At 40.3% G+C, this 71,080-nt stretch overlaps 6 protein-coding genes across 10 annotated transcripts in view; 3 read left to right on the top strand and 3 right to left on the bottom strand.

Moving 5' to 3' along the window:
* LOC101898929 (protein naked cuticle) overlaps nucleotides 1-6,518 on the top strand; it is a 6,995-nt gene extending 477 nt beyond the window's left edge. Inside the window, exons 2-5 of the mRNA XM_005177175.4 lie at nucleotides 2,259-2,710; nucleotides 2,830-3,582; nucleotides 3,706-4,007; nucleotides 4,201-6,518. Of these exons, the coding sequence (XP_005177232.2) occupies nucleotides 2,259-2,710; nucleotides 2,830-3,582; nucleotides 3,706-4,007; nucleotides 4,201-5,671 (2,978 nt within the window). The 3' untranslated portion in view covers nucleotides 5,672-6,518. The remainder of the gene's footprint in view (nucleotides 1-2,258; nucleotides 2,711-2,829; nucleotides 3,583-3,705; nucleotides 4,008-4,200) is intronic.
* A 173-nt stretch (nucleotides 6,519-6,691) lies between these two features.
* Nucleotides 6,692-9,233, top strand: LOC131801789 (SET domain-containing protein SmydA-8-like). Its single transcript, XM_059120737.1, has 5 exons — nucleotides 6,692-7,459; nucleotides 7,535-8,392; nucleotides 8,470-8,731; nucleotides 8,792-8,976; nucleotides 9,036-9,233. Exons 1-5 carry the CDS (start codon nucleotides 7,316-7,318, stop codon nucleotides 9,162-9,164), a joined length of 1,578 nt encoding a protein of 525 aa, XP_058976720.1. The 5' UTR covers nucleotides 6,692-7,315; the 3' UTR covers nucleotides 9,165-9,233.
* A 200-nt stretch (nucleotides 9,234-9,433) lies between these two features.
* On the bottom strand, nucleotides 9,434-12,643 carry LOC101898586 (pre-mRNA-processing factor 6). Its single transcript, XM_005177173.4, has 5 exons — nucleotides 12,420-12,643; nucleotides 12,041-12,358; nucleotides 10,779-11,979; nucleotides 9,756-10,709; nucleotides 9,434-9,696 (listed from the first exon to the last, which is right to left on the bottom strand). Exons 1-5 carry the CDS (start codon nucleotides 12,515-12,517, stop codon nucleotides 9,472-9,474), a joined length of 2,796 nt encoding a protein of 931 aa, XP_005177230.1. The 5' UTR covers nucleotides 12,518-12,643; the 3' UTR covers nucleotides 9,434-9,471.
* Nucleotides 12,644-18,164: 5,521 nt separating this feature from the next.
* On the bottom strand, nucleotides 18,165-20,085 carry LOC131801788 (uncharacterized). Its single transcript, XM_059120736.1, has one exon. The coding sequence runs from the start codon at nucleotides 19,437-19,439 to the stop codon at nucleotides 18,165-18,167; it is 1,275 nt and encodes a 424-aa protein (XP_058976719.1). The 5' UTR covers nucleotides 19,440-20,085.
* A 2,074-nt stretch (nucleotides 20,086-22,159) lies between these two features.
* Nucleotides 22,160-27,224, bottom strand: LOC131801787 (organic solute transporter alpha-like protein). 2 transcript variants are annotated; one of them, XM_059120734.1, is made up of 6 exons: nucleotides 27,046-27,224; nucleotides 23,623-23,760; nucleotides 23,005-23,486; nucleotides 22,770-22,895; nucleotides 22,585-22,711; nucleotides 22,160-22,476 (listed from the first exon to the last, which is right to left on the bottom strand). In XM_059120734.1, the coding sequence occupies exons 1-6, from the start codon at nucleotides 27,065-27,067 to the stop codon at nucleotides 22,394-22,396; spliced, it is 978 nt and encodes a 325-aa protein (XP_058976717.1). In that variant the 5' UTR covers nucleotides 27,068-27,224; the 3' UTR covers nucleotides 22,160-22,393. The 2 variants fall into 2 exon arrangements, with proteins under 2 accessions (XP_058976717.1, XP_058976718.1); XM_059120735.1 differs by lacking the exon at nucleotides 27,046-27,224 and adding an exon at nucleotides 24,231-24,952.
* A 5,706-nt stretch (nucleotides 27,225-32,930) lies between these two features.
* On the top strand, nucleotides 32,931-62,147 carry LOC131801786 (uncharacterized). 4 transcript variants are annotated; one of them, XM_059120730.1, is made up of 6 exons: nucleotides 32,931-33,061; nucleotides 46,623-47,107; nucleotides 50,737-50,824; nucleotides 52,335-52,420; nucleotides 57,846-57,953; nucleotides 61,748-62,147. In XM_059120730.1, exons 2-6 carry the CDS (start codon nucleotides 46,940-46,942, stop codon nucleotides 61,823-61,825), a joined length of 528 nt encoding a protein of 175 aa, XP_058976713.1. In that variant the 5' UTR covers nucleotides 32,931-33,061; nucleotides 46,623-46,939; the 3' UTR covers nucleotides 61,826-62,147. The 4 variants fall into 4 exon arrangements, with proteins under 4 accessions (XP_058976713.1, XP_058976714.1, XP_058976716.1 ...); XM_059120731.1 differs by having other exon boundaries at nucleotides 32,941-33,250; XM_059120733.1 differs by lacking the exon at nucleotides 32,931-33,061 and adding an exon at nucleotides 44,884-45,947.
* The last annotated feature ends 8,933 nt before the right edge of the window (nucleotides 62,148-71,080 follow it).

Raw genomic sequence — 71,080 nt, 5'->3', positions numbered from 1 at the left:
CCTACTTAATACAGCTACACGGACTGCTTGTTTGCAATCATTATAGTATCTAAAGGGGCGTACATCGAGTCATCAGTGTAGTCAATTTCGTTGAGAAGGGAATAAAAAACATGTTTCATGATACACTCGGCGGCGGCCATTCAAAGCTATGATCGCTTTGAATAGCCGACCCCTCACAGTCAACGCTCAGCAAGATAAAACAACAACATTAACTGTATAGATATGTAGGTTTCAGTGTGTATGCGCCACGAACAGACAACACGAGTGGAGAACAAAACAGAAAAACGATGGTATGGTGGTGGTGGCATTTAAAAGAAACAGTCTTTCGAGAGATACAATGACGACGGAAAGTTCAAAGAAAAATCAGAACGAACGTAGGCACACCACACCAAAGAGTTGCCGTTCTGTCCTCATAGTAGATATGTGTGTAATTACATTACATAGCATACATGTATGTATTGGGTTTTGTACATCACCTAATACATAAAACATATTTATTCTCTATGCCAATTTGATATGCCATCTATCCGTAGGTCACCCACCCAAATTGAATAACATTTTTCTCCTTCTGCTCCAAAATTAACATTTTTTTGGTTGTTAATTGGTTCAAATGAAATTCGTAAAAAAAGATTACGTTTTTCTAAAATGCACTTATCTGTTGTTATACTTCGGAATACCTAGTCTTTTTCCCCTAATTTTGATAATGTTTTTAATCACATTTTGGGTAAATTTCTGGGTTCCTCATTTTGATATTTACTTACCAATTTCCTATCCCTAAATACACTTATTCTAATCCAAGATTGTGCATATTCTTAGCATGAGACTACTGGAATCAGCATTAAACTTAATTACATTTATTAAACTAGCAAATTGTACGTAAGCACTCTTAGGTCCATTTCCGAAAACGGGCTTTATAACGTCGTAAATCTATTAACGTACTGAACTGGTAACATCATTAGGGATCATTCGACTAAATTTGTCAGGAGAATATAAATTATCGATTCCTTGGCAGTATCACTTATCGTATCTAGTTTATAAGCGAACAGAGATTTTTAACCTGCGCATCGGTTATTTGGTAGTTTCCGTATTTTAGTTTATTTTATTACAAAATGTATGGATCTGTATTCAGTTTATTGATTTAAAGCGGATAATACATGCTTCAAATGTGTTTTTACACATATTTGCTTTCTTCTTTATTTTTTTTTTACAACGCTTGGCTAGCAAATTTGTTGGAAGCGAAAAGCTGCTTTTGAGACGAGAGAAAAAAATATTCAAAGGAGGGACACAAAATTGGTATTACTAAGTAGAAGTTAATAGACTAAGGGGCACCGTTACAGTAGTCTTTGGTGACATCGCATTTACACAAAGTTGGATGTGTGGCAACTAGCATTGGATAGGCCTGTGGAGAAGACCATTAAAGATTGTCCTTCCATTGTCTAGCAATCTAAATCTATCGAATCGAACCATTTTGCTTGAAAAGCGACGAAATTATTGCACAGTAAATACTTGTAGATACTCCTAATTTCATTAACCTCTACCAGTAGTAGGAATTGTGTTTCCGACAAAATTCAATACAATTTAAACCCAAAATGTTCATTTAAAAAGTGAAATTGCTTCTATCGACAAAATTGTTCTTTACTGAAATTATCAACAATTGCTGCGACACTATAATATTATAACTTTGAATAATAGTTTGATTAAATAGTTTCGATGATTCTGTTGTTAACTGGTTGGAGAGTCACACTTCAGAACTACAATGTGAAAAATGCATGCTCCTCTTTTGGTAACTTTTCTTATATGCCAATTTAGATATTTAACTCGATATGGACTTATGAATATGAGATGTTGTCGAACGTATACTTTTAGGGTGCAGGTCATATGATTGTGATTTTATTCGTTTGTTTCTCCTTTAAGGCTTGTTGTTATGCCATACTCGAAATGTGGAAAGAATCTCGTGTTTCTAAGCAATCTTTCTAAAACTAACTTATTTTCAAAGGAAAATAGTTAATTCTCATTACCCACAAACAGACCCCATCCCATTGGAATGACTAATGAATAGTAAAGCAGAAAGGGAAGTGGTAGCCTCAACTAAACGTACAGTTCCTAAAATTCGCTCTCATGTTGTGTAGAATGAACCTACATGGAGAAGAACGTGATATATATATTTTTTTTATTATTGAATGATCTCAAAAATAGGCAGTGTAGCCCGGACAGAAAAGTGCTTTTTTAGAACAATACATTAATTATTAATATTTCAGTGCAAGAATGTGCAACGGATTCAGAGGAGCTAATCTACCATCAAGTGCGAGCCTCGTCCTCTTGCAGCGCACCCCCTGACCTGCTACTTGTAAGTGATCGCGAGAATAATCTGTCATTGCAATCTGGAACAACTTCCAGAATTAATCCGACATCGACAGCGACATCGCCCGTGGCATATATCAATACATGTGCATTAAGTAATAACAATCAAAGCGATACTCAAAAGAACCACCGCATCGTAAAACAAACATCAACATCACATGACAGTAGTTGTAGGGACGGCAGTAGTAAGAACTTGCTAAAGTCCGGCGTGCATCGTCAAATACCATTTGACCTACAAGAGTCTCAAGTCGGCGTTGAGACACCACTCGAATGTCAACAGAGTCAATCATCCAACCGCTTTGTCCAAAATGCACAGCAACAACAACCTGAGGACCACATACGATTAGAGGTGAGTCACAGAAAAATATAATTTGCTTTAAAAGACATGACTGCGAAGGCCAGTTTGGCATTTTGTAGTCTGTGCGTTGATGACTTCACTCAACTGTTGAATTTAACGATTTTTTTCAGGAATTCACGTGTGATGTCTCAGTTGAAGGTGGGAAAGCGTCACAACCATTGCAGTTTTCCTTTACGTTTTATGACTTAGATGGCCACCATGGAAAAATTACAAAGGATGACATCGTGGGCATCGTTTATACTATATATGAATCGATTGGTAAATCGGTTGTGGTGCCACACAGTGGTAGCAAGACAATAAATGTACGCCTTACAGTGTCTCCCGAGGATAAAGCGTCTAAATCATCGGCTACCACGAGAGTGGTACCCTCAAAATCATGTGCATTAGAACAGCAAAATGTTCCGTTGAATAAGGTATCTGGTAATGTCTTGGGTAGGCGGACACATCGGTACAGACCTCGGAAACTTATTAGGTCCGATGAAGAGGACGACGAAAGCGGCAGCGACAAGGAGCGCGATGCAAGCTGTACAAGAAACCCTGGTGTTCCTCTCCTGACAACATCCACAAAGAATAACAGACTGCCTAAAAACAAACAAAATCTTCAATGCTGCCAGTCTGTTGCGCAAAGCCAACCAAATAGTGAAGTCAACGTATCCGAAAATATGTATAATCTCACGAAGAAAAGCGGCCACGAGACTTGTCGCCAGTGCCTGGCTGTAGTCGAAGAAAATGTAAGCGCAACAATATCGCCTAAACCTGACCATATTCTGCCAAATTCAAGCAAGCCAGTTTCGAATGAGGCCTTTATGAAACATGCAGCATTAACGCGAATGAAATTGCTAAGGAAGTCGAGAAAACAAAAGGTGTGTCTTATTTTTGTGGAAGTTCCACTTACAATTGCGAAATGAGAAAAAGTTCATATCCTAAAATACGCTTTTCCATTCTGTCAATTAATCTTTTCAATTTCTTATTCTCATACGAAACAGCTCCAAGGCTGCAATCAAATTCGTCAACGTAGCTTGTCTGTTGGGAATGAGACGTGCTGGAATAATCGTCATTTGCAAAAGTCACAGAATCAAAACCAGTTGGCTTGGGTTGATCAACAGCTTAACAACACCGACATACTAGATGGTGTTCAGCTGCGTAACGCTTTTCAGGCCGAGAATACATCTGTTTCGCAGACACGCAGCTCGGCAGAGTGTTGGAAAACCCCGCTAAACCGTAACGACCTAATAAGCATTATACGGGAAAGTATGGAGAAGAATCGATTGTGTTTTCAACTGAATGGGTAAGCAAAACGAATACCTTGGGTACGAAATGCTGTTTGCAATGCAGTCCCAGTCAATCGATTGCTTAAACATAACAAAAGCATTTCAAGTACCGGTATGCGTCATCGCACGCATTTCTGGGTTGCAAATAGCGTTTTTAGAGTCGAGATATTAAGGAATATCCAGCTAATATTTAACTTGAATACATTTCAGAAAACCTCAAGCAAATGTGAGCCCTATCAGGCAGCAGACTCCTCAACGCCAGTCTTCAAACAAGAACAAACACATCCCAAGTCAGTCACGGGCAAAAACAAGAATCCCGATGTTAATTGCAAACCATAACAGTCGGTCGATCCATTTTTCCAATAACAATGATTCATCCTTGATGACTGATCATGTAAATAACCCTAGTATTCTCCATAACCAACCGAACATGCCTATGTCCCACCAGCAATTCGCTCCGAACTCAATAATATCAAAATGTAGTCAAAATGGTTCGTCGGTACTTAATACAAGAATGCCCTCGCAGCATGGCAAAATGAATCTCTGTGGATATGACTCTTTCCTACATGCCACAATATGCGGTGGTGCCACACTAAACCATACATCGCCAATTTCAACATCACCGCATATCAAAACAAACAATCAAACAAACGAAACATCAAATACTCATACTAATTATAATTCTCAAATCGCTACAGTACCACCCACTATCTTACCGGCCTTGGCAGTTAGTCCCAAAACCGAATCTAAGTATGCGGGCATTCCCGTCGGTTCTAATCACAATGCTAAAACTGCCAAGAGTCCCCGCAATGTGTCTCTTCCCCATGGCCATCATGTTAATACAACTGGCAATTCCACATCCCATAACTCACCTCAATACCATGGTTACCAGCGATTGCCGTCCGGAAGTAAACATATTGCTCAACTCGTGAGTCCGGTACAGCAAAGTACAGACAAGGTTCAAAATCAGCTTCAAGAAAAATTCAGGTCAAATCAGATACAGAATTATGAACTGTACGCGAAACTAACAGAGAAGTTGCAGCAGACAAGTTTGGCAACTTCGAACAAAGAGAATCTTCATAGGCGAAGTAAGCACCGGTTGCAGCGACAAAGGCGTTCGAACGGATCATTGTTGCACGCAAATAAAACATGTAATTTATCGTTGACGGCTTCAGGCAAAACTGAGGGTTACGCTTCTGTAATACCCTTTTGCGAAGACCCCGTAGAGTTTCAAAATTTGATAGCTCAAACAAGCGAAGACGAGTGTCACTCCCCGCATGAAAATATTGAAAGCGGATCCAATGACATGCAAAATTCGCCAGAGACGATACATGTAGCTGAAGCAACGTTAGTCGATCTCGATTTAGATGAGGGAAATGACGATCAGGCAGTAGCTGCGAATCAACACCGTATGGGCAGTATTAAACACATACCTCCGAGTGGCGATTCAAAAAGCGGCGTTGACCCCGTTGAGGATGACCTTGAAATAGATGACGAACTGGACCAAGACCTGGCCGACTTGGAAGGAATTCCAGTGTCTGAAAGTGGCCGAAATAGCTCAATAAGCAATGATGCGAATGACACGATTGCCAACACCAGTGCCACCTCCTCTCTTATTCACAGATATGTTCACGAACATATACATCACCATTACCATCATTTCGAGGATAAAGATGAATAACTGACTATCTACTATTAAGTGATATTGGCAACGAGTCCTGAATAATAATAACAAACACAATTTTGGTTGTCTTTCTGTAGACCACGAAAAGGAGGGGGACAAGACAATGTTTAATCAATACTCTCTGAAAATTCTATTTGTTACTTTTACATGAGTATATAATCTCTCTTTTGATATCATCTAAAAAATAACATCGTTATACTAATATCTAACTCAATGCAACATTTTCTGTTTCGCTCCATATGCTCGTCGTACATATTTAAAAATACAACCGCAGATGCCGACATCGAAATTAGCGAATATTTTAGTAAATACACACTATAGTATATATTTATGGTTTAAGTTGCTGCTGCTATGTATGTTCTGCCGCCAGCAAAGACCGCAACAATAAAAGCATGTTTTATCAGTGTTTAGCTATATGAACTGAATCGATGGCAACAGGTGGCCACGCTGAGGTACATGAAGATGGGTCTGCGATCTTCATAATGGCTCTTCTGAAATAAATATAAAAACATTACCGTTCCAGCTCTTGCGGTTATCCTAATTTTTTTTTTTTTTTGCGCACCAGAGTGTGTTGTGAAACAAAAAGTATTATAACATATACTATTTGCCCACTCGAAATTCGTGTACATTCGAAAGTAAACATTTCAGTTAACATTCACACTGCATGTTTTAGACTTAAGATAGCCGTATTTTAAACATAACATACCTGCATACCATCATATTTCAAACATACATCATAAATTTGAAAGACTGATTTCCTCGATTTATAAAATATTTTTTACATAAACAATGTACGTACTAAGGGCATTGATAATTGAACTAATAAATGTATATACAAAAATTACATAGCTAGTTTTTTATCTCAGTTCAGAATGTTATAAAAAATGTAATTCAAGTGTCTGCAAATGAACACTTGGGTCGGCTGTTAAATCTTCAAAACAAAAAAAGTCAAAATAATTTTTGGTGTGGCATTCGAACGACAAGAGACCACCACCCCCTCTAAGATTTCTTAGACGGGCGGACGGACGGCGTTAGACGAACAAAAAATTTGTTGGTCTATTAGCTGTCACATCGATTCCAAACCTCTATATGTATATTTACATCCATATGTCAAGAGTCAGATGGTTGTCCTATTTATAAATCAAAACACAAAGCCGAAGAACGCACGACGGTGAGGCGAGTATGTGTGTGTGTGCGAGTACGATAGAGGTGCGTGCTTGCATATCCATCTATACACATTTACGGATGCAGTCCTTTGTTCACGTAGATTACTGGTGGACCGCTAACATCGGCATGTTCACATATTTTCGAAAGTAGGGTCTCTTCGCAAATCGCTTTGACCGACACATTTAATTAATATGGTCCTATCGCTTGATTTGTTGTGGCTAATGTCAGTGGGGATGATGCCACATCTTCCGCTGTGTAGAGGAATATAACGTTCTGTTTCGATGTGTTGCTCGGATAGAAGAGAATATTCATTTCTCTGTTTTGATTTTTTGTTCATTTGCATTTCGACCATTTGTCTAGATAGTTTGATCACTGTTCGGTATTACGCAAACGTTTTGGACGTTGTGTTTGTATTGGCGTTTATAGACAATTTTTACGTTGGTCTAACAAAGGGAGTAACCAACTATACCAACTATGACAACTCCGAACAGATGTGCTGTCTGCGAAGTACCGGCCTCTTTGAAGTGCATGGCCTGCAAACAGGTGTTCTACTGTGGCAAGGAGCACCAGAAAATACATTGGAAAAAAGGCCATAAGGCTGAGTGTAAATGTTACGAGGTGAAACATTCATATAATATCTGAAGAATAAAATGTTTGCATGTATTTGTGTTTATATACTTCATCTCTATATAGGTGGTAAAGAATGATGTACTGGGCAGACATTTAAGGGCGTCGAGAGACATCAAGCCCGGAGAAATAATATTGAGGGAGTCCCCCCTTATATATGGTCCTAAGGTGGCATGCTCACCACTGTGCCTGGGTTGTCATCGTACACTCCCCACGCCTGTGGGAAATAATTATTACAAATGTAGCAAATGTGGGTGGCCCATGTGTGGAACCGATTGCGAGCTATCAGAGCACCACGTAAACGAGTGTCAGCTTATGGAGTCAAGGAAATTCCGCGCAAAAATTGACTACAGCGTCCAGACTGGTCGGAAGGAATCGGCTTACTGTGTCATTCTACCATTGCGTTGCCTCTTACTAAAGACAAGGAAGCCTCTTGATTTTGAAAAGTTCTCGGAATTGGAAGATCACTTGAATGAGCGCAAGAATACACCTTTGTACAATGTTCTTCGGGCTAATTTGGTTACATTTGTCAAAACTATATTGGCGCTGAACGAAAGCGAAGATGAGATTTTGCGAGTTGCAGCCATTTTGGATACAAATGCCTTCGAAGTGCGTCAAACCGGAGAGAGTCGGAAAGTCAGGGCCATATACCCCATGGCTGCGATGTTTTCCCACGATTGCATATCGAACGCCCGCCACACATTCGATGAAAAGATGAATATTGTCTTCATCGCAAAAACTCCAATTGCCAAAGGTGAAATCATCTGTACATCATACACTCAGCCGCTATGGTCTTCAATAATGCGCCGCACGCATCTGTCTCAGGCCAAATGTTTCGACTGCACCTGTCGTCGTTGTCGCGACGAAACGGAGCTAAACACATTTGCGGGTTCAATAACATGTAGTCACTGCAAAGTGGGAAAGGTACGATAAGATTTCGCGTTCATTGGGAGGAGGGGCTATGAATTTTAATATTGCAACTGGTTCTTCCGTTTACACAGGTTGTTTCCACAAACCCAATGGACAATAATGCTGGTTGGAAGTGCCAGTTGTGTCCGCACCAGCTATCTGCCAAGCAAATACATCTGGGAAATGCGGCTATCCAAAAGGAGATTGAATCGTTAGATAAATCCTCTGTGAAGGCCTTCGAAGAGTTCCTGTACCGTTATCGTGTGACCTTACACGAAAAGAACACTCATATTTTGCAGGTTAAGTACGCTCTGTCACAGTTATACGGAAATGCACCCAACTTTTCAATACACGGTAACTAGAGTACAACAGCAAAGGCGGAAAATAATACCAAATATGTTCTTCATTATTTAGAACTGAACGATGCTGCGTTGAAAAGAAAAATAGAGCTTTGCCAAGAACTGTTGGAGATAGCAGATATCTTTGACGGTGGATGGAGCATCTTCCGTGGCAATTTACTTTTGGACCTGCAGGAGGCAATGGTGATACAGGCAAAACGTGAATTCCTATGTGGTTTACTGACCAGAGACGCTACGCAGGTTAGACGAATGATATTTTCGAGTATTTCAGTAGTGTGCTAAGCCTATGTATTATTCAGGAAAAACTGTTAGAATCGATGAACTTGTTGAAAGAAGCCATCGACATTATGAAGTTGGAGCCGGACATGAAGCAAGTGTTAAACGACCGAACACAACAGTTGGCCAAAGAACTGGAAGTGGATGAATAACAAATACATAAGTATATTGACTTGTAGAACTATGAATGTAATTGCTTTAATAAATGGAAAGATAGTAGACGTCTATAGAAGTTTCACAAAATGGAGGCATCTTTTGGTAGCAATGCCCAATGTTAATCGAGCATGGCGAAATTCTGATGAGCAAGACTGCTGTTAAAGCCCCATGTATTGTTGTTGGGAGAAGACTGTTGAAGAAGAAATTGTAAACTTACGTCTGGTAAGCCTTATAATACCGATCAATTTAACGAAGTCAAAAAGAATAGTAGAAGGGTTACAATTTTATTACATATAACCAACTTTATACAGGGATTTTTATTTCTCGAACTACAGCTTTGATAATGTCAGGGGTTTTGTAACACCAGTTTCTGATATCCTTGCTGACGCGACACCATGCCTCTCCATGCTTTGGCTCGGAGCTTATGCAGCGCTCGAGTACTTCCATCTGTTGCGCTTCTGTGCCATGGAGTAGTTCGAATTTATAGAAATATGCCCACGCATCACCCAAGTCAGGATCAATTTTGACCTAGGGATAAATGCGATTTAATAACTGAATTACTGACAAAAAGGGGTTTTTATACTTACTGTTCGGTTGAACCAGTCCCTACACTTTGAGAACTTATGTTCAGACCAAAAAAGTTTCGATACGGCTAAGAGGACATGAGGATCGTGCTCGCATTTTTTGAGGGCATCTACGGATTTAGTTTTTCGTTGCGGCTTAGATTCCATAAATATGGCTTCGGCCCATAACTCTCCCGAGTTTGGACACTCTTGTAATGCTCTTGCCATCATAGTGCTGGCAATTTCTTTTAAGTCAGCTCGCAGTTCCACTCGTATGGCCTCCAACCACAAAATTGATGTCTTTGGATTCCGTAAGCGAGCTCTTTCGAGGATGGAACGAGCTTTGGTTAGAACGCCTTTACGTTCTTCTAAATTCGCTGACAACAGCCACAATGGAATGGATGTGGGACATTTCTTAAGACCCAAATTGTAGGTATTTGCTGCATCTTCGAGACGTTCTTGCTGTTCCTCTATTTGTCCTTTCATCATCCAGAGTTTGGGGAAGTCGGGAAATACTTCTACAGCTTCTTCGAGCAGTCGAAGAGCATCCTCCAGCCTATCTAAAGCCCACTCAAGGCGGGCTGATTTCATCATAACTCTAGGTGTTGGGGCGGATCCTCGTGCTTTAGCCAAAAGACGACGAGCTCTTTCATATTCCGAATTTTCTGATTCTAATTTCACAGCAGCTAACCAAATATCTTCAGAATTTGGGTTGGCCTGAAAAGCTAATGAAAGAATAGCTCTAGCGGCAGGGACATCGCCAGCTAACCATTTAGATTTGGCGCCCATTAACCACAGCACTTCCGATTTCGGACAATGGGCAACGGCTCTCTGCAAAAGCGCTTCCAACGACTCACGGGTACCATGATTTTTTTCAAAATAAGCAGCGCGCAGCCAAATACTTTTTTTGGATGGGAAAGTCTGCAAAGCATGTGCATATACAGCTCTGGCACACTCAAATGCGTTTTCCTTAGCACACTGAAAAAGTAGAATACGATTTTAATAACCACGAATGGGCCAGAAATGCGGAATTTGACTGCTACTTACAAAATCGGCATCATCCATCCATGTTTGTTTGCGGTCTTCCTCCTCTACGCCTATGCCAATGACAGACTTAATAATTGCCTGGCAGCAGTGAACTGCACCCGATTTTTCCGCTTCAATTGCCTCTTGGAACCAGTGCTCGCGATTTATTTCTACACCATTTGCTGAAAGAGATGTAAGCGATCGATCTATTATTTTCTCAACCATATGGATGTTGCCATTAGCTTCCTCGAGCTTTGCAGCCGTTGTCCAAATTTGCCGATCTGTGGGAATATTTTCGCGTGCTTTGTTTAGAACTTTGCGAGCATTCTCGTACGTCTCCAAACGGGCTAGAGCCAACCAAAGTTCAACACTCGTGTTACAGCATTCAACAGCTCTTGATAGTAAGATTCGTGCGTCATCAGGATTCTCCAACTCGACAGCCGCCTTCCAGAGGCGAACTGAGTTAGGAATATGTTCAAGTGCTTTACGGTAAACACGCCGTTTAGCCTTTATTTCGGTTTCCAGATCAGCGGCCTTTATCCAAATTCTAACAGATGTGGGGATGTGTCGCGCAGCTTGGGCAATAACTGCCTTGGCCGTATCAATTGGCTGTAGTCTAGCGGCTTCCAACCAAAGATCTTCAGAATGGGGGTTTATCTCACAACCCCTCATAATTAGATTACGGGCCATTTGAACTTTACCGGTAACTTCCTCCAAACGGGCGGAGGCAATCCATGCTGGAGGGTGATTGGGATTTGTCTCTCGGACACTTTTTAAAAGTAACCGAGCCTTTTTAATATCGTTTATGTCCCCTCCATATGTGGGAATCATACTTTGTAAGTCCGTAAGATATCCTTTGGGGTCGACAACAGTCTGACCTGTTACAGAGTCAGACACCTGTGATAGCTTTACATTCATCAGGGTATTACGTGCTTGGCCAATTTTTCTCAAATCTAGATCTCCAGTGGGTGTTAACATTCCGGGGGTTGCCACTCCCGGCGTCATAGACGCCAATCCCGATGAAGGATCTATGGAAGATGAGGTTTCGCCACCTAGATTTCTTGCCAGAACGCTGTCCGGCAAAGGTGTGAACTTTTCTGCTCGAGGATTCCTTTGTTTTCTATTACGACTATCGCCGACTTCAGGTATGTTGGACCATTCCTCTGCCGTTACGGTTGCCAGTGACCTCTTTAAATCAGAAAACTGTTGTTGTATTTTTGGCCTACAAAATTAAAGACTTGCGAATATTTACACACGCTTAGCAATCTAAGTAACACCCTTACCTCTCCTGACGATATCGTTCCAAATCCTCTCGTAGTCTTCGGTCTCTGTATTCCTTCCTCTTCTCGTCCATACGCTTGTCAATGGAGTCATAAATAGCATCGGCTTCCTCATCATCTTTGTCGTACGGATCTTTAGAGAACAATGAGCCACTGTATCCACTAAATTCGTCGTAATTTGAGTCATTTAAATCCTCGTCCTCCTCATCTTCTTCATCTTTTTTCTTCCTTTTGGCAGCGGGTGGAGCATGACGATCGTCAGAAACATCGTTTGCGTCTCTTGCGGGTCCAATATCTGACCGTGTGGTAAAGCCAGTGGCACTAAATATAAATAGCTGGATAGAATGACATTCCAAAGTAAAGATATAATGCACAGTCTTACCCACGTCCTACACCAGCAACATATCCTAACGGAGCAGGCACACCCAGGAAATGCTTTTTGTTTCTATTGGCTATGACTGCTGCTGTTACATTTGACATTTTTAGATTTTTAGGAGTTAGAAAAATGTCAGTAAACGTTTGTAGTTAGTTTATTTAGTTTTTTAGTGTTTTTCGACACACACAACGCACCCCCTTATTTCACAAATTGGGACCAACAGATCGAAAAAGAAGGCATTCAGGGCTTAGCAGGTCGAAAGCAGACATGAGCTGGAGTTCACAAGGCCGAAAACCTGAATCCCTTGCAGGGTTTTTAAAATCGGCCCCACAAACAGCTGTTTAGAGATCCTTCAGGGCTTAGCAGGTCGAAAGCAGACATGAGCTGGAGTTCACAGAGTTCACCAGGTCGAAAACCTGAATCCCTTGCAGGGTTTTAAAAATCGGCCCCACAAACAGCTGTTTATAGATCCTTCAGGGCTTAGCAGGTCGAAAGCCAGACATGAGCTGGAGTTCACCAGATCGAAAACCTGAATCCCCTGCAGGGTTTTAAAAATCGGCCCCATCTAAACGTAAACAGTAAAGCCGAGGACCTATTTGGATGACGGCGACGATTAGATGCAGTCACCTTAAAATGGTAACGCTTTTCTATTAATAGGTGTGTTTACTAATTCATTTATTGTTAATGGATGCCTCAGATTGATGAAACTAATTTCCGGGTCCAATAAAATAACCCTAAATGTTACCAAACATGAAAATATGCATCCGATCGATCGTGATTAATATATTCGCGTAATGCTGTTATCTAATTTAAAATAATAGGGCATGTTTTAAAATAAAAATCAAATTTCAAATGCATTACCAAACATGGAAATAAACAAGAATCCAGCCCTTGTAGGTTTAAAATGTGATTCTCAGAGTAATTTTGTTTTGTTTATAAATTAAAGTCAATTTGGAAGATTATGAACCTATATTTCGCGATAATAATCGGTATGCGATGTTATGTTTCTATCATGAAAACATGAAATAAAACATATTTTCCATGCATTTTTATAAAAGAAACAAATGCGAAAGGAAAAGTCAAATGATAATTTTCATAAATGTAATGTTTTTCGTTTCATCGTTTCATTCTATCTCTGAAATGAAATTTCTCAGTTGACTTTTTTCCTTTTCGTACAGCTAAAACACAACTAATGTTCGCAACGGTATTTTATAAGAACGCCTGTTGCTTTAAGCACTCGTAAGAGAAGGAGCACATGTAGTGCGCATATGCAGTACTTCTCTGTTTTGACTTAACTATCTCTTAGTACTGCACATACCTACAATATACATGGGTCACTATTCGACGAGATTTCTTAGAAAATCACTAGAGAGAATAAGTATTTTTAAGAGAATTTCCAACCAGCCTTTGGCCCAGCAGTCTCATTTTTCAAATATAACTTGTTGAAAGTGCACCTAAATCGAATTCGGCATTTGATTAGGTCTCAGTTGAAATATATTGTCTTATTCTTGCTGGACCAATCAATAATTATTTGATATTGTTACGTTCTTGGATTTTACTTAATCCCGTGTAGACGTTGTTTTATTTCCCAATACAGCTCGTACCAAATAAAACGCGGGTTCTTTCGGATTACGATTATTACAATGATTTTATTCACACAACTTTACTTTGCACTTTACTTTACTCGACGGTTTCAATTCGCGATCTGATTCACAACTGACTAACTGCCTTTCCATTTCCCCTATTTATATGAGCCTCGCCTGTCGCTACAGAAGTTTCTAGACGATCTGGTAACGCCTAGATTACGAACAATCTACCAATGCAACGAACACATACAAACTTACATTGAGTGAACAATAACAACAACACATACAAACTTACATGGAGTGAACAATAACAACAACACATTCACAGGCGAGGGGGTAACAAAGAAAGAGGAATTAAGCGATCATCAATGATGACGTTTAACAAGAATTGTACGTCAGCAACAAAATAGAAAATGAAAGAGGAAATGGAAGGATGTAGAAAAATCTATACAGTAGTTGTTGTTGTGAAGTTATTCAAATAAACTGCGTAGTAGAAATGTACGTTACAATTCAAATTCTTAAATTAACGGAATTCATCTAAATTAACTTAAATCTAAAGTTATATTCGTAACATTGCCCCCCGCTTAAGCCTGTTCGTCCCGAATAGGCACAGTTCCCGTTCCGTAGGGGGTCAGCCGCTCCAAATGTACAACTTTCATCTTCGACCTGGGACTGTCGCTCCTCTGGATGCGATAAACGACGTCATTTATTTTCGTGACAATCTTGTAGGGTCCTTCCCAGTGCGTTTGTAATTTGGGGCATAGTCCTTTCTTTCGTTGTGGGTTGAACAATAGTACCAATTGCCCTTCTTGAAACCCATCGGTATTTGCCGCTCGATCGTACCTTGCCTTCATGCGGTTGCTAACCATTTTTATTCGATGTCGGACTGCATCGTGGACTTTACTAAAAGAGTTTTGACTGTCTTCATCTTGGTTCACATCGTCGTTTGGGGTAGCACCGAATATCAAATCGCCAGGTAGCTTTAATTCATTTCCGAATAGAACTTTGGCTGGGGTCCGGGATGTGGAATCATGAATGGCCGATCTATAAGCCAGTAAAAACTTGGGAATATGCTCATCCCAGTCTCGTTGGCCACTGTCCACCACTTTCCGTAGATGTTCTTCCAGGGTGCGATTGAATCTTTCCACCATGCCATCTGATTGTGGATGTAGGGGCGTCGTTCTGGTTTTCTTGATTCCGTAGGAGTCACACATTTCCTTGAAGATCGCTGATTCAAAATTCCTCCCTTGATCGGAATGAACCTCAGATGGAACACCATAGCGACAAATCCAATTTTTGCTGAACACATCCACAATTGTCCTGGCTTCTTGATTTGGGATAGCATAAACCTCTGGCCATTTACTGAAGTAATCCATGACCACTAAGACATACCGGTTCCCAGAGTCGCTTGTTGGGAACGGTCCAGCTACATCCATTGCGATTCTTTCAAAAGGGGCTCCTGAATTATACTGCTGCATGTAGCCTCGACTCTTCCGTGTTGGACCTTTAGCTCTTATGCACCTTTCACAATTGGCGATCCAGTCGGCAATGGATTTTTGACAGCCGACCCAGTAGAATCTCTGCTTTACCTTTTCAGCGGTTTTTGCTATGCCAAGATGTCCTCCACTTGGCCCATCGTGAAACTCCGACAAGACATCTCTTATTTTGGAGTCTGGGACGACGATCAAGTTCCGGTGAGATTTACCGTCCTCACATTCCCATTTGCGATATAGGCAACCATCTATTATAAGTAGACTGTCCCACTGGGCCCAATAGGATTTTAAAAGAGGGCTTTCGGAGGTAATTTCTTTGCGACTAGGTCGTTTGCCCGTTTCTATGGCCGAAATTACTTTGCCCAGAATGGGATCTCTTCGTTGTTCCGTCGACCAATCTTCACCCGACTCAAATTGCAATAGTCGGACATCAACGATATTCTCTTTATTCTCAGCCTTTGAGCAGTGCTTGCATTCTACTTTGCATGGCCGACGAGACAGGGCATCAGCATTACCGTGTTTTCCGTCTTTTCTGTGCTCGATTCTGAAGTCATAACTCTGGAGCCTCTCGATCCAACGGGCTAGTTGACCTTCCGGATTCTTAAACTGCAGCAACCATTGGAGAGCAGCGTGGTCGGTCCTCAGCAGGAAATGCTGGCCATATAGGTATTTGTGGAAGTGTTTAACGCACTCAAGGACAGCAAGCAGCTCTCTCCTCGTCACACAGTAATTCCTCTCAGGTTTCGACAATGTCCGGCTGTAGTACCCGATGACTTTTTCCTGTCCGTCGATTTCCTGGGAAAGGACGCCACCGATGCCGCACGCACTTGCGTCTGTGTCCAGGACAAACTTGCCGCCAGGTATAGGGTATGCCAAAATGGGGGCTCTGCATAGCATGTCTTTGAGCTTTCTGAAAGCCTCCTCCTGGTCGTTGCCCCACTGAAACCTCTGGCCTTTTTGCGTCAAACGGTGTAGACAGGCGGCGATGTTGGCAAAATTTTGGACAAATCGACGGTAGTATGTGCAGAGACCCAGAAAGCTTCGCAGCTCATGGAGATTTCGGGGCAGCGGCCAATCTCTGACGGCTTGAATTTTCTCCTTATCCGTCGATATGCCCTCCGGCGTCACGTGGTGCCCCAGGAACTTCACCTCTCGTTGGAAGAGACTGCACTTCTTTGGGTTCAGCTTGAGGCCTGAAGACGAAAGCTGCTGTAGAACATCCTTTAAGTTCTTGATGTGTTCGTCGAAGTTGCGTCCCATGACTATGATGTCATCCAGGTATATGAGGCACGACTTCCACTGCAGCCCTTTTAACACACGCTCCATCAGCCTTTCAAATGTAGCCGGGGCGTTGCAGAGTCCGAATGGCATGACATTGAACTGCCAGAGACCCCCATTTACGCCAAACGCTGTTTTCTCCTTATCTTTCTCGGCGATCTCTACTTGCCAGTACCCACTCTGCAGGTCGAGGGTGGAGAACCATGATGTCACGGCTAATGTGTCCAATGTGTCGTCAATTCTTGGGAGCGGATAGCTGTCTTTCTTGGTGACATCATTCAACTTTCTGTAGTCCACACAAAATCGGGTGCTTCCGTCTTTCTTCTTGACCAAGACCACTGGGGAGCACCATGGACTTGACGATGGTTCTATTACACCACTCTTTTCCATTTCACTTATCAGCTTCTGAACCTCGTCTCTTTTTGCCAGGGGAACACTTCTTGGAGGCTGTTTAATGGGTCTCGCGTCTGCTGTATTGATTTCATGCTTCACCACTGATGTTCTTCCTTGGTGCTCTTTTGTCAACGCAAAGGTAGAGGCATATTTCCATAATAGCTGCTTAGCCTTGCTCCTCTCGGAAGGTGATAATTGGTGTGTCCACTCTTTTATGTAGCCGTCGAGGTGCTTCTTCTCCATGGCAGCTGGCTTTTCGGTGCTAGTTTCCAAATTAACTACAGCTTCAGCTGGTGTGCATTGTCCAACATCGGAAAATTGGCAAATTTGCTCTTGCTTGTTTGACAGGTTCAAAACTCTAACAGGAATTAATCCGTCCTTGTTGCTTTTCACCAGGGCATTCGCTATTAGGATGTTACTGTTACTGTTTCTGTTTTCTGCTGGTTCCACCACCCACAACTTCTCGGCTCCACAATCTCCATTCATTGGTACCCATATTATTGCTTCGGCACAGGGCGGTATTATCTCTGGATGGTCCGTGGTCAGACGTCTAATGGGTGTACTTTCATCGTAGCCCAAGTTTAACGGAATTTCGACGTTAGACCAGGTCATCACACGTTCTTTCATATCCAGATTGATGCCAAAGGCAATCATAAAATCTGAGCCTATTATCACTTCGTCTACGATATCGGCAACTATAAACTCGTAATTCTCCGATTTATTGGCAATAGTTAGTCTCAGGGTAATCTTGCCGTGTACTGCCGCGGGCTCCCCCGTTGCTGTGCGCAGTCTGACTCCATTAAGTTGCGTTATTTTTCCCTTTACCAGATCTGATCTTACGATGGACTTTGATGCGCCAGTATCTAACGTCAGAACTCGCTTATCACCATTGATGTACCCAGTTGTTGTTAGGTTGTGACTTTCCTGTTGTACTATTGCTATGGAGATTTTGGGGCCATCGTCGATGGGAGCCAGTTCATGCCCCGCTGGACTGGCTCGATTTAGTTTAACTGTGACTCATTGGTGGACTGTTGGGCCATTCTTCTACCATCTTTCGTTGGAGGTGGTGACGATGACCTGGATCGTTTGCGCTTAGCTCTGCATTCGCGCGCAATATGACCTGCTTTATCGCAGTTGTAGCATCTAACCCTGGGCTTAGTCATCCCAACTAACTTTGTCTCTTCTATTACCCGCCTCATGGCGTCTTCGATCGAGTTAACGAGAGATTTGGGTTCGCAACCTTCGGTCTCCAGTTGGCGAATCTTGTGGGTCTGGGGCTTAACAACTATTCTTGCCGTCTCTTGGGCAAGGGCAAACGACACAGTTTCGGAAAATGATGCTTTTGGTGACGCATATGTTGCATACTTAATCTCAGGGTCACGTATGCCATTCACAAAGGTTTCGATTTTCATACGGTCCAGCAATGGGTGATCCTCTCCTGGATACGTCATTAGCACCAAACGTTCCACCTCAGCTGCAAAGTCTTGTAACGTCTCGTTTGCCCTCTGTACTCTTCCCCTTAATTCCATAAGGTAGATGTTTCGTTCATGTTCGCCACCGTACTTACGTTCCAGTGCAGCAATAACATCTTCATAGTTGTTTCTAGAAGCGACAGGAATACTCTGTATAACATCAGCAGCACTGCCCTTCAATGCCAGAAGTAGTGCAACCGCTTTGTCGCTGCCGTTCCACGAATTTCTAGAAGCCACTGTCTCGAACTGTAACTTGAAAACATTGAATGACGTAGAGCCGTCGAATACAGGAGGTTTGATTTTTAGTGTGTTATCAGGAACTCGCACCGGACCACCTTTGATTTCCAGTTCCGAAATTTTCTCCTCCAGATTTGTAACCCTATGGTCGTGGGACAGAAATTTCTCGTCAACCGACTGCACTTTCTTATCCAACTCTTTAATTTGGACCTCCACGGTTTCCATTCTCCTTCCAATAACTTCTGTAATGTACTCGAGTTTCTCGTTCGTTATTCTCGAATTTTCTTCGAACCTTCTGAAATTTTCCTCAAACATTTTGGCTAGCATATTTCTGAAATCGTCACCCCTGGCAGCTACTGACGAGACTTCCCCACCGTTGGATTCGCCCATTTCCGATAAATCCACTTCATCCTTACTGTCAAACTCATATGTATCGATGTTCATACCACGGCGCTCGAACTCATCCAACAGACGTTTTTGTAGTTCAGCCTTGTTGCCAGTAGAGGACAATTCCAATTTATTAAGTTCCTTCTTCAAGTCTTCCACTCGTAGATCCTTAAACTTCATCGTAGTATTATCGTAATCTCACTTCCGACACCAATTGTTACGTTCTTGGATTTTACTTAATCCCGTGTAGACGTTGTTTTATTTCCCAATACAGCTCGTACCAAATAAAACGCGGGTTCTTTCGGATTACGATTATTACAATGATTTTATTCACACAACTTTACTTTGCACTTTACTTTACTCGACGGTTTCAATTCGCGATCTGATTCACAACTGACTAACTGCCTTTCCATTTCCCCTATTTATATGAGCCTCGCCTGTCGCTACAGAAGTTTCTAGACGATCTGGTAACGCCTAGATTACGAACAATCTACCAATGCAACGAACACATACAAACTTACATTGAGTGAACAATAACAACAACACATACAAACTTACATGGAGTGAACAATAACAACAACACATTCACAGGCGAGGGGGTAACAAAGAAAGAGGAATTAAGCGATCATCAATGATGACGTTTAACAAGAATTGTACGTCAGCAACAAAATAGAAAATGAAAGAGGAAATGGAAGGATGTAGAAAAATCTATACAGTAGTTGTTGTTGTGAAGTTATTCAAATAAACTGCGTAGTAGAAATTTACGTTACAATTCAAATTCTTAAATTAACGGAATTCATCTAAATTAACTTAAATCTAAAGTTATATTCGTAACAATATAATAAATGTAATTAAGCCAAACGAACCTTTAATGATTTCAATCAGCCGAGATTCTGTCCTCGAGCGCGGTAGAGTTAGATAGAGAAAAGTGACAATACTAAGGTGGAGGGTATAAACTGGAAAACGAATAAATCCAAAATTGGAATAAAATTAATTTGTGTAATTTATTCGATTAGAATCTATGCCACTCGTTGGCCATTACAAATTTTCTACTACCTTGCTGCAGCTACCAACGATACACATTTTAATCTAGATGTGTGTCCCTGAAAATATCAATTCATCTGAAAATTACCATTGCTTTAACACAGGGTGGGTTAACGGGAGAAATGTTAAACATTCCCATTTATTTATCCTGTTATAGTGGCGTCCTTAATTTCTGTTTTTAAAAATTATCCTTGGGATTTGTGTTATGCAAAAAGTACGTCAAAGTGTTGCCGTAGATGGAGGTGCAAATTTAACCAGTGATATGTTGTGTGGCTTTGAATGTACTTTTCTACGTTTTAGAGTTATATGTCGAAGGAAAATGTATAAATGCTACCCTCAATAAATGCAAATACTTGATGTCCCTTTGATTAGGCCATGTGGAGTATTTCCATATGTACTTACTTATGTACACTGCTTCTTACTTGAGTAGCAGAGCCTGTTACAATCCAAAACATTAAGAGAATGATATTCTTTTGGTATATCTGAAAAGTAAAACTTTGTCATGGGCCAATTTCTCAGATATTATCTCCATACCTCTATCCAAGACAATGATAGTAATCATGTATTTACTCTAAGGTCCTTACTTTTGTAAATATAGGCTTTGTAGGACAGGAGAATAATTGATTTATTGTTGAAAAACATATAATTGATGCCACCCATGCGTACGAACCTATTATAAACTGTGAGCAAGAAACACGCACATATACGTTTGTTAATATATGATTATGCGAAGGAAGTTTATTGGATCGGCTACCACGTCAGAAGGCACAAAATACTAATCAAATAGTTCATCGTTCTGCAAAACGGAGTAGGAATTTTATCCTGTTTTCACCTGCACTGGGGTGAATTTACCAAAGTATGTGTGAAATTTTAGTTTCCTGACAACTAAACAAATTCAATCATTCAACGAATCCAACCTTCCGACAGTTTGACTCTCTGCGCGGGTACAAATATATTGATTATACAAAGCAGCCCCTTTTAACACAGGCAGTCCTACGGTATGGCGCAAGAAAAATATATTTCATCTAGCCGTAACTAGCCGTAAGACTGATGGTGTAAAAATAATATCTACTCATACTTAGTATGGACACGTAGTTATGTACAAAGTACATTTTACGATTTCGCAAATCGAGTGGATTCAATTTCGCGCAAGTAAACATGCTTTTGATGAATTGGTGGGTGCGCCACCCAAAACTAGTGGATAAAATATCCGTAAAATGAAACCCGACGACAGCAGGAAATTAATGAATGAGGCCAATTTATGAAAAAGGTTTAAAATTCAATTTTTTTACTGGAGCGTGAGTTCTAAAATATCAAATTTACGGGTTCTAAGCAAGTCATTGTTGAAATATTTCATTAGGTTCGCGATTTGTTTGTTTTGTATTTATACCGGAAACACAAGCTTGTATTTGACATTTCAATACTTGCCCAGAGGTTTTTTCGAATGATTGAGTAGAATTTGTTTCGCGACATCCATTGGTAGGCTTTGTCTTATATAGAAACTATACTAAGTTGCCGATTCTGAAACATAATTGATTTGTAAAATATGTAGTGTTCAACCGTATGGGGCTGAAATAGCTGGGCGGTCTTCCTCAATGTTTCAATGTCAATTTCTTCCAGCAGAAAGCTAAAAAAAAAAATTAAAAACAACCCGCCCCACCTGAAACTTAATTTAGAAACATGTCTGCTAAACACATTCTACATACGTCATCATTCATAAACACGTGACACGGAATTGAGTTTTGTCAGCCGAATTCCAAAATTGCACCATGTTGCCCCGATATCCCTATGGCCGACAACGTAACCTAGCCTATGGCCGACCTCCCTTAATTCCATTGGATACAAATAAGCCCGGCTTTACAATTTGTATTTAATTTAAATTTTAAGGGTACGAATGAATGTGCTCGATGTTTTTCTCTTAATGCAATAGATAATTTGATAAATATACAGTAATGATCATATGTGCATGTAATGTGTGTGTGTGTGAGTGTTTGCTCTGCTACATAAGTAATAAGTACATATACATTCATATGTATATCACAATCGGAATTCCTTGTTGCCTGTCCATTTATCGGCATTCAATTTGTCAGTTAGACTGGCGGTGATTTGTAGGCGTTCTGCACCAGGAGCGACACCAGCACCATTTCCACCAAAATTAAGAGATTGATTATTGCTGTAGGTGGGAGGGACATGTCAGGGAGGAGTTAGAGGGAATACATTAATAATCATCGAACGGCCAGAAGAAATGGTGGGGCGGGGAAGCCGCTCCCAATGGACTTACTTTGCTTGTATATTGTGTGGTTGATGGGATAATAGCCGCCCAGCTCGATGTGATTCAATTGAGTGTCCAGCAGCATGTATTGCAATTTGCATAACAGAAGGATTAGTTGGAGGCAAAACATCTTCTTCTGCAATGAACAAAAGCCAAAGGGTTTAGCCGCAATGGAGAATGGGACGACTACCTACCATTAATCCATATTCGGAATGAATGGAGTTTACCATGCGTACAACGATGTTCAGCGCCCATATACCAATAAGGATGGAGCTGACCAGGAAGGGTATGAAGTACATGTTGACACTGTGGTACAGATCCTGCAAAGATCACAAGTACATGTGTAAGAGTGGAGGGCGAAATTGCACAAAGAGCTTTGGTACAGGTCCAAGGATTGCCTGTGATTCAACTCAGAATAGGTATCTGTACCTTTTCCCGGTAGTAGATGAGGTTCAGCACCAACATGATGCAGCCTTGAACAATGGGCATCTGCCACACCATGTATCGCAGCAGGCAGAGCTTAGTTTTGGATGGCATCAGCGCTGGCAGACACAGGCAGCAACAGCAGCAGGGGGGAGTACTTATCGCGACCGCTGCTCCGTCGTTCTCTTTCGCATAGGTCAGTTCAGAACCCACGTAGCGGAAGCACAATTGTCGAAACACCACTGCACCAATGGTAAAGCAGATATGCATTACGGTGTGGCATACTAGCCAACCCTTTGGCAGCATGATGGTGGTGAAAGCTGCGCCACAGATTATGGGATACAGCGAACACATGATTATGGACGGGACGCGAGTGCAGGGGTCACAGCTGTTGCGAATCTTCGACACCGTATGGGAGAATATAGCTATGTTGAGTAGCACCAGCAGAGAACCGACGAACATCGAAAGGGCTATGAATGGCGTGAGATCTGCAATAGAATAAATTGGAATCAGATCGAAGAAGGAAACGAAGTCGATGTTCAGGCACAAAATCGATTGGGGAGCAAAGTTCCTTGATGTGACCTCTGTACCTTGATGTAGTGCCAGCACATTCCGGATACTTACTCTGATAGTAGGCACTTAAAGTCGGATGTATGAAAATGTTGTGTTGATCTTCTTCCGTGGAAGCATTACTTTCTGCGTGTGTCACATGCATGATTACGTTAATTTCCTCCAACCCCTCTGTCGAGGGGTACGAATAATCTGAAAAGGTACAAGGTACAATACAATGAACATTCCATTAGAATCGCACCATGAAATGGGAACATAAAAGCCGAAACTTTCAAGGAAACAAGAAAGCATTCACATTGTCAGAAAATTGTGGATATCTCCCACCACAATTCACACATCGAAACAACCATTTCAGGCATTATGCATGTCGTCTTACCAACCAACTTTTACCAAGTGGCTACAGAGGGTACGGTTAAAACGGGCCTCACAGAAATAAGAAAGACCCCATGTTTTGTTTTGTTTTTTTGATATAACTCCGAATGTGGTATCAGATTTGCACCAAGAGTGCCACATTATTGAATTGTTGCCAAACTTGAATTGATCGCGAAGATGGTCAATATCGATCGGTCCAGTGCTTCTGGTGTCTCACACGATTTGGTGAAAATTAATAAATCATGTGTGAAGCGAACCGAGTCCACGATTTAACCCCAAATATGTCATACCGCAATATTTGAATCCGCCCTCCTGCTCCTTACTCTCGCATATGAATTTCCTGAGTTAATCTTAGTTGAAAAGTAACCAGGCGTAACTAACACAAAGTACAAATACTTTTGAATTCAGTTCGAGGGCAAAGATTCCGCAGCAAGTGGTTAGACCGTTATGCTGTGGACGTTTAAGAGTTGCTGTGAATATCCTTCTTCGATTATTTTACAATCGGTTTGCAGTCTTCTTGTCAGTGCCATCGAAATTCCATTCCGGCCGTCAAAAGAAATAAAAATATGGACAAGCGGTTCATCTGAAAGCAACAACAAAATCTGTTGAAACCGGTTTGTGTATGGCAATGTTGAAGCGATGGTCCATAAAACGCCGCTCTGGAGGTTGCAGTTTAATTACTGCGCATCAACAACAAATTCCCGTAGACGAAGATGCGACCTTGGCTTGGTTTGGCATTGCTGTTGTGGTTTGACAGCAGATGAGATAACTTAACTCAGCACGGCTCATTAAATTGGGGAACTCTTTCGATATGAGTTGCGTATTTTAACACGTCTGTTCACGATTGCCTCCCAGTACGTACGTGTATTCGTCGGCGCGACAAGCCAAATGTATGTCTGTGAATGCCAAACAACACTCAATTACGAAGATAAAATAGAGCACAGTAATAAGCCTGGTTTAACCTTGCAAGGGAATTAATTTGTAACGCATGTAGACCATAAACTGAAGGACCACTTTGGCTAACAAGCTGTTGGATATATTTTGGTGCTATTTAACTCCAAAGTGTCTACAACCACCACCCACCAACAGAAAGAAATTGGAAAGCCAAAAACAACAAATTGTTTCTGACAAGAACTGCCGTTTGATTTCATTGATTATCAGATATTTAACAAAAAGAACTCTAATGGGCATGGGGCGGGCCTTGTTAGGAAACATTGTTTTTTTGTCACGTGCAGATCGGTTTACATTTTAATCGCAATTGGCCAGTGATACCAGGGAAGCGAAAAACCCTTTTAATTGGACAAAATGGACACCGAACAATAAAAGCCCAAGGATCACACACGCACACACACTTCGATGGGTAATTATGTGGCCGGAGTGGTTAGCAATCAACAGCCACTCGAACGAAAGACATCCACAAGATGATGCATTGGAATCTCACAAATTGAAACATGCCTTGCAGTTCAACCTATCTGGTAAGCCATGTAAAGATAATGTACCGTTGGAGAGATTTTTATGCAAGACAAGGATTGAGTTGATCCCGGGAAGGCAATAAACTATTCTCGGCGCTTTGTCTTGAATTCTCTTTCGATTTTATTTGGGGGTAATATGACCGTACACAAAATGTTACCATGATGGGGAAGGTCAGTATTTTTGTACGGTACATCGTACAGCAGGAGCCCTAGGTTAGAAAAATGCTGAAATAAGTATGTTAACGAATTCTGTAAATTCTCATAATACTGCCCCATATCAGTCAGATTCGAGCTTTTACAGATAATGGAAAATTTCTGGGAATCAAAAGGGCATTTCAGAAGCGAGTCAAGAAGCCCAAGAGAAGCGCATGTCGACATATCTTAGCCATATTTTGGTTGGTCATCTATTTAAGAATGTTTGTGGAACTATTTAAAGTACAACAGGCGTGTTAACGCGTATTAAACACCCAATTCACGTCAGGAACTGGGATGGTTGTAACTTGCCTCTAGTCTCACTTAATCATAGAAGTTAATCCGTGTACCCAATATAGGTGTATCCATGCTTTTTTATTGTCATTATTTCAAGGCGTGTCTTTAACTTTAAGCGTGCAGCACGTTCTGAGACTCACGCAACTCGCCCAGACCACCGTTCAGAATAGTTTTTTATATCCACCCCGTACGAATGTTAATAGATGTTTGCCTCGACAAATTGATACCTTGATTGTTTGGACGTCCAATTGAAGGGTCGTATCTATTTTCACATGCCTATAATAGTTGCTCGGTACTTCGTCATTCACATCCTAGGTACTTTACTGGCACAACATCTTAAAGGCTCACTCAAATGTTGGCTGACGATTTTCAGATGACAACTAGGCGTTATTTCCGCATGCACGTTTGAACGTACATAGGTACCTATATTTGTTTGTATGCTACCGGCTCTAGTATTAGCATTCCGACAGACATACGCGTGTGGTTATTCGTTTTGTTGGCACAAACATACATACGTATGTTCACATAGTTCACATATTACGTACAACATTATGACGTATGCGACAGACAGAGACCAAACTTGTTGGCACGTCTCAGGGGGTGCATGGCCAATGGCTATTTGTAAATCTCAATCTATGTGTCGGTGTGTGTGTGTGTTTGTGTGTGAGTCCATTGGTGTGCAAGTGCTTTATTTTCGTCAATGTGAAATATTTTTGGCAAAATCGAGAGAATGCAAACGTCAGGTTCGCAATTGCTACATTGAAGACATTTGTCATCGTTGCTATGACAATGGAAAAGCTGAACAAGAAGCTGTGGCTTGGGACACGGCAACGGGTGTTGTTCGTTCAGCTTCAGTATGCCAGTGTTGCGTTTGACAACATCGTTTTCACATTTGGGCTAACACGATGTACATATCGAGGCTTTGGAAAAATGGAAACTTGGATTTGTCTGCCTAGCATTACATAACTTTGCTCAAGCCAACGCTACCGACAACGCTCTATGCTCTGTTGTAAACATAAACCAGTTTTCATTTGGGTCACCAGTGTTTTCTTGAAAATCGGAGAAGACAAAAACGCGTTTGTTATACTGGCGTTGACTAGCTGCTTTCAACGTAATTGCAGATTTCTGAGGTTTTTGTATTTACCCGTCCAATTTGGGGAGCTCATGCTCTCCTGAGATTTTCTGGTGTTTGTTTTTTGATGTTGTTTGTTTTGAATTTATTAACGCGCCCACGTTTCGCAAGACTCTCGGGGTACAAAAAGAAATCGGCGTACGGCGACCACTTCCAACGAGAAACCAAATGCAACTGATGTGTTGTGGTACTGAAGACAGCAGATGACGGCCGGCTGTGTTGTTGAGAGAGTGCGATCATGGTATGAACATGATTGTCGGTTGGAGCATTGACTGGCTGATCGTATTCTTGAACATTTAGACGCTCTCGCTCTCTTGCCGTTTTGCGTCAGGGTTGGAACTTGTTTGTTTTTTTTTTTGCCTATGTTCACATTTCAATTCATTTTAGAATCGAATCTCAAAACAATCTTCAATTCGCTACTAATAAACTACTGAATTCAATACAACAATTTGAAGCAGTTATAATCCTCCTCGTTTAGTGAAAAGGAAAGACTCTCCTACCACTACTTATACACCAAAGATTTTGGGCAACACCAATTTACAGCCTTGCAGCCGACCACCATGCAGGTGTGCAAAGAAGAAAATATTGGGCAAATTATTGAGTTGTAGGTTCTTCAGTAATCGTATGTAAATTGCCGACAAAATTACTGCCGAGTATGCATGAAATCCAAAGAACGTGCTCTTTATGCGCTCACTGTGTTCTTTTCCCATCTCTTTTTTTAGGCAATTATTTGGATTTATACATTATCCTCTGGGTAACTTAAACCATGTTGAACTCCATTAGTACCAGAGACGTCGACGCCATTCTTCAGAGGTTCTTGCAAATCAGCACATATATGCATGTGTGTAGCATGACATTAAATATTTGGGTCAAAAGGTTCCAAGGAAATTATTTTCTTTATCTGGCCTAGTGTTAACCATTCTACTTTGAAAAGCATACACATCTCGAAAAGTTTTGATGGTCGCCAGCACACTTTCATCGGCCATTGGCTGGAAACGACACCCCAGTTCGATTTCTGTGCTAGCACAACAATCGCATTGTCTTTTGTTGCTCTTGACGACAGCTTTCAAAACGATTGCGGTTGGAAGCTTTCATACGTGTTTCATGGAACGAATCAGGGAAAAGGCACCGTCTTCCTTTTCCTTTTGTTCGAACCCACATTCAATGGAACGGGAACCCACATTCAATGGAAATGCATAAATCCGAAAAGAAAACAGAAATCTTTGTTGAGTGTTTACATTGTTACTTAGGTTAGCGTGGCAAATACAGCTGTGTCCGACGGTTGATGTATATCTCCTAGTATGTACATGCATGCACATATCTACATATTGCGTAGTTTATTCGTCCAGACACACATGTGAACATGTGTATATAAAGATACCGTGTGTACTTTTAAGTGTCCCAAACTGGCCATTTCAGGAAAAAAAGAGTCGTAAATTGAAATCGAAAATGATTGAAATCGTTAGTTTTAAGAACCATCGATGGCCAGCAAAGCATCTAGCATTTGTCCACAGATACCACTCCGCTGTATTAAAATGCTCAACGTTTACACAATTCTAAGGTAATGTGTTTTTGTTGTAAACATTATGTCTTAAATATGATCCATATTTTCTCTTGCTAAAATCTTCATTTGAAATTTGTCCGCCTCATGGGACATCTCATTGGAGGAGGTCAAAAACGAGCCTCATTAATAAATAGTTTTGCAAACCGAAATCAATATGTGTCCATGTTTTAGTTAGTCCCCAAATGCAGTTCAGTCTGGTTTTAAGTTCTTCAACCAATTTGGCTGTAACTTGCCCTGTATTTCCAAAAAAAAACTAAAGAACAAATTATAAGCCCAGTTCGTTAGTGGAATTTGTTGATGAAATGAAATGTCTTGGTATTATAATTGATCGGAAGTTAGACTTTAAGACACACATTGATACCTTGTTTTGTCGCATAAGATTTCAGCTGCGGAGGCTGTATTGTCTTAACGCGTATTTGCCTTTTCATGCTGTTGTCACAGGTAAATTATTGTCTGGAGGTAGTCTCCGGCACTACTTCTTCTCAAATGCAACGTATCCGTAGGGCAGTAAATTCGATTGTTCGTTACATGTATGGCTTGCGTCGCGGTGATCACTTTTCTTGTTTTGTTAATGATCTCCTGGGATTGCCATTTAGCAGCTACGTTGATCTTCGTATTCTTCAATTTCATTACAGTGTTATGTGCAATTTTGACTCACCTCTTCGTGAAACTTTGTGTTTTGTAGATCATCTCGAAATCCTCAATTGTTGTGTCCAAGGTTTTCTTCCTCCATTGGTGAGAGATCCTTTGTGGTTAGGGCGGTGAGATTGCGGAATCATCTTCCTTTGGCCTTACGTACTTTTGCCTATACCAATTATCCGTTTAGGTTTAAAGTAATTGAGTACCTTCGCCTAAATATATAGACTATGTTTTTGTAGAGGTTGCGTCGGTTTATTATGGGTTTTTCTTTTTGTTGGGCTGTTATAATTTAATTTAGGGTGTTATAATGTAATTTACTATTTATACTCTGTTTAGTGAGTAATAAAATACTTCTGTCTTATTTTTAGCTCGTTTCTGCTACATTTTTCCACTGCTCTACCAGACTATTGTTTAGTTGGTGATGGTGAATCGAGGTGTAGGGTTCGAGTTTCTCGTGAATTTTTAAGATAAATTATTAGGTTTAATATGTTATTTGTTAAGTTTGAATTAATCATTGAATTTGTATTATATTAGGGTATTGTAGCCCTGTGGGCTTATTTATATTTCTTTGTAAGGTAAATAAATGAAATGAAATGAAATGAAAAATGAAACGAAATGAAAAGTTCTTTTATATTCATAAATAAAAAAATAAAATATGAAAACACGGCACTGATGACCAAAGAAGGAAACAATATTGTGTTACGTGGGTCGAATTTCGCCCAAATCGATGTTAGTTGAAGTAGAACCAGTGATAGACTATAGCCATGTACCCATGACTATTATTGAAGTCCTTTAATTGTTATATCGACCTTGTCATGTAACGGAACCCAAGTGATGGTGTCTAATCTGATTATTTAATAAACTTTGACGCTGTTGTGAAGGGTATAAAAACCTTTTAACAAATTTTCAATCAGCCGGCATGTTGAAGTCTATCTGCCAATGTGTGTATGGATTTCAGTGCAATAAAATGGGAAAACTTTGAACAAACTTATCAAGTTTGGACATTTACAGGTTCGTGCTTGATTTCCTATTCGCGCTTGTTCAATCACTGGCACTCACATGCGGCACACAAAGCATGGCAGAGCATGGCATTTTAAATGCCATTTAATAGCTGGTTAACTAGTTTAGATTTTACAACAACATCCGCAATACAACAACATACACAAGCTGACGTAGTGGGCATCCTTGAAGGGTTGTTGCGTGTTCTCGGTGTTGCTATTTCAGAGCCATGCCGAAGCCAACTATGTTCGATGGCTATTAGGACAAGCAGGTGAAAGGACGCATTTTCCGTCGAATGCACCTCGCGGATATTATTGGCAATATCGTCGTTGTTGTCGTTGTATGCTGTCATTAGTGGTGTCTGCACGGACACTTTCATAGTTGCCGGGAATGCATCGAATGCGGCAACCTTCGATCCGATGTTCAGTGTTGTTTGTCCGTTTAATTGATGTCTAAAAATACGAATGCAGGCAGGTAGACAGGCCAATCGAAGCGGCAAAGTCCGGACAAAATGTCAGTTTGCGTGGTGGCTGCGAACGTGTGAGAATACAATTTAAATCCGCCAATTTAATTATGCGAAATACCAGATGGAGTTCCTTTGCTGCTTTTGGGCATTTGTTATAAGCGTGCTATGATCGGAAATATTTAAAAGTTCGATTGCTTTATTGTAGCGAGGAAATAATTCCCGTCAGTATTTTTTGTCATTCGAGGTCGTCGAGCAAGAGAACATGTGCTTGGGCATATGAAATACAGGGTGAGATAAAAAAACTGCAACAAAGTTAAACGCCATAATTTTTACATTTTTCTTTAAATTTTATTGAATCAAAGCAAAAAATGTCGGAAATAGCATCAAATTTAAGAATAAGTTTAGATTTGTTCGAATAGGACACCTTTGACCTTCAAACGACCAAATAAAACGTCACACGCTGCCCGAATGTTGCTCTGCGGTATTTTGGCCCATTCCCGGCGAAGCGCTTGCTTGAGGTGATCGACACTTTGGAATTTTTTGGTGCCCACCTTGCTTTCCAAAATACTCCAGAGACAATAGTTCAACGGATTGGTATCCGGAGATTTTGGTGGCCATTGTGCGCTGGAAATGAAGCGAGGAACCTCATTTTGTAACCATTTTGGGAGGCGCATGTTGAGTGCGATGGTGCTGAGTCCTGTTGACATGTCCAAGGTCTGCGGCAAAAATGTTTGGGTGCCCAAGGCTTTAATACACCGTCCAGAATATTTTCGCGATAATATTCGGTATTTATTCTGATGCCACGGTCGATTAGTACGAGCGGAGAGCTATCATCGGCTGTTGTGGCTGCCCACACCATCACCATGGCCGGCGCTTGAGTTCTGGTGGTGCACACTTTCATCTGACCTCTTTGCAAGTAAACACGATCATTTGTTTGTTTGTTTACAAACTGCTGGACAACGAATGTTTTCTCATCGGAGAAAACCAAATTCGGCCGTCCACCACTTTCGGCCAAGCGAAACAACTCTTTAGCTTATTTGAGTCTATGTTCTTTCTGTTGCGGTGTAAGTTCTTGCACTTTTTAGAATTTCAATGGCTTTACCCCGAGCTCGTTTTTCAATATTTGCCGAATGGAATATTGCGATATGTTCAGCTCCCGAGCCATTTTTCGGCCAATGCGACACGGTTTTCGATCAAGTCGCTTCTTTACTTTTCGAACCATTTCTGCTGATGTTGCTGTTTTCTTCCGTCCACTTCCTTGAAGTCGGTCTACGCTACCAGTATCACAGTAACGAGCGATGGTATGAGACACAAAAGATTTATTCACATTTAAATGCTGGAGTGCTCTAACGAAAGCCACTTGTGGTTTTCCAGTCAAATATAAAGAAATAACGTTTTTTTTTCTGGAAAATTCTCACCAAAATGCTCTTGTACGCTTGTAAACAATATAATGAGCTGTCACTGGAATAATTTTAACAGCTGTCGGACGAGTGGCTTAGAAATGACAGCAGTCTGAAGTTGGTTGCAGTTTTTTCATCTTACCCTGTATTAAGATTCTCTTAGTTTATGAATTGTTTTACTGTCTGTGTTAACTTAGAATAAAACACCTTTAACTTCATTTTGAGGATCTATTGCCCTCCTTGAACCTATTGTCCTCCTAGTCTTCCTAGAGCCTATTGTCCTGTATGCGGCGTTATCTTCAATCCACCTTCATATATTTCTACACCTTTATTCCGAATAGAAACGTTCTTCTTTGAGATGCTCCAATCGTCTTCCAAACGATCCATGTCTGCACATTGGTGTCGTTAAACAGGATATTATTTTTATTTATCGCAGAATTTATTCATTCATGTATTGCTGTGAAGAGTACAAAGTGATCCAATTAAAGTGATTGTCCACAGCGGGTTTGTTTTCACGGGAAAATGGCCAAATCAATGTTCGTTTAGATAACGGTCAGGTCAAATTACGCAAAGCCCGGTTAAGTTGTGCACAAGCCGAAGATAAACCGCCGAACGTTGAGTTTAAGTGTAAGTAACTCGGGCAAAAAAGGAAAACGAAAATAGTCGAAAGTCCAAGAGAACCATTTAAGAGAATCATTCTCTTGACATTCATTCAGACTGTCGTTGAAGTCTCTACGCTCTGTCTCTCATTTTCGCTCGGAGTGGTTTATTTTTGCCACGCTGCTATCAACTCGTATAAAATGTCCTTTCACTGGTGCCACAGCGTGTAGTCCACTACGGCATTTGTTTCGAACGACATCTTTTCCAAAACGGAGTGAAGCGCGTTGTTGGTAACACGTGAACACACACACACACTAATACACCTACTTAATTCTTGCGTGTTGTTTTCCTTGTGACTGTGTAAGTTTAAGTTCGCCAAGGCAAAAAAAAAAAGAAACATGAGTCTCATCGACAACTGTTCCATACATGGTATTAAAGACTCGTGAAGAAATAACACTCGCCGATGGCAAAAAGGCACTGCCAAAAAAAAAAACGACAAACAATTGCAGAGTGGAATGAAGACATTGCATGTGAATAATTAACCTAAGTGTAAGTTGTGTCATTGAAATGGAAACAAAACAACGTACAAATCGTACGCCCTGTGCTACCACGTCCCACCTGCGTATTGTTTTGTTAATAAGTATACGACCCCCTGTTCGCCAACAAAACAAAATGAACCGGCGTTTTTGTTTTTGGCAGCTGTTTTCGAGACTCTAAACTATTTTCCGACCACCAAAACAATGGGAAACCCCGTATCCTGTAAGAGGTGCATTTAGGGAGCCATAACCCACTTCTTCTTCTTCTTAGCTATTGAAGCAACAGTAGAGCTTGTTGTCAGTTATTCTGTTTTGACTGCGGGTAATGAGGCGCCTCTCGCACCTTGGTCGCCTGTTCTTTCAACCCAGTGATTTTACAGGGCGATGTGGGCTTGCACATTTACCTAAGTGGTTTCGAATTTCGAATTTTTAATGTCAACACCGTGCTCCCGTGCACGGTTAGTCACGAAACATATACACACGCATAGTTTTTATTGTCTACAATATTTATGAAGTAACCTTGTCATTACTCGCCCATAACACCGCGAATAACGTCATACGGAGGCCGCATTTGGCTCAATGGAGGGCTATGTATGTACGGTTTGGCGTGGTTCGCCCTCTTGCAACGGGTGTTTGCTTTTTTACATACAATCAAGAGAATGCCATAAAGAAGCCGATTCAAATGCAACGGAATTCACACACACAGAAAAGAAAAACAATAGCAGCACACATACGCTCAAGCCAAATGTGCAATTAATCATTGCTGTCACAGCAGATACACTTAAGTACTCATCTCGCCCTGATGGAGCAATCAACAGTTATGTAATGAATCATTGAAATCGCTGCCATCATAATTTCATTAGACAGCCAAGAGGGCCCGTCAAGAATCTGGGGCGGCTAAGACAACACCGTCATCATCCTTTCTGTGCCATCAGCCACAAAACAGTCATTAAAAGTCCTGGTAGATGATTAAAATGCGATTAGCTCTGCAAAATTGCCAGGAAGCTGTCAATGCCAGGCCAGAGTTTTCCGACACAGAGTTCCTCGGCCGAGAACGATGATCGCAAAATAAATAAATTCATCGTTTGGCTGTTGTTACTTCCCGTCGCCATTTGAGAGGAGATGATGATTTCATTACCACCACTCGACTTTTGTGCAAGTGTCCGGTATCCACTTACTTTGTGCTTTTTGTTCGCCATTTGCCATCAGCTGGCAATTGCAGCTCGGAAATATCATTGGCCCAAGTTGACAACGGCACTGATGTGGTGGACCGCACAGACAGAGTTTTAAATATAACTTTTCAATTTTTTCTTGTGGACCATTCGTTCTGGTTCAGCAACAGTGAGGTAGGAGGCGAAACCACGGCAAATAAAACTTCTCCTTAAGCAAAGTGCAGTTTCCTCGAGTGCTGTTCCTGTTCCCTACCAAATTTTACAAACCAGAAGAAAAAAAAACTGTCGATGCAAACTTTGTTTGGCTCACTTATTTTCAAGATGACAAAGTCGTTGGTACAAAAAACAAAAACTTTTTTAAGGCCAGTTTTGTGAATTTGCCAATGATTCGGATAAATTTGACACGGTTCGTCTAAGAAATATATCAAAACAACAAGTATGGATCTTGAGAACGTACCAATGATTCCTGTCTTGTGAAATTGTAGAGATAGAAACAGAATTTTTGTACGAAAATCTCACCGAAACAATGGGCTATATGCCAATATCGAGGACACATCCGAAAGCGTGAACATTTAGGGACTACGACAATGTAACCTCTGTACTCAATTTTTTTTTGTCTTTCTGAGTCAATAGTATCTTTTAGTCCAGTCCGACGCGTTGAACGCTTGGCTGCAACAAAGTCGAAAGCAACTGTGGTGTCAACCTTGAAAAAGACTATTCATTTATAATTTTGTGCATTTACTCTACCGATATTTGATGGTAGCTCAGAAAATAACTTGGAGAATTCCACTACAGATATATCTTTTCTCTCAAAAGTCAAAAGTTCATTTTCTTGAACTCGGTCCAATTTTAAGACATTTGTAACAAGTCATCAGGCATGAAGTGAGCAGTCGCGATGTGAATTTGAAACCAGTAGTACGGTTCTGGTACTTCACCGACAAAGGGTCTCAATTTCCAGTCTTTTATCCGTAAAAACTTGCGAAACGAGCCAGCGATTCTTTACCACTTGCTATATTTTATTTTTTCTCTCCACCAGAAACCTGAGATTGAGAATTTATGAATTCGCATAAAATTGGAAATGAATGTTCGATTTTCTTGTAATTTTGCCCATATCAATATTTGTATCTGCATTAAATGAAGTATGAAAATGGAATACTTCGGTCGACTTAATCTATCTATTATAACATATCTCATGTAAAGTGAAGGAAGTAACCAATATAGTCCAAACCTGGCACGTCGCAATATTCATATCATATTTATTTAGGTCCGAAACGAAATGGACAATGTTCGCCCATTCCTTCGGAACCTACTCCATAGGAGCTAACAATTTAAGTAATCATAGCAAAAGTCAAAATATATTTAAATAATCGAACATTGGCTGAGGGTATACATCTGTCGGCAAAACCGACTGATACTTTTTAACTTGTCTTTATTCCCATTAAACTAAAATGAAGATACCATTGTGAAAAAAATTCAGTGACTAGCAGTTGCATTTACAAATGATTACTCATTTTACTGCAATGTCTCTGAAAAAATGTATTTATTTTAAACCCGATAATGTCAATTTTATCCTTTACTTTTCTTAAAGTAAGGTCTAACAAAATGAACTATAAAGGAAAGATATTAAAACGTGCCCAAACGCGACCAAAGTTGTAGGTAGATAAAATGCCTTTTTGACTGGCTTCTTTGTAAAGTAAACAAGTATAAGTAAATGGTGAAAAACGGCTCTTTATGTACTTGCACCTTAAGGAGACGCATACATTGGTCATTTAAAGCATTCGAAAGAAAACAATCCTAAATATAGAGCGGAGAGAGACATGTTGAAGTGTCACCACTTAAAGTAGGCCAGACAACCCATAAAAATTCTTATAAATGTATTTAAAATAGAATGGTATACCTTTCGAGTTTTGCACTTAATCGCGACCTAAACACAAATTCAAATTTGTTGCATTTGTGGAAAGCATATCTGTATCATTTCCAAGTTGTAGGTGTGCAAGTTATTTTGCTGAGCCAAAAAAAAAAAAAAAAACGCAAAGGTAAAAAAAAAACCTTACAGAGAGAGAGAGAGAGAGAGAAATGTATTGAATTTCTTACTTTAATGGGATTTCCAGCGAAGAACCTAAAATAATGATTCTCGTTTCGAGTAATTATGTCTTATTGAAGCGGGACTCAATCGAACAAGTCGTTGCGAAAATCGTTCTTTCACCCAGCCAACATGGCACCCAAGTATGTGTGTATGTCTGTCAACGTTTCTGTTTGTTAAATATATTCATGTTAGTACACACAATTTTTTATACTCATCTCCCTCTCTCTCTCTTTCTGAGATGTATTTATTGAAATTTAATTAATGTCTTTATACCCAAAAACGAAGTTGTTTCTGTGATTGGCCACAGTTTTGGCCTAGAACAATCAGGGAACAACGGACTTAGATCACTTTCAAATCGGCAAAATAGTGTTGTTTGTCTGTATATCCTTATCCACTTTGCATTTAATTACTAATTTATATTCTGCTCTATTCGAGAGAGATGTGGGTATTCTGAAAGTTATGCTCGTTTCCTGGAAGAAATCGAATTGGTCTTTTGTGCTTCTGTCCCTTCGAGGCACTTAACTTTTCATCTCTCCAATAAAACACCATTTCCATCCACTACAATTTGCTTAGGTGAGCATTGCCCCAAGGGCGTCCATCAAAATAAATCATTCGAGAGCAGACGTCTATGTCATAAAATGATGATTTGGCTTACAGCGATGCGTCCTAAATAGCCCTCAGCCACTATTGACCGGAATCTCGTTTGATGTTTTGTTTCAGTTTCATGCAACAAGCAAATGACTTGGAGGTATCTTAAATATTTACCTATAAACACCAGTTACGAGGCATTGCGAAGAGGTACAATGAGAGAAGTTAGATTGGGGGTGGACAATGGGTAGGAAGGAGACACATTGTTCATAGACTGAAACATTGTTCCGCATAAACACAGGAACATAATTAGACAAAACGTTGTTTTGTCATAACCATTTAAACCATATGAATGCGGAATTGGTCCGTCCACACACATTTAGGTTCTACCCAGAGCGGTAGAATAACATTTGTTGAAGGTACATTCCGACAGATACGAAGGCAACCCCGTCGTTGAATGTTGCACACGAATGTGGCAATGACCAGTCCCCACATGTCGTTTCACATAAACAACCCGATGTATGTACTCCGATTGGAAAGCCATTGGTATGTAGATATCTATGTATGTTTGCCATTAGAGGGGGAATAATTGTTGTTTGGTTGTGTCGAGTTGATAGGATTAAGTATCACTTATTCATATTGAAAGGGGGAGGGGAGGAGGGAGGCAGAGCCGATTGTATAGAAGGACCCAGGTAGTTTCAATGAATGTAGGCTTAAGATAGGTAAACTGGGTTGTGCGCCACTTCATTGCTGCAACATGGGCTTGGAAGCACTTTTAAGTTCCGAGTTCTTAGCAAGTACTAATGCGAAGATGGGTCAGATCTTAACAAAGTGAACCAAGTACCATCTAAGGGGAACGTGAAGGCATTCATCAGTGGGACATGGGCAGGACAATTGTCGGAGGACAATTTGTCGTTGATATTGATGTCGTTACATCCGAATGTCTTCGTTCGGAACGGGAGTGTGTTTTTCGTAAATGATTTACTGTTTATTTGTTTCCTTTCACCATCCATTTGCTATTGTTGCTCGCACCGGGGGTCTCGTCGGGGCGTTCATTTACAAATATTTGAATGTTTCGTTTCGTTTTGTTTTGCTCAATGTGGCGTGTCAGTCAGATTGCCAGTCGAGGCAGCCACCCGGACATTCCGCACGTGGTCGTGTGACTCTCTGTGTGTAGGTGTGTTAGCAATTTGCTGGGATCCTCTGCTGCTTTGTGGTGGGACAAAGTTTTATTTTCACAATGTTGTTGAATTGTCAAGTTGCCTTGTCTTGTCTGTCCAACTCGCCGGAGGTACAGATCCCCTGCGATTACAGCAGCCACATGACGGACTGACTCTGACGAAGCTCTCCATTGATTGAATATCTTTTCTTTGTGGGCATTTAATAAAATATGCAAATTTATTGGGCACTAAATGGATCTGAGATGAGAATGCTATCGCAGATTGTCCTCCGCTCGGCTGTCGTTCAGACTGCCGTTGAGGCGACTGCTGGCAGCAAGCGGGTCATGAAATTCATATCATCTGATTGTTATGGCCGTCGTAAACCCTCTAACAATCAAACGGAAGCAAAATGTTTATGTAAATTCCTTTTTAACGTTATTGTTCGCCATTTTATTCGGAAAAGGTGAATTTGATTTACATAGTCATCCTTGCTGTTGTTGTTGGCTTAATTACAACTAAATATTCCATTTGAAAAAATGTAAATGTCCTCTTCCTCTACCTTTACCTCCATCGTAATTTTTGTCCTTGCTGTGTTCCGGATAACTTGTCCTCATTCTCAGATTATGTTAAATGCCTCCGAAATGCGATAGGGTGGTGGAGAGCCGACGTCACTCCAGCTGCAGAGGGGCGGCTTCGGGCCATGTGCCGGGACAATAATTAAGACTGAACTAAAAACAAAGCTGACCGACAACCTTGCACAGGAAATGTAGTTTGAAATTTACCCCACCACGTAAGCCGTTAGTATTCGCAAAAGTTGCCATTAGAAGAAGTTTAAATCGACAACAAAGTTTCAAGAGAAAATCTTGTGAACCGAACTCTAGCTGCAGCTACAACGAAACAGATGCAGCTGCCGTTCGCTACTGGCCCACTTGTTTTTGTTGCAGCTGTTGCTTGGCAAGAGATTAAAAATTGATTTATAAACTTTATCCAATTGACTCTTCAATAACGTCCAGAGATGGTTTGTCGTAAACTATAGCATATTAGACATACATACGCATCTAGACTCAAAAATTTCGGAAGTGCTAGAATTAGATATCGTCATAGTCAACCACCTACTGAGTAATATGCGACTTTTACACCTCATTGTTGTCAGCATTCTTCTCGAATACCATCTCTGGCTGTGCACTCTGTCCGTCCTTTGCAACGTTCGTTCAAGTGTCGATTTAGTTGTTATCCGCTTGTTTATTACTTCGACGTGGCAATCTGGTGAAGTCTTGTTGGCCATTTATTCTGCTCTCATTTAATTAGAATAGTTGAATTGCACCGGAAAAAGCAACTGATATTCGTAGTGGAGAACATTGGGAGCGGGCAGACAGGGAGGCAGCAGATGCCAGAATCGAAACTATCATGAATTGCTCACACAGAAACACACACACACACACATTAACGTCAGCTAGCTTTTGGCAAAAAAAGGAAATTTCTACGTTGGCTGTGTTAACAAAGTTGTTCGTTTAAAGCGAAGAATATGAAATCGAATAAAAAGACGCTTGGTTTGAAAGCGATATCCAAACTTAAACAGAAGACGGGAGTCACGTTGACATGCAAAAGTTTATGTTCCGTCTTTAGCGAAGACGTGTTCATCGTAGATTCGTTGCTTTTGGAAACGGCTGAGGGGAACCTCTTCTTCTATAGACGACTAGTTTGGCTCGAGTCTGAGAGCATAGATGTTTCTCACACGTAGTTTAGTTTTAATTTGGAGTTTGAATTGCTAATATTATGCCGAGTACCTCCACTGAAATCCGGGCATCGGCTGCTTTAATGTCGGCAGGCATGGAATCACAAGCTCTTCCGTTGTAAACGCAAGGAATTTGTTGGGAATCCTTTAACTGTAAAATCTAGTTTTTATGCTGTGCTTATGGTTGTTGTTGTTGTTGGTGTGTATTTGGATTTAAGCATAATAACGCTTAAAGCCATGAAACAGACACGCTGCAAGTGATGATTGTTGCGGGGCTAAAGGAAATCCTACAAATTTAAAATTTCTAGATGCTCAACACAATCCGTGAAAGCAAATGCTTGTTTGCTGTGTGCCTGTGTGTGTGTGTGGGTTTGCGTGTTGTTGTGTATGTGTATGTTCGTACATATGTGCTCACATTATTACAGACATGTGAATCTGCGTATCTGTATATGTTTTGTTCATTCAAAACCATGCATGTAGGTATTTTAATAACATAAAAAAGCTTTAGGCAACTTGAATTCCGTGGAGGAGGAGAAGGAGGAGGAAGGGCCTACACAAACACAAATGCAAATACCGTTACGTGCCCCACATTGCCGCTGTTCCCGTAAAATTTAACAAATCTCCTGGCGTAATCGTCATCATCAGAATGCGGCACATTATCTTCAAGTAAAGACATGAAGTGCTCAACAAAAAACCCTTTCATTCCAAAGCCATGCAGATAAATCGGAATCTGTTGACGAAATGGAAAACTGCGATGTCAAGTTTTCCATTTTGTAAAGGAATCTAGCTGAATCTAGCTGACAGACCAGTTTGCCGATTGAGTCCTGGCATTTGTGTTGAGGTCACTGGGGATCCATTGTTCGCCATTCAACACTGATTCCCAAGCTTTGAATGCGTTTTCAGGTTTTACAGTCGAAATGAACTGTCGTTACCTAAGCTGTGCTAAGCCGTACTGTTGCTTTTACTCATGGAGAGGCCATAACGACATTTTGGAACTCGGAAGACACGGGGTGTTCATAATTTCAATTATCTCTGTTTTGAATGTATATTTGTATTTGCCGACGGGGCTTACACTTATTAGACCTTGATAATCGGCCGGGGAATGGTGTTGGCATATCATCATGGAACACTGGCAAATTTCTGTTACGACTGTCGTCGTAATCACAGCCTCACTTTGCATCTATCGAAGCGGATTGTAATGGCGACTAAATTTGCCAGCCTGCCTTCGGAGGCGCAAGGATCACATCATTTCGTGGGCTTAGCCGTGAACATGAATGTGACATTTGATACGCATTTTCCATGGAGTGGAAACTAAGGCAGGAGTGGTTTCGTTTCGTATTCGGTCAGGCAAAACTGAGCTCTACCCATGGAAACACCTACCGCAGCATCGAGAACATCATTTGGTGCATGGCGGTTAATGTTTACTCGCACTTTTCGTCTTTCGGCTGCTTTACAAAATCCCTGCCAGGCTAAAATGTGGTTCTGAAATAATATTAGAATTTTTTGTTTCTTCTACTTCTTCCATCTGTTTTGAAAGAAGAAGCAAAAAAACAAGCCTAGAATGGCTGGAGGACATATGTTTCAGCCATAAATTATAGAATACTTTCCTCTGCTGCCTCCGGGCGTTGAGGCAGACTTTGCAATCCGCTTATCGGCAATGCGATGAAGGTGTGTCTAAGTAATAGGATTTTAATGTTATATTTGTTTTGTTTCCTCCCCCACCAATTTCCCATCTTTTTTTCGTTTTGTTTTTGGTTTCGTTGTTGGGTGTCCTTTTTTGTTTGGTTTCATGATAAAGGTGCAAAGAACAAACAACAACAATAACAACGGATCATAACACATTTAATATCATCATATTTCATATTATTTTTAAATTGCGGATTCAACCTTCCATTAACCACCAACCAGCGTTTTTAGGACTGGACAACAAGGCTCAAAGCTGTCTCGTAACGTTGGTTTGGCTGGAGGTATCATCCCTCCGCGGTCGGAACTGACTTCAATGGGGGTTTTTTAAACCGTGCGGCAGTCTCTTTGTATTGGTGCGCTCTCATACGCCAGAGTAAATAGCGGCCGAACTGGGTTTTTCTTTCCGAAACGAGGAAAACTCGAAACCGTTGAATTGTGTCCTAACAAAATACTCGAACACAACAGCAGTGTGACACCTGAGGGTGGACTATTGAATTAATGAACGTACAGTTTCCGAAAGTTTGGCGTTACAGATGTGTAACAAAATGCAGCAGATTCGCTTTGAAATGCGGCGACAGAAATTACTAATACATGCACACACACATGCAAATATAATTCATTGGAGTCTACATTTATTCTTTGGATGTGTTACAAACGAAACGACAAATCGTATATATCCTGCATTCCTTGCTGAAGAGTACATCTGTAATACTGCTTCGGCCGATTAATCTGTAGAAGCGAATTATGTACATGGCCATAAAATAAATTCCGACCTACAAAAACAAAGTCGTTAGACGAGCAATTACAACTTCACTAAATATGTGCAGGAACATACACACACACACACACACATTTCAGTTAAATCTGACAAACTCCGCAAGATTTTCTTGAAAGACGCAAACGCACATATACGTTATAGAGTAGAGTATGTGTGTGTGTGTGTGTGCATGGTTCAGATCGCATCTCAGTTCGTTATGAAAGTAACAATTAATGGACAAAATTCATTTGTATGTGGAAGAGGGTCGTTCACTTGCCACTGAACTTAACTCCAAAAAGTTATGGTTTTGAAGAGCAAATCTCTTTGAGTTCTGAGATACGCAGCGATTGTGGGTGGTATTGTCGGGGAGCGGGGTTAATTTTTCGATTCTGTTGCAGAGCACTAATGTCATTAAGCAAAAAACAGACATGGATCAATGGACGATGGACGGATACGATTTCAAAATTAAATACGTTCATATTTGGCAAACATTCAATTGCAAATGGACACTGTACTCCAGGATTTACTTTAAGTTTAGGGGTATTTTTTGGGAGACTGACTGCTGCGTAACGAGTTTAGGAAGATATAACGAGTAACAGAGACGTCGGCTAGGAAAATTATGGACTTAATCAACTTTGTTGCAGACAAGACCTTCAAGCCTAGATCTGCTCCATCCATCCCTGAGAGAAGCAGATCAAATCTTATGATTGTGGGTGATTATGTGCGTATTTGTCTTGGCAAACATAAATGTCTCTGGCAATGTGTGCCTTCGTGAGGGCGTGCGTGCGTGTGTGTATGTCGGCATGCGAACAGATAACGTTGCAAATGTTTGTGGCTTTAACTTATTGTGGCTTATTGTTTTGGCTTACTTATCCAAAATGCTTCGGTGCGGCAAGTGAGCGTGTGTGCTGTGGTTGAAAGTAAATACGCCAAGATTGTGGCCATAATTGCCACAGAAGAAAAGTCATTTCGTTTATTTGAGCTGTATGACAACAATAACAAAAATCTACAACAACAGCGCAAATGACAACTACAACAAAGACAACGATAATAATATTTAACATGGACAAAAGATTCTAAGAAACATCTCCTCACCAACAACCGACCACCCCCACCCCCATGGCACTCCTTCGTATAATCTGCCCTGAAAAGATTTACCCCGACCACTTTAAGCCGGAGTGCCATGGAGTAAATCAGTGTGTGCTTTGATGTTGGAAAGCAAAGTTCAGACTTGCCAAGTGAAGCAAAAAACGGCAAAAAATGAAACATTTGAAACAGATAAACATCCGGGACTAAAGCGCAAAAAGTTTGCCCCTCATCTTTAGTTGAACTTCGAACAAACGTGTTGGATTAAATGATTTATTTGCTGCAGATACAGAAGTCGATATAAATAAAGCTGAATAAATGTATTTAATATTGTGTGGAGGGCAACAATAGCAGAACTTGGATGTGGTTGTTGTTCCTGTTAAAAAAAAAAAAAAAAAAAAAAAAAACAAAATGTATACAAATAATAAATTAAATTTGAAAAAAAGATTTTTGTTGTTGGAATCTCAGTCTCCATCCAAAGCTTATCAGCTATTCTGTCAGTCTGTATATATGCCTGTTTGTAAATATGTTTGAATTAAAATCAAATTCCCCTAACACCTGTTTTTCAGACAATTCAAGTGCTTTTAAATTTGTGTTCCAAGAGAAGGACAACCATTAAATCTAAAATTCCTCAACAACTGGAAGTGTTGAAACGCTGCTTAAAACGTACATCATGAACCATTCTGTATATTCCCTATTCGAGTTCGAAGATGTTCATAAACAGGGATTTCTCATTACTTTTCCCGGGTCTGGAATCATTTATTTCGGATTTTCATATTTTCGTATGGCAGATTTTGGCTCCAAGTTGTAGCTATTGAAATTATACATTTATTGATTTTATTACTTTGATATTTTGAGGAACGGAGAAGGGTCGAAGAGTTGAGGACATTCGTTTGTATTCCTTGCCCTCCAATTAGACCTCGTTTACCCCGAAGCATTTTCCACTATATACTCCATTGCGTATACAAAACTAAAGCGTTTGGTGAGACAAATTAATAAGCTTTTGTTATCGGTGTTTTATTGCCAAGGCTACCTTAAATAGCTTCGGGAGTGGAGTTGAAAAACAACGCAACATTTAATCCGCTTTAAAGGAAACCTGCCGTGTATTATCTACACATTAAATATCAAGTTCGTTTCTTTCTTTTTTGATCTCTCTACTCCCACTTTATTCCCTTTGCTGGCCAGGCAGATGACAAACAAGTATTCCTTTGATCTGAGTGACCACAAAATGTTGGCCAATGCTTAAATAAACTATTTTCTATTTCATTGTTGTTTTTTGTTGTTTTTGATTTGAAAATCAACAACTTTTTCATCGAGTCCAAAAAAAAACTAACTTAGCTAGAGGACGGAATTCTTGAAATATGAGTTAACTTGGCCATAATGAAAAATTCGCCCGAAGCTCTTGTCGGACAACGTGACTCTTTGTCACAAGCCAAATTGCTGAAATATTAAAACGGTCTTTGAATAAAATTAAACTTTTGTCATTTCAGCAAAAAAAAAAAACCAAAGGAGTCGAGCAACATTGCCATCTACAGGCACCGTCTTCTCGATGTGTGTCCGGCTGTTTGCCTTGGGTGTTGAGTTCTTGGAGCGCCGTCGGTTGTTGGCGTCTTAACTCGTTGCCAGGGCTTTGCGTTTTTGAATGTCTTTAATGCCATCGCTGTCGTTTAGAAGCTCTTTCTCCTCCGACAAACATTTCAACAACCTTTAATGCAGCCGTGTTTTGGTGCTGCTTTTGTTTGTTTTAAGGTTTCCGTTTGGTTGTTTTCGTCCGGAGGTGTCGTCGGCACATTCGATTTCAGTTGTCGGGTGTACGAATAGCAAACGAAGGAAACGAGACATTTGTCGTCGCACCAATTTGTGTCGACATGTTAACTTTTGTGTAATTGTTGATTTCTTGTTCAGCTGTATCACTGCTATTAGCGTTGCTGTTGCCGCTGTTGCTATACCGTTTGTTGTTTTCTTAAATTATCTGCAATAAAAGCAATGACCACAAATTACTCTCATTATTATCACACAATGGTAGAAGTGACAAGTTGACAACTCCATTCACGTTGATTTCGATAGCAATAGGGTGTGTGTGTATGTATTCAGGGACACACACACCCACATGCTCACTCACCCCGCATGTGGCTATACAAATGTATATGCTGTGATATATCTTTTTAGACATTTATTTCAATCGCTCGTAATAAAAAGGAGATATTCTCCCTTAGATGTCTGCTCATCGTAAATGGTGGTGTCATCGATTTTTCCTATTGCCCCAACAACAACTACAACAATGAGAACGACGACGTTGAGTATGGGTACATGTGTGCAAGATTGTGGCCCATCTGGGCGTATGATTGTTTCAGTCTTGGTTTCCAAATCGAATAAATCATACGCTCGGGAATATGCTCTGCAATCACTTTTTGCTTGTTATTGGAAAAATGCTGAGAAGGTAAGTGAGCGAGTGTGTGTGTGTGTGTGTGAGTGAATGTGCGTCCGTTTCTCCATGCAATTTGTTGACTATTCTTTGTGGCTCTCCAATAAAATTATATCAACAAGGGGCATGTAGAACATCCAGAAAATTCCACATTAATATTCTCCCCAGAGCAGTGATCGACTTCTGTGGCGAAAATATCTTACCTATTCAAAAGATTGAGCTCCATTTGGTGTTATTAATTTCCCATTGTACAAGATTTTGTAGCACGTTACAGGTCCTGCTTGACTCTGGGAACCAGTCAAGGAGGAATTACAGAAGTTGTGTTTACTTTTCATCAAATGCCTACGGCCTGGCCATATAAGAGAGAACTCCTGTGTATCTAAATTTTTTGAGGAATTATTTTGATAAAATACAGTGATTCGAAATTACCGCCAAAAACAGCCTTGCTGATTCGAAATGTTAGGGCAGAGTCCGGTTTATTTGTTCCCATGATTGTTCTGCTCGATTCTACACTTCCTGTTGTATGCAGTCATCAGTGTATTCCGCAAACAGTTATTGCTTTCCATATGCCAGCATATGGATTGGCTTGTGATTGATTTGGATTGCTAACATGAATGTGAATTAAACGTTAGAATCTACGATTTTCTGTTTGATTTATTTTTTCCCCCATTTGCTTTTCTCTGTTTGCAGTCATCGCGCTTGTTTAATTAACTTGGAAGCCAGCACACAGATACCAGTATCAAAGGATTTGCACAGCAGGACCCGGAGACAGAAAAAACGATGTCCGTCGCATAGCTGGTTTTACCAATGGATGTAGCAACATGGACGCAGTCACAGACACATACACGCACCAACCTCCATTTGCTATGTGCGTTTGTGTAAAATAATGATTTACTGGAGCATAAGAGTCATGTCGAAGTGTTACGTCAATCACTCGTTCCTCCACTGCGCCCTCTTTGAAAACGATACTCGTTGCTATCGTCAGCTCTGTCGGACCCCTCCACAAAATGAAATCAAAGCATAAGAGTTGTGTAACTGCCGCTGCCGTTGCTGCTGGAGCTGGGGAAAAAATGAAATCCGTGATTCTGTATCCTTATGGTCCGTTGACAGCCACCGGATGCTGTCGCATGTTGCACGCCAAAAATTTGGCCATAGCAAGCGCCATCTATACAATAGTAAGTATTTAAATTTGTGTATTTTACTGGTTGCCAGATACTCTGGCTGGGTCAAAACAATGACAAATCCATCTGAATACGCTTCGTAGAGCAGTGGATATGATTGGGTAGCGGCTATTTGTGTAGAATATGTTTTTGTTGAGCTCGGCCATAAATCGCTGTCTGCAAAACATCCATTCCCTTCCGCCTTTTTTAATCTCACTTTGGGATAAAATACTTGCAAATTGGTTTGGTCCCTTACAAGCCAAGGCTGTACCCGCAGCGTGTCAGCCAGCCGTATGAACTGTCCTGTTCATCACCATGCACACTTGCACACGCTTTTCGCAAAGACGACTGACTGACTGGCTTTCTTTTAAATTCACTCATAATTTATGTTGATTGCCCGAACGTGCCTAGAATATTCTTGCGGCTCTGAAACAGTGCCGGCAAATTCAAATAAACAACATTTTTATAACTTCATTAATGTGCTTTATTGGTGAGTGGTAAATTGCTGGCCGTATGCACGCCGCCAACCCTCCAAGGCCGGGCGAGGTGCCGCACCAACAGCAATTAGTAGGAGCTCAAGCACCACACAATGACTATTTGGTCGCGCTTGGTTATGTTGCATGCATAATGGCATAATGGCATATAATGTATGTATGTCAGAGCCACCTCCAGCCCCCGTTCAGTTCAGTTCAGGTGTCGCAGTTGGCTGGCGGGCTGGCTTCTTGTGTGCTGTGTTGGAAGTGTTAGCCCGTTATGGCGCCCAAGTACAATGTCGAATCCGTACATACTACTCGGCTCGTTCTAATCACCATGGCTGCATGAACGAAAGTTATGCCATTGCCATAGCTCCCCTGCGCTCCCGAACGAAATAATGTATCGCCTTTGTTGTTGGCTCTTCAAAATGATTCGTTAATGGCTTTAAAATGTCTAGCTTGTTCGTTAGTGCGAGTGTTTGTGAGCATTAACACAATGAAGGGATACATTCTCCGCCATGTTGCCAACAACAATAACATTGAATGGGGCAACATCAATTCCCCGTAGTTTAATCATTTAAATATTATTAAAATGGATTACCATTTAAGTTGACTTGAATGTTGATTGATCGCCAGAAGCAGGAATTTCATTTGCAAAGCATAATTCGAAAAACATTTTGTGCTAGTTAACTTTTCGAATTTAATATTGCATTGTTCGCGTCGGGTCCGACAGACTGCATCGATTCTGAGTGTGTGCAAATTCTTTAATCAGGCCAATTGAACAAAAACGAGGAAAGAGATGTGATGGGATGGGGGACAATTTAAAGCAAAACAAAATCGAACTGAGAGCGAATAATTAAGGGGGTGGGGGGTAAGAGCGAGTAATGGAAATTTATGAAATACCAATTTATTGCAGCAGTCTTGAATGGTTTTTGTAGAAAGACATTAGAACAAATCCATTATACAACAACAGTTCTACAACAAGGAGAACAAAAAGAGACAGATTCATCGCTAAGTTGTTGTGCGTAATGACATTGCGTGTCTGCGAGAGCAACAAAGATAAAACGATTACCTGCGATTAAAATTTGTTTACAATTCGCGAAGCAAGGGTATTGCATTTTTTGTTGGCTGCTCTTTTTCGGATTTATTCACAAGATCGAAAAAGTACACTTGCAAAGATTCCTTTTTAATGTTTAATTCAGGCCTCTTTGAAATGGCAACTCAAACATAAAATCTCAAAGCCAGGAATCTGTCCGATAAGTTCTACCCAAAAGAAGAACTCTTCCATAATTCCAATCGAAAAGCCGTTTTTCCGGTCAAACTTTGTGATCGTATAGAAATACAAACTTTTAGACATCGAAAATGTTTACGTTCCTACTTAAGTTGTTACGGTGCGTACAGCAATACTCACTTTCTCACCAAAATATGGTCTGTTGTACGACCGGTCCTTCCCAATGTGATATTTTCATACAACGCTCGTAACATAGTAATTGCGTTGTGTACAAAAGTACTCACGAAAGAATACGGATCTCCTTTGCTCATATCATTATACTAGGCGGATGTCATTATAACAATACATACGCATGCATGCATGTATATGTGCACGTACACACATACTATTTTTATGGACATAATAATGATGTTAAAATTGATTTAAATTCAATTAAAAAGAACGTGGAATTTAAATAACGAGCCAAGGCTTTTCGGCTACATTTGGAATCTGTAATGCCGTTGGGGAATTATGTTTCGGCAAATAAAAGCATTCACTTGTATGTATCTATGCGACTGTCTGTCTATGTTTAATCCTCCGTATAACGCTTGGCCAGACACCATTCATACAAACCTGTCCGCACGTACCTACAGACATGCAGGTCAAATTTATAAGTTATTACGTAATGAATTTGTCGTCCTAAATTGCATGAGGAACTGACCTTTAATCTCTTTTAAGTGCATTAATGCACAAACTCGTACTTTAGCGTATTGAACCCTTACATTCGGCCAATATTAATATTTAGGGGCAGAAAATAATGCTCATACTTTTCTAAATATTTTTTATTATCATTTAAGAACGTAAACTTTAAAGATTCGATTTTATTCTATAAAATCCGCAGATTCAGATTGATATTCAATTTATTAAAATGGGGTTTCGATTGACAGTTCTTTTGTCGTTCTGATGTTGTACACATGCGGTCAAAATATTACTTAAAATCGTTTAGCAAATCGGATTTCCTACCTGAATATTAGGTTCAAAGCCGTATCTGAATATGAGACTTACCTAACTTAAACTTACAACTTATTCAATTTTATCTTTAATTTGAGCCCAACGATTGCCAACAAAGTCCTGCTCTATGTTTGAGCCAGCGTTCGATTGAATAACAAACCTATTCCCTGAAAGAATGTTTTCACTAAAACATTGATTTACGGTGTTCCCAATGCCACAGATAGACAAAAACAAACTTGAATTGGTTCTCCGATAACATATGTCCGGCCATTAATTTATCTCATCGACTCGATATAGTAGATATAGTTGTTGATGTTGTTTCGTTAGCTTTGCTTTACGACGTGGTTATTATATCTAGGAACAAATGGCGTCTCTTAATATTATTAATGAACTCAAACTACGCTCAACAAGAGATGAAGTGAAGAGGAGTAACAAGAAGAAGAAGAAGAATGTGAATGTGAGTCGAGTAGCTTTTTATTTATATTGTCGAGAAAATAAATTTATTTTTTATGGCTTTTCGAGGGGGGGGGGATTTACGTATGTGTGCACGTGTGTGTGTTAGAGGTCCAGATTTCAAAACAATTTAATTTGCATGAATCTACAATAAATTTGGAGCTTGGCTACGCATACATCGCTGCATGTATCGAAATTGTAGCACCTTTATTGCTGCGGGAGAAGGTGATTCAGGTAGAGCCGTTATGTAAACAACAACATACATGAATAATGAATTTGTGCTGCCCAAAAGCTGTAGCTCTTGGCTATGGGGAAAGACATTATTAATGATAGCCACCATCGCTGAGCGGTGAGGACAAACTGATAGCAATTATTTAATGAACAGCTCAGGGTGTTTCCCTCTGCTCCGCACCACCCACGACGAGTACACATACACTCGTATGCTTACATATGTATATGAATAAATGACCAATGTGTGTAATATTCTTTCCTTACAGAATATATCACTGTTGATTGTCCTGATATACTCATGGCGTATAAACATCAACATAAACAAGTCCGGCGACTTGGAGGATGTCTACTATGGTAAGTAATTCATTAGGCAATAAACACTCACATAAGCATGCACACACACACACACACACACACACACACACACATGGGCAAAGTTGCAATGGTCACACACTCGGGCACAGGCGTCCATCTATGCCTGTGGAGTCAGCCTATGGGCGGCATCCGTCTCCAACCCCGCTTCTGTACCGCAAAATGCGGGTACACGAGTAATTGACTCAACTGGAAAATCAAATTTGTGTGTATGCGTGTGCGAGTGTCTCTCGATATCGACCGTCTGAAGTCTATTGGCATCTTCAATTAAACGGACTATGATTTGGTTAACGAGATTGGGCAAAGAATGGTCGGGTTGTGTGTCTGTCTGTCTGTTTGTCTGTCTGTCTATTCATCCATGGAATTGATAGAAACCACAACTTGCCAACTTGTATCGTTTTTGTTAGATGCACACGATAATCACAGAATGTCCTTCAATGGCCAATGTATAAAAATACAACAGATGCCCACAACCGCACCGATACGGAGAGAAACTATTGTGTGCTACCAACGGTGCTGTTCCTCCGCACGCCGTCATTACCATTGCCCACACGAAGCCATGAAACAATGGCATGCAGCAACCACCCAATGCAAACAAGAAATTTTCCCAATGATGATCACGACGATGATAGCTGAATGCATCAATTCCCAGTTGCAATCGAATGACATGCAAATATTGAGTTGGCATCCGTGTCAAGAGAGCATTGCTGACAAAATCGATGTGACCGCAAATCTACCAATCATGCTGGTACGCTCTCAATGACAATAGTGGCATTGGCATCGGAAGTTGTTTATTTTTTGCGTATGTGTGTGTGAGTGTGCGATTCGACCTTAGCAAGTGGTACGAAGTGTCGAGGGGTAGTCCAGTGAAGTAAAAGGATGCAAGAAAAACAATTCCCTCCACATATTCGAGGATATTAGAATTGAATGTGTTTCGGATTAGAGATGCATATTAAAGGGTTTTTTGCCACGCACCACATACCTGTTTACAATTAAATCCCCCAAAGGTCTCAAACCACCCCAAGTACTATCATGTGGTTCTCTATTCGCGACTGTACACACATATACTATAAGGTTTCTCATCCGAATCGCCCTTCGAAGTTCGACCAAAATCAATTGACTTACAGAAGTTACTAACATTAATGTTAATAGAAAAATTCTGCTATTAGCTGGTCCGATTGGATGACTTCATAAATCGTCATGTCTTGTGGTACATGCATGTTCAGCTCAATATTTAATGCCAAAAAGAAGCATTTTGATTTTCGATCACCTCTTTTGCAGTCCAAGCCGATTTAAAGCACCATTGTCAAAATTGATAACATGATGTGTGCGAAAGGGTTTCCTTGAGTTCAACTGTACAACAATTTGGGCGGTACACCGGCCTACTCTTCCGACGCCCAACCGACGCGACTCATCCGACACACAAATTGCAACTTACAAAATATGCACGTAGTTTAATAACAAAAATTGAAATTTTCTCGACTATTTTCAGGAGTCCAAATTGCCTATTTCGCCATAATTGGAACCCAAATGTCAATGATTATTCTGAGCGTGATGCTGCTTTATGGAATCCTTAAGGTAATTTTACACAGATCCTATTTCAAAAACAACATATTGTTGTCACCCTTCGCCTGTCGCCAAATCACAATTCGCATTGCCGATACAAGACGTTCGAGAATGCTCATCCCCTGCTGCACAGTGGTTCAGAACTTAATTTTATCGACTTAATTCTCAGTTTATTTTTTTATCACATCGAAAGTAGAACTGAGGTAGCCAAAAACTTAATATTTCAAATAGAGGACATGATGTTCCCTTACGGAATTACATCCCATTTGATATTCGATCGAACATCCCTAAATGCGATTTGAATTAACTCTGAAGAAACTGAAAAGAAAAATCAATTGTATTTTTTTTTTTTTTTGAATTAAATTCATCGATAACCAATAGAAAAAACTGGAACACATCACATCTCGGAGAAAAGGGGAAATAAACAACAATTACTGACTGTTAGAACGTTAGACAACGCTTCCGAGTCACTGTGTGCCGAACGAGATTCAATTCGGAACGAAATATGAGCGAATGTAAACTAACTACTATGTTTTTTGTTTCGTTGGTGTTGGGGTCCTTGCTTTTTTCCGACCAAATTCCGTCGGGTGTTGCAGATAACAACTGAATTAGAACAACAACAGCAAAATGTACGAAAAAAGAAAACACAAAATTGATGAAAAAATATCATCCTGAACATGTATTGACAGTCTTGTTTTATGACACAATACAAATTCATGCTGACGCATGCACACACACTCACACATACATACATACATACATTGAACCGGATATGGACTTGAAATAGCGCAGCGCAGGGGGACGAGGGCAAAACAAGAAGATGTTTTGCGTTCAAAAATCCCTATAAAAATTTGGTTTATTGCAGAAGAACGAGCGACCCCACAGCAGTCAAAGGCAACAGAATTCCCATAAAATGAAAATGTATTTCATTTTGTAGATATTAAAGTATTACCCAACACTCGTACACACATACATGTGTGCGGGCACTCATCGGTATATGCAAGTGTGCATGAGTGGATGAGCATTTCTTCTCATAGCTCTTAAGGATGGTCTGAACGTACTGTGGCGTATAGGTATAGGGCAACTGAGGAGCTACGACGAACAGACAGGATTCTCGTGCGGACCAAAAAAATGAAACGAAACGTACATTGAAGCGCTTGTGTATTTGTGCACATGCACACTCATCTCTGGAGGACCCTTGTGCAGTGTACACATATAAAGAGTCAACTGTAATCTACCCGATACACACCCACGTCGAGCTGACGAACTCACACACCGACGCAAAACGCTCGAACAATGATGGTTTAATGGTATCGCATTTAGCATTTTTATTCTCTTCAATTGAGTTTTTTCCTGACAAAGGGATCTGATTGAGATATGTGTATGTGCGGACCCAAGTTTGTGATGTCTATTTCATTTGCATAAAATTAATTTACTTATTTTGGTTAATGCTTTCTTCGATTCGAAAGGCAACGCCAATGTCAGTCAAACGCATCACAGGGCAAAAACTGGGCAACGATGTACAAGACGGGGTTCCATCGACTTCAAATACCCTTCAGCGACATGGCATGACACGACGCTCTCTCATCTCTTCCCATCGATGCTGTCGCGTAAAGGCAAACTTTCCGAGCAAAGGCTATCAGCAGCGCCGAAAACAGTGCAAGCGGAAAATAAGACCCTCATTGGGGCAGCATAAATTAAGCGGATCTCAAGTAGCCAAATTAGAATTGGTTAATGAAACATCTTGTTTTGCATGGCCACGAGCCACGGCGCTTCCCACAGTGACGTAGCAACAAATCCAACGGTTTGACGACCAACTTTTGACATTTCCAAGTAAACGTGCTTTCCCAACAAAAACAAGCAAATTGCCACAATGATAGACAAATGTCATAAATGGCGATTAATCACAAGATATTTTAAGTTATGAGGACTTGATGTCAATGAAATTTGAAGAAATAATTGTCTTCGGCTACGGCCGGAGGATTTTCGAAGAATTTGTTTAAGTATTCAAGTAATGCTGAATAATGAAGTACCTAAGCAGCTTTAAATACTCAAAGGGTACAAAGGGCAGTCCAACATATAAATGTATTGTTAAAAAGTGTGGGGGAGAGTTTGACATTTTTTAGAATTGGACGGTTGATTTATTATGAATTTCGAAACGGATTGTCGAGGCGCTAGTGAGACTTTTTATAATGAAATATCGGCATCTAATTTTGAAATTTAATAATACTAATACTGGCACTTCCAGAATTCCCTCGGTGGCTGTTAGTCTATTCCACATGGCCGTTCGAGGGTTTAAACAGAATTTGAATACTATTCAAAAAACAAAAAAAAAAAAAACAAGTAAGCAAAGGCTACAGTCGAGCGAGGCCGACCGTTGAATACCCTACAACACTATAATAAACGATACAGTTTATATAGGCGAGATACTCGAAAGAATTCCACAAGATATTGTGACAAATAATAAAAGAAAACCATCAGGTTTCGTTCTCTAATTTTCGAATAATAGCAACTTAAACTTTTCCAATTTATTGGAAGATGTTGCACGTAAATGGTCTTCCTAGATCTGGAACCAATATTTCCCAAAGACCTATAATCTCTCAGAAGTGGCAAAAGATTAACATTTATTATTGGTTTTTGACTGAAACGCATCTATATGAGATACAGACATTTGACTATATTCTTCAACGAAATCAGCGGTAACGAAATATTCAGAAGTGCGTCTTTCCTGTATTTGTGAATTCTCCAAAAAGTCACTGGAATGGCCATTTTCGTATTTTGTCTACAAAAGTTGGCAAACTACTTCACACATTGAATATTTTTGGATGGAAATCCAAAACTGCTTGGCTTTTGCAATGCCCGGTAACCCCCATTCAAATGTGCGTGAGGATCGGGCAATAATTACGACCACTCTAACAATTTTGCAGTTTTTTTGGTCCATTTCAACCCCTAAATATATGGCGATCATCTCAAAAAAAGAGGAAGCTTCTATTCTGACCCTCATCTGACCCCCATGCAAAATTTCGTTAGGATCGGGCCATAAATGAGATCTGTATATGATATCCTGATATCCAAACTACTTAGTTTTGTTAGCTGTAGAAATATTACCAAATGTTTAATTCAAAATGAAAATATGCCAAAAATGTGACAAAATTGAAAAAAATATGAGAAAATTTTAGAAAATCAATATTTTCATCTTTAGAGATATATTTTTATGCGATTTTTTAGACGTTGTTTCTTTCCTGCCAAGAGGCCATTCTGAATTAATGAGAACTGTCGAAATCAGTTCAGCCGTTCTCGACATATAAGAGATCTTTCAAGCATATCTTCTTTGATAGGCATATATATCGCACATATTTTTCTCTATATCCGTTTTGTTGGATGTTAACATCAATGTAAAGATCAGAAGTAACCTTGTCAAGACTTTGTGATTTTGCCGGGATTTAAAATATTCGCGGTTTAATGAAAAATTTTGAATTTCAACACAAAAGATATGGTCTATTTTACCCGCTAAATATTATCCGATTATCCCCGCCCTAAACTACTAAACTACCCTAAACTACTAAACTAGCTACATGGGAAGTTCCGCGTCGATTGGTCTATAATTGCGACCTGTATAGCTACTGCAAAATCCGACATTTTTTCAGTTTTTGGTCCATTTCGACCCCTAAATACTATGCGATCATCTCCAAAAGAAATAGGGTTCTACTCTGACCCTAGCCCCACCTCCATTCTAAGTTTCGTGAAGATCGAGCCATAATTGCGACCTGTAGAGTGATTACAAATTAACATGGACAGAGGGACAGACGGACGGACGGACATACATAGCTAGATCGACTCAGCTCGGCGAGCTAGGAAGACCCATACATACTTTCCTATGTGGGAAATCAATATTTCGAGGTGTTACATAATTTTTTGCCCAATCAAACTTATAATACATAGTGTTGTAGGGTATAAAAACTGTGTCATAAAACAATTGTATTCAGGTGTTCCCTATGCCCTATCTTTGAAATAATTGTACCATATGTGCACATAAGAAACTGGTGAAGTGAACTTAATAGATTCCCTTACCAACTGATCTTCCTCCCCAATTTACATTGCATCAAAAAGAAAAAAAAAACGAAGTATAAAGAGATCATGGTAAAATTATGAGAGGCTATCTCATGCTTATATACATTTCATACCCTCAGCCATATGGCAACAGAGGGAATTAAATTTCAATTGAAAATTGGTTAAAGAAAATCATTTTAATTTCCCTTTTTCCGAGAACAAGCATGTTGACTTCTTTAGTATATTTAGGACAATATACATAAATTAGGTCATTCAATCAACGCTATTTTTTAATCTTACAATAAGTATTTCACAAAGGGCTAATTCCTGGCACAATTAAGAAGGTACTGTTACGCAATCACATGTTTACAATTTTTTCAAAATCATTCATTTGACAACATCTCATTGCCAAAATATCTCTATAAATCCATTGTGTATATAAAAATCAGAGATGGGAACCTATTTTCTATCCAACGAAATTTGAGAAGGTAGGATTTCAGAAAATGAAGAATTGGATATGCTTATTTGAAATGACTTAACCTTCTTCATTTTTTAAAGATATTAATCTTTAATTTTATTTGAAAATAATAGATGTGTTCCAAGTTAAAAAGGGACGCCAATGCTGATTTGGAAAATCAAATTATTTCTTTAAATCTGCAATGAAAATAATGTTTTGTCAGAATCGTGATTTAATAACATGTAACAATTTGTTTCCGTAGATATGCAAGACCACGTGAATGAACTGACAAGCAGCCCTGCAACGTTCTCCATTCAATATTAGAATAGATAAGAATAATTGTGTGTCTGCGATGAGGTTAAGATAGATTAGTTTTAGCAGACAAAACAAAGTTTATAAGTGCGGTTGTAAGATTTAGAAGATTTTCCAAAAGAATTTTAGTTTTATGTAATTCTTTTGTTCCTCTTCTATTGAGCTTACGATCTCGTCACTTGGGTAAAAAATGTTTTTTGTCATAGAAGTTATTTTTTAAATAACTTCTGGGGAGAATATCCCAGACAAGAAACAAGGGATCTGATGAGGATTGGTGGCTCTTTCCGAAACCTAGGTATTCCCTGCCTTACCCCCTGGTAAACATTACCATCGTTCTCCACTCATAAACAAACGTTGTTTTTATAAAAACAACAATAATGGGATTTTGCCTGACGATTTTGCAACAACAAAATACTATAGTATCCCAAACAAGCAAGCCAAACACTGTTCTAGTACTTCAGGAATATATTCTTTAATGAAAAGCGGAATCTAAGCTACATCCAAAGAACTTGATTGTTCTTTCTACACTTGTATATCATTGTAATGCCCCAGAAAGTTGTCAATCTCGCAGCAACAATGCCTTCTGCTATTGATAATATTTTTATTTCATTCAAATAGGAAAACCCTGGTCTAATTGTTCCGTGGATCATTGGTTACATAACATTTATGGCACTGGAAGCAGTCGCAATGGTGTATTCGAACGTGTTGCGGGATCATGTCAACAAGGTAAGTTGTTCGATTGGTAAATTGAGGTATGAAGTTCAGTTCTAGTTTGATGCTGTTCGACAAATATATTTACAAAACTATAGTGACATGAACTTTTGAACTTAACCCTAGGTCCAAGTTGGGCTTATTGTTATCTACTCCCTTCGACTAAATTTGAGAGTTTCTTCAAAAAAAAAAAAAAAAAAACTCTCCCCGCTTTCAACCACTCACTGACTGTAACAATAGGTTTGCTTGTGCCGAGATGGCAATCGACGAACCGTAGTATACAAGAACATGACTGACATTCAATCGATGCTGCAAATAAAGCTCACAAGCTGTGGTCTACAAATGCAAATAGCCAGAGGCAGTCTCTGGAAAATGATTAAAAAATAGAAAGACACGGTAGAATAAAAAAAATATGGAGTGTCGTCATTGACCTTTCAAAATATAAAAGAATGGGATGGGGCAAAAAGTCCAGTGTGTGGACATGACTGGCGGATTTATTTTTACGTAGCGGTTTACGACTAGTGTTCTGCAAAGAGCTTACCGAACATACGACCATAGATTGACAATGAATAATGTCGGCATTTGAACAATTCAAATTACTAAATCGAAATCCCGATAGTGCCGTCTTAACTCACCAGCAACATTGATCTTCAAAAAAAAAAAAAAAAAGAATAATAATAGTAATAATAACAAAACAACAACAACAACAACAACGACATAAATAAAAACACACAATAATAATAACAACAAGGACGACCTTTCTTTGCTTGTTTAGGTTTGAGGGAGATTTCATTGACCGAAATAGAAATGATGCGACGATGACAACTTACTTTTCCCCATACAAAACCAAAACCAACTGAAATTTATGACCTTTTTAGTTCGCCACTTTCTGGCTAACGAAGTGTGAACATCGTTCGGACCTCTAGTTGTTTTGCCAGGCACGTTCCTTGCCTTTGTCGAAGGCGTCGTTATTGGAATGCGGAGCACAAAGCGATAATAACTCGTCCTGTCTGTAGTTGTCTTTGATGGAAACATCAACAACAAAAGTTTATCGTTATCCAAATACTAGAGGGAGCAAATAAGATATGCAAAGGCCTAAGGGTCTCGATGTCCGGACTGCACAGTGTTTATAGAGTGGTTGATAGGCAACATCAACAACCGTACAGCAATATGTTTTCCATTATTGTGGAAGACCAATCCAAATTTGTTATTAGAATTGCGCCATTCAGTGGTATTTGCAGATGCAGAAAATGATGGAAATTCCGTTGGCATTATTTGCTGTGCCGTTAAATGTCAATGAAGTCATTTTTATGGGCCGACCTCTATTTCAGTTTTTGAATATTTTGGCTTGATTTCTGCGACGTGCGGCGGGGAAGAAATCGGAATGAAAAACTCATTTCGAACATCTGTGCTGGGAAACTTTTTAGGAATTGATAAACAATGATAATCATCAGGCCGACTAACTTGGCACCCACACAGACGGACAGACGGACAGACAGGCAGCACCAGTCAGCACGCCAGCCAATTCACCAGCAAACAATGGAGTCGGCCGAGCAAAGTCAAACAATAACAACTACAAGTTGTGGGAGGATGGGGGGCGGAGCATACTCAAATACTGTTGCTACTTGTTAATTGTGCTGCAGTGCGACGGCCGAGGACGCCTAAGCACCAGTGTTTTTCTTGTTTTCACTCTAATTGTGTTATTTTTGTTGGTTTTTTGTTCTGACATTCCCTTTGAAATTGAGTACTCTTCCCTCTGAGTTGATGATGATGACGATGCCTAGAGAAATTCATGTGGAAATTTGCATACCACTTTGCCGCAAAAACAAAACAGTTTTTCGAAACAGTAACAGCTATGGCGGCGACAAGAGTAGGGCTTTGGGTAAAGAATTTCTCGAGGAGTCTAGAAGTTTTTGGTTGGCTGGGCCAGATGATTTAAAGTCATTGATTAGGAGGGGAAGCCTGGCGGTGTCATCGCAGAATGAATATTCCGTGGACTTGTAACCTATGATTGACGTCTTCACTTATACCCAGACGAAGCGGTTGAGTTAAAATCGATATGACGAAGTTTGTTCACATTCATTAAAGGAAGGGAAATAACTAAAATATTGTAAATTGTGTAAAAACGCGGAATTGGAAAGGGTCGCGGGTATATTCAAAAGTCCCAAAATATTCAGCAGGATGTGCTTATTTGAAATGAGGTTGCCTTCCAGACACTACCATGCTATCACAATGAATATACCCATCTGAAACGTGGGTTGATTTAGATATTTTCCACCGTGCTTAGCTCCACATAAAATGTTGGAATTTGTCATTTATATTTTGAAACCATTTGCAACCATTTTTCGTTCGTTGTTGTTAGAAAACCTCACATTTTTAGAAAGCCTTCCAAGCGGAGGTAACTATAATTTAATAAAATTTTGAAGTCTTGTGATTTTAAATCTGTCTCACCAACAAGCTGAGAATTGAGCTTTTCTGAACTTAGCTTTATCAATTAGAATAAGACATGCAAATAGAGACTGGTTTTGGAAAAACGGGCTGGAGCTGGACGTTATGGTGATTGTTACTCATCGTTTGTATGCTAGAGCTAATGCTGGGTTTTACAAAAATACAGGAAAATTGAATAAAATGGCAAATGATTAATACGTCGAAACTTGAACAGCTTGCGATTCCTGGCAACTATAATGGTCTGATGTAAAGCTCATATTTCCCTGGCAATAAGTAACTTTCGTAACTTTCCCATGAACACCAGAGATTCCTGACCCTGGATCAATGATTCTCACAAACCCACTGACAATAATAATTGTCTAACGTAAACCGGGAGTCAGGTTTTTCTAGAAACCTAATTCAAATACGAACAATACGGAAAACTCACAGAAAAACTGACAATGACGATTTTTCAACAATAAAAATAATTGACATCACCCGACACCATCAATGCCAGGCGAATAGTGAAAGTTTACAACAGGCAATTTGTTTCCGCGCCACTCCACCCTTCGTTGGGTGGCAGCTAAAATAAGAATCTGTCGTCACATCAACATGGCTCACAGTATCGGTGATGTAATTGTGACAACACCGCAAATCACTCCCCCGATATTTGGGGGGAATATTAGATAATCTATTAAGCGGTTTTAATTGAGGGTTAGTTGTTCCCGGCAGAACTGAGCCTTTTGCAATCAAACTCTTCGCCATTGTTTACCTGTTTCAGCCAGCAATATTAGAGTGATTTGCAAGGTTCACTGGGAATTTGACCGTGCTTTATCCGCGGCGCAGGAGGGGCCTTTGGCAGCAAAGAACTCATTATGGTAATGATTGCTGCTTGTTGGCATCCCTCTGCCATTGGTATCTGTGGAGGAGCAGGATCGGCGATGAATGAAATCCACTTCGAATATTAAAGGAAAGAAATAGACTCGGTTTAGCAGCCAACTTGGTTAGGGCGGTGGAAAAAAGTTGGCGTTGTTGAGGGTCAATCGAGTAACGAACATTTGAAACTTTCGCTCAAGTCCATAGCAAAGTACGCTTGTAGCCGGGCGAGTGTTAGTGCATTTTTATTTGAACTTCGCTTCGTGGAAGTGGTGAGGGGGTTTGTGCACAGGATACTCTGTGTGCATAGAGTGAAGTTGCCTTCCATGCTGCCTCACATTGCAAGCGCCTCTATTTGTTTGTGTGTAGGCAGGCAGGTAGGTAGTACTTTGAAAGTTGAATCGAAAGAATAATAATAGCTTTACTATAACACCCCCTCCCGCTCCGCTCTCTTCCTCACATATTTTTACCTACCTACATATTTATTCTTGTGTCCTATTTTTCAGCAATTCGATGCGATGTGCAAAGCGGAAGTGGCATTTTTTATAGCTCGCGCTTTCATAAACGTAAGTAAAAGAGCATAAAGGGTGCATGGCATGTTTGTTTCCTTTTTTATTTCGCTTTCAGCGATTTTCTTTCATTTGTGCGACTTTAAGTCCTCAGTATTACTTATTATTTCATTTTCCAAATGACCACAAACACACTTCATCCACATCCTGCGAATCGATGGACTTTTGGAAAACTCTTTGGACACAGCTCACAAACCAGTAGTTAACAATGGGCAGAGCAAATGCAAATAGGCTATAGAAGTCGATGTGAGTGGAACCCATGAACACCTCTGCAAGCCATGCGAATGTCTCGAAGACCAATATCAGAAGATTTAAGGTCAACCAAGGTGTCATATGACTTGGAGAAACCTGAGGGGACTACGAAATTGATGACGTGGAAATAGATTTCGGAATACTTACCCTGACCACAGCATAGCACAGCATTAGCCAACAATTAAACGTGACCAACGATCCCAATAAACGACACCGTCTCAAGAGGGTCAGCGGTAGGACGTGATATTTTCTCAAACGCCAAAGGGATAGCGGTTTACTTGCTGTTCGAAGCAGGGTCACAAACTCATACAGGCTATGAATCTGGAAATGGTCAAAGGTTGACTTTGTTCACGTTGGGCTGCAATACCAACCGATCCGAAAATGCTGACAAGGAATACCAGCCAATAGACCAGTGGAAACCATGTTTTTTGACAAAAGGGTTTATCCGCCACAAACGATTTTATATCTTCCCAACGCGCTTTCGGAGCAAATGACCATATGGTGTAAATTTCACATTCGTCCTCTTTGTCGCCATGGGTCTCTGTGGCCAGATTTAAATAATGCCTAAGAAAGTGGCACAACTTTAGATTGCATGTTGAAATTTTATACATTTTTCAGGATAGAATAGAAAAAAAAAAAAAAAAAAAAAAAACAAATGTGTCAAATGTTCTGTTCTCCAATTGAATATAAATATATACACACAGACATGGCACAATGAAAACAAGGTAGGGCACTCATTCCAATCGATTTTAATATTTTTACCCTACAACACTATGTGTTGGGGGTATTATAATTTTGATTGGGCCAATAAGTACGTAACACCACATAGGAACGTATATATGGATCTTTCTATCTCGCCGAGCTGAGTCGATCTAGCTATGTATGTTCGTCCGTCTGTCTATGTTAATTTGTAATCAAACTACAAGTCGCAATTATGGCCCGATCGTCACGAAATTTTGCATGGAGGTGGGGGTAAGTTCGGAATAGAAGCCTATTGCTGTTGGAGATGATCGCATAAAATTTGGATGGTCATCGGGTAATATTTAGTGGGTGAAATAGACCATAACATTTGTGTTAAACAAAAGTAAACCGCGAACATTTTTAATCCCGGCGAAATCACAAATAGACGAAAAGGTCAAATCTGACCGTTACGTAGATGCGGATAGTAAATATATGGTATATATATATAGAGAAATATATACAATGTGTACATATGTACAAAGGAAAGGGATGTTAGCTAGAATGCTTACATCTCAAGAATGGCTGGACCAATTTAGACGAATTTTGTCAATTCAGAATGCCATCTTGACACAGAAGAATAAAATATAGAAACCCGAATAAAATGACGTGTTTGCGTTGCAAAATGAAAGTAAAAGAAAATAAAACACAATATTTAGAATTTTATTTCAATGCAGTCGTGGACTGTATATTTTATTGAATAATTGTTCGTGGAACAATTAAATTACCTTTTTACAGGATGTAGGGGATTGATGCTTTCTGGTCGTGAACCAAGGAGCGAGAGATCTTAGCGAATTAAAAAAGCTAAGATGTCGCAAAGCGGGGTTTAAAGCTACTCGTTACATTTTGTTACTACATTTGTCTTTGTCTACGAAATAAACAAAGACGTATAAATGAGTAGTGGACAAAATGTAACGAAGGGATAAAAAAGGACCCGTGAGGAAATTTTAAATTGAATAAATCACAATTACTTTGAAAATATACATTGCCGCCCGCGTTGCAACATCCTGCTGTTGCAAAATTATGAAAAAAAGATATATATGTGTACATTTTTTCTCTTATTTTATTTACATTTTTTTTTTTTTTTTTTTTACTTTTTTCAAAAAACAAAATTATTACAAAGTTTTTGCTCGTAGAGCAAGGATCGTTAAATGGCTCGTAGAGACCAGATCCGTTAACTTTTTTTCAACAAGTGACTCGTAGAGTCTTGTGACGAGGGCTCGTAGAGCCAGAGGCAATTGAAGATTGCCCCTCACATGGTTTTAGATATTACATGGGCCCGATATTACCCAGCCAAAAATGGTGAGCTGGGCCCATGGGAAACCAGGGCTAGAATAGGTTTGAGGCTTCATTACCTTATGGTAGACTTCTGGGCCTAAAATCAAACTGACTGCAGCTGTTTCGTAGAACCGAGGATCGGCAAGTTGCAGGCCAGCATAATGATCTTTTAGACCCTCGGACACAGACTCCAAAGGAGAAATTAGGTGCGCCAGGTTTATCACTCGCGCCGACAAAGAAATGCGTTGCGTACCATCGTAAGAAGATGCAACGGACAACTGACAGAATCTTTCTGGACCCACAATCACAGGACATAGTCCGAGGCTGTCGGCCAAAGACCGACAAATCAAACTGTGGCCTGCACATGGGTCCAGAAGTGCTCTGACTGGTATCCGGTGGTTGGCCAAAATGACCTGTACCACCAGCGTAGGTCCAAGCGTGGCTACAGACTGGATGGCGGATACAGGCCGGGGTTGAGCCAAATGTGCCGCATTATGTTGGGGAGCGATACTGGGACCATAGATTGGAGGTTGGGAAGTATTAGCGGACGGACGTTTCGAAGATCTACGCTTGCGTAGTTTTTTGGACGGTTTGGAGTTGTTGGTTTGGATTAGAGCGGGTGAGCGCGATGGCGGGTTGGAAGAAGGCTGATGTAGCAAAGTATGATGCTGCTTGTTGCAAATAGTGCAACAACGCCGACTGTTGCAATCTCGGAGAGAATGCGTTGACGCCAAACAATTGCCGCAGCATCTGTGAAGAGCGACGGTTCGAAGCCTTCTCTCAATGCGCATCACCTGAAACTCTTTACAATCACGTAGGTGATGTTTACCGTCGCAAAGAACGCATGCCTTGTTCGAGCCCTGGTTACTTCGGCAGGGTGCCGAAGAAGGTGGCGTGACCACAGTTTCTCCTGAAGGAGCTTCAGGGACCGTCGTAGACGGATTTTTTGAAATTGGGTTTTCCTCCGAGGGAGGAGCAGTTTCAGGGGGCCCAAATACCATTGGCTCATCGGAGATGGGGGTAGTACTGGCGTCGAGCTCCCTTTCCTCATCAGACATGGGGACGTCGTCCTCATAGTCGGGTAGAGTTGCAGCCATCTTTCCTAAATTTTCCATCTTCTGTGAAAATAGAGAGGATGCAATAATACAACGATGAGGAGAGAGTTATTGGAATTATTGGCCAGGATGACCATCAAAAACCGTAGGTCGTTTTAAATTGTCATGGCCCGAGAATTCGCGACGCGTTCGCGGCCATCAATTATAATTTTTTCTTTCCCCGAAAAAATATAGAGGATACAAATACGAATCGAAAAACATGGACTATGACAATTAAGGTAGCGCAATTAATTTTACAATTGGCCGTCGGATAGTGTCATTTTCCGTATGGATATCTGCGACTCGTACTCGACCATCAGAACCCGGGTGCACCGCTATAATCCGTCCTAATTTCCACGAAGTGGGAGGAAGATTTTCATGCCTGACTACGACTAAGTCGCCTTTTTGAAGATCGCGTTGCGGAAACTTCCATTTGTATCTTTTGTGCAAGCTCTTCAAATACTCATCCTTCCACCGTAGGCAGAGTTGATGAGTGAGAGCTTTAAGTTTCCGAAACCGATTTACCAGATGCAAAGGCGCTTCGTCAATTACTGGCTCCGGAGGAGCAAGGATTGGGGTTCCAATGAGAAAATGTCCTGGTGTTAGTGCTACTAAATCTTGGGGGTTGTCATTTATGGGACATAAAGGACGTGAATTTAAACAAGCTTCGATTCTGGAAAGAATGGTAGAAAGTTCTTCAAACGTAAATTTGAAGTTCTTAGCTTGCTTACGAAAATGCAACTTAAAACTTTTTACGGCGGCCTCCCATAGACCACCCATATGGGGGGCGCCAGCGGGAATAAATTGCCATGAAAGTTCCTGATACTGGAGTGTGGAACACAGGTTAGTACGACTTTCACGAAGAACTATTTTAAAGTCATTTTCGATTTCCCTAGAAGCTCCAACGAAGTTGGTGCCGTTATCAGAGAAAATTGTTTTTGGACACCCACGTCTGGAGATAAAGCGATGAAAAGCTGCTAAAAATGTTGCCGTAGACAAATCAGAAGTAGCCTCAAGATGTATTGCTTTCGTAGAAAAGCAGACAAAAACACAGACGTAACCTTTAGTGATTTTAGCAAAACGGCCTGTAAATGATTTAAGATCAAAGGGACCTGCAAAATCAACACCGGTAGTGGTGAATGGTCTAGATAATACCGTTCTCTCCGGAGGAAGAGCAGCCATTATCTGAGAGCAAGACCGTTTTTTGTCCAAGAAACATGTTTTACATTTAGTAATGGTGGTTTTAATTAGTGATGTGAGTCGTGGGACCCAATATTCAATTCTAATGATGCGTAACATCAGTTGATTTCCACCGTGGATGGAAAGAACATGTATGAATTGAAGAAGTAAGTGCGTGAAACGACTTTGGCGAGGTAGAATAATGGGATGCCTTTCTGTGTAAGACAGAGTTGGTGATTGCGACAAGCGTCCATTAAGCCTAATTACCCCGAATTCATCCAGAAATGGATTTAAGGGTAAAAGAGAACTCTTTGCATTTAAGGGAACCTTATCTGACAAAGACTGGTACTCATCTGCAAAGTGGACTTTTTGAGATAAAATAGCCAGACGTAATCTAACCGCTTTTATCTCTGAACTGGTAAGGGCCTTCTCATTGTAAATGTATTGACCTCTATGAGCAGGATGAGTCCGATGGAAAAATCTAAAAACATACGAGAGGACCCGAAGAGCCCTGTCTAACGAAGAGAAATCTTCTAAGGGGTCACAATAATTACTGAAGAAAGAGGCATGAGTCTTGACAGTACGCATTTCAATTTCGGTGTCAAGCAGAGGAAGATTGGATAAATTCCAATGAGAACTATTTTGGCGTAGCCAATGTGGTCCATACCACCAAAGATTAGAGGAGGCAAGCTCGGAAGGCGAAACCCCCCGGCTGCCTAAATCAGCGGGATTATCTTCAGAGCGCACGTGATGCCAATTACCTACGTCTGTTATCTCCTGAATTTTGCTAACACGGTTGGCAACAAATGTCGTCCACGTAGATGGACTTTTGTTGAGCCAGGAGAGGACGATCGTAGAATCAGTCCAACAATAAATTTTTTGAAATGAAATGCCAATTTCATCTATAATATTTTTTAATAATTTGGAGGCCAAAACGGCTCCGCAAAGTTCCAACCGTGGTAAGGAAATTGTCTTTAGGGGGGCTACCTTAGTTTTGCAGGTCAGGAGGTGAGTATAAATGTCTTATTCGGCGTTATAATCCGAATATATATCACCCCCGCGTATGCCTTTTCTGAGGCATCAGAAAAGACATGAAGTTCGGCGGAACAACTTGGCGTATAATGGACCCACCGAGGAACTTGAATGGAATTCACATCCTGGTAGCAATCCACAAAATTTGCCAATCACGTTCTGTCGTGGACAGAAGTGCATCATCCCAGCCGATTTTATCTGTCCAGATCTTCTGCATAACTATTTTAGCTGTCACAATTACGGGGCCTAACCAACCAAAAGGATCGAACAGTTTGGCAATAGTGGACAAAGTTTCTCGTTTTGTATAGTGGGCTTTTGTGGGAAGAGCATTCACACTAAAATAAAACAAATCAAGCTGAGCATTCCAACGTATACCTAACGGCTTGGAACTGCTAGCTTCCACAAAAGAAAGAACTTTGGCGTCTATTAAATCTTCCGTAGGAAGATTATGCAAAATAGCACGGTCATTTGCTGTCCACTTCCTCAACTCAAATTTAGCGGACGAAAGAGCAGATCTTAATTGATCGCGAGAATTTAAAGCTGTACGCAAGTCATGATATCCTGTTAGCACGTCGTCGACGTACATGCACCTACGTAGTATGTGTGCAGCGAGAGGATATTCATCGTCAGTATCGTCAGCTAACTGTAAAAGCGTCCGTATGGCTAAATAGGGGGCGCAGTTTACGCCGAATGTCACCGTCTGCAACTCAAAATCCTGAACAGGTATTTGAGGAGAATCCCGGAAGAGTATTCTCTGTAGTGGAGTATGTGCCGGATCGACACGAATTTGGCGATACATCTGTGTGATGTCGCAGTTATATACAAATTTAAATAATCTCCACCTTAGAATGAGGAATACTAAGTCTAATTGCAGAGTGGGACCCACATGTAAAATATCATTAAGACTTTTCCCGTTGGAAGTTTTATTCGAGGCGTTGAAAACCACTCGAAGCTTGGTAGTCTGCTTGTCGGGATTAGGGTAGAGTTTGTTGACGCGGCAACTACTGGCCTCATATGGTCCAAATCTAAATATTCATTGACAACTTGGTCGTAGACTGCCTTGATTTGTGGCTTTCGAAGAAGAGATGCCTCATTCCGAAGAAATTGTCGTAAACAATTATTTCGGGAAAATCCTAAGTCTGCCTGTCCAACTAACTCTGTCTTGAGGGGAAGGCTGACCACGTACCTGCCCTCTGAATCCCGACGTGTGGTACGTTTATAATTTGCCTCACAAAACTGGTCGGAGGGCGACAAAATTGGACGTTTAGGAACTTCCTCCAGTTCCCAAAAACGAAGAAGAACCTTGTTAAGGTTTTCTTCGTCAGATAGACTGACTTTAACGGAAAAGACTGATAGATGTTGAGGGGGAATAGAACCAGTAATGATCCAACCAAAGACCGTATTTTGTGCTATTAGGGAGCCTAATATATTAGTGTGAATTCCCTGTAGCAGAATCTTCGAATAAAGATCTGCTCCCAGCAAAAGGTCAACAGGGCGACTGTTGAACAAATTTGGATCAGCCAAACGTAGATTTGGCAAACGAGAAACGAAGTCGGTATTGACAGAAAACGAAGGCAGATTGCCAGAGATGGAAGGTAAAATCAGGGCAGTAGTTTCCATTGAAAGCGAAGCATCCAATGGAGAACTTATACAAATTGAACACAACTTGCGCGACGTAGTCGAAACTGCCTGATTAATGCCAGAAATTGTAGCAACAGTTGTAGTGGAGGCGAGGCCTAGTATGTGCTGTAAGCGATCTGTAATAAAGAAGCTTCTGAAGCAGGGTCAATTAATGCTCTGGCAGGGTACGTGGTACCCTGGTGAACGATGTTCACCATTGCCGTGCCTAATAGAACATTTCGACTTTGAGCGGTATGAAATACCTGTCTATTAGCAGAGCTGGAAGTTAGACCGGAAGAAGTGGAGGGTTGATCAGAAGAAGCTACGTTCCTAATTTCAGAAGTTGCTGCAGTCGAAGACGTGGTATTATCTCTATGTAATAGAGTGTGATGTCTTTTATTACATTTGCTACAATTGTATGGACTACTGCAGTGGTTGACTAATGTTTAGGAGACAGACAATTTAAACAACAATTATGTCGCCTAATGGTGTTAATTCTTTCAGGAACTGAAAGTTTTAGAAATTTTTGGCATGCTCTGATATGATGCATTTGTCGTGGACATAGAATGCATGTTTTATTGGAGGGTGCTCGGGATGGCCTAGATGACAAAGGTGAATTACGAGGCGTAAAAGTAGGGGATCGGTTCGTGCCAGCATTCGTGAAATGTGAACGAACTTTTTTACTACTTTGAGGTTTGACGTTGTCAATGCCTCTAATGTCACGAAGACAGGTAAGAGTTTGGATGCGTTCTGTAAGGAACTTATCCAATCTTCCCAGGAAGACAAAGCTGATTTATTTTTGATACTTTGTTCCCAAAGTGTGACGCTATTTTGGGGAGCCTCTGAAGACATATGAACACTAGAATAGGGTCCCAGCCTTCAGTAGACACGTCATAGTTCAACATGGCCGAAATACACCCATTTATGCCTCTTTGCAATTTCTTTAAACTAAACTTGTCTCACTGTCTAATACTGGCAGGTCAAATAAAAGTTAAGTTGGTGGTTCACCAAAATACGTGGATTGTCATACGTTTGTTTTAGAGCTTTCCACGCAAGACCAAAGTTTTTGTGGGTAAGTGAAAACTTAGCCACTATGTCATGGGCGTCGCCACTGGTCTTATTGTTTAAATGACATAGACGTTCAATGTCACTAATGCCAGTATTGTTAATATACACTGCCGAGAATAAGTCTCTAAATGTAGGCCAGGAAAGAAAGTCGCCATTAAATATTCTATGTCACAAGGCGGTAAATTCAACCTATGACCAGAATTATCACCACCACAGGATGTGAGTGATGAGTTATAAGATATTGGCGAATGAGACGAAGCCTCCAAAATCGAAGCTCTATCCTCGGAACGAGGAGTAGGCTGATTGACGGGGTTAATCTCGGAACGAGATATAGTCCTATTACCTACGCTAGCCTGAGGAGACGATGTCACAATTGATGACTTAGGCGGAGCCCGAAGTTCATCTAACTTTCTGTTGATGGAAGCTAAACTTTTAGATAACATCTAAATGCGAACATCGTATTTAGTGTCAGCGGCAGTGATGTCCTCACCTGAACTGTCTTCTTCTGCAAAATAATTAAGACACTTGTCAAAAACGGTTTTCACCTTTTCCCATAACGTTCTGACCTCAGCTCCCTGTAATTCTAAAATATAGACATCGAGCTCATCGTCCCGTTGGAACTGAAGTTGGCATCAAATTTAACCAAAGCATCAGTAGCTCGGATGAACAAATCTAGAGGGTGTGAGTGGCATTTTATTTCAAATAATGAACGTAATTCAGAAAAAAATTAGAAAAATGTCTAAAGTTTTCGTGGAAAAACTGTATTTGTTTAAGAAAACTGCAGGAAAAGTAGCAAAAACAACCAAGAATTTCAAAGAATTGTTTGAAAAACAATTTGTACTATGAAAATCTTTAAAAATATGTACCAAAAATACAGCAGAAATATAAAAATATAGAAAAATTTGCAATAAAGGCTTTAATTTCTATAAAGTGACACGTAATGTCGAATAATTTGTGTGAAATAAATCCAAAAAAGTTAGTTTTTCACAAAATATTAATAAAATGTACT

This window comes from Musca domestica, unplaced genomic scaffold (genome assembly GCF_030504385.1).
Source record: "Musca domestica strain aabys unplaced genomic scaffold, Musca_domestica.polishedcontigs.V.1.1 172, whole genome shotgun sequence".
Classification (NCBI taxonomy): domain Eukaryota; kingdom Metazoa; phylum Arthropoda; class Insecta; order Diptera; family Muscidae; genus Musca; species Musca domestica.
Note: the sequence above shows the minus strand (reverse complement) of the source record. Positions and strands in the feature narration are given on the sequence as shown.

Coding starts and splice junctions, on each gene's coding strand:
- LOC131801789 (XM_059120737.1), top strand. CDS start 7,316: ATGACAACTCCGAACAGATGTGCTGTCTGCGAAGTACCGGCCTCTTTG. Junction 8,732..8,791: donor ACCCAACTTTTCAATACACG/GTAACTAGAGTA, acceptor TTCATTATTTAG/AACTGAACGATGCTGCGTTG. Junction 8,977..9,035: donor TGACCAGAGACGCTACGCAG/GTTAGACGAATG, acceptor TGTATTATTCAG/GAAAAACTGTTAGAATCGAT.
- LOC101898586 (XM_005177173.4), bottom strand. CDS start 12,517: ATGTCAAATGTAACAGCAGCAGTCATAGCCAATAGAAACAAAAAGCAT. Junction 12,359..12,419: donor GTTGCTGGTGTAGGACGTGG/GTAAGACTGTGC, acceptor ATTTATATTTAG/TGCCACTGGCTTTACCACAC. Junction 9,697..9,755: donor GGGACTGGTTCAACCGAACA/GTAAGTATAAAA, acceptor ATTTATCCCTAG/GTCAAAATTGATCCTGACTT.
- LOC131801788 (XM_059120736.1), bottom strand. CDS start 19,439: ATGAAGTTTAAGGATCTACGAGTGGAAGACTTGAAGAAGGAACTTAAT.
- LOC131801787 (XM_059120734.1), bottom strand. CDS start 27,067: ATGAGCTCCCCAAATTGGACGG. Junction 23,761..27,045: donor GAGCTCCCCAAATTGGACGG/GTAAATACAAAA, acceptor GTACCTTTTCAG/ATTATTCGTACCCCTCGACA. Junction 22,712..22,769: donor ATTCCGAATATGGATTAATG/GTAGGTAGTCGT, acceptor TGTTCATTGCAG/AAGAAGATGTTTTGCCTCCA.
- LOC131801786 (XM_059120730.1), top strand. CDS start 46,940: ATGAAATCAAAGCATAAGAGTTGTGTAACTGCCGCTGCCGTTGCTGCT. Junction 52,421..57,845: donor TGCTTTATGGAATCCTTAAG/GTAATTTTACAC, acceptor TCATTCAAATAG/GAAAACCCTGGTCTAATTGT. Junction 57,954..61,747: donor TGCGGGATCATGTCAACAAG/GTAAGTTGTTCG, acceptor CCTATTTTTCAG/CAATTCGATGCGATGTGCAA.